The 72,089-nt window shown below is 37.7% G+C and overlaps 3 protein-coding genes and 2 pseudogenes across 4 annotated transcripts in view; 2 read left to right on the top strand and 3 right to left on the bottom strand.

The window, feature by feature from the left end:
• The window catches only part of LOC121773225 (naringenin,2-oxoglutarate 3-dioxygenase-like), a 2,523-nt gene extending 1,894 nt beyond the window's left edge, over nucleotides 1-629 (bottom strand). The window contains 1 exon segment of the mRNA XM_042170040.1: nucleotides 276-629. Coding sequence (XP_042025974.1) covers nucleotides 276-629 — 354 coding nt within the window.
• A 20,314-nt stretch (nucleotides 630-20,943) lies between these two features.
• LOC121774451 lies at nucleotides 20,944-22,385 on the top strand. The gene is made up of 4 exons (XM_042171324.1): nucleotides 20,944-21,199; nucleotides 21,245-21,432; nucleotides 21,543-21,986; nucleotides 22,143-22,385. Exons 1-4 carry the CDS (start codon nucleotides 20,944-20,946, stop codon nucleotides 22,383-22,385), a joined length of 1,131 nt encoding a protein of 376 aa, XP_042027258.1.
• A 16,443-nt stretch (nucleotides 22,386-38,828) lies between these two features.
• On the bottom strand, nucleotides 38,829-41,275 carry LOC121773717 (bet1-like SNARE 1-2). Of its 2 annotated transcripts, XM_042170636.1 has the most exons (5): nucleotides 41,124-41,275; nucleotides 40,125-40,283; nucleotides 39,170-39,224; nucleotides 39,018-39,076; nucleotides 38,829-38,919 (listed from the first exon to the last, which is right to left on the bottom strand). In XM_042170636.1, exons 1-5 carry the CDS (start codon nucleotides 41,135-41,137, stop codon nucleotides 38,829-38,831), a joined length of 378 nt encoding a protein of 125 aa, XP_042026570.1. In that variant the 5' UTR covers nucleotides 41,138-41,275. The 2 variants fall into 2 exon arrangements, 1 of the variants encoding a protein (XP_042026570.1); XR_006044834.1 differs by lacking the exon at nucleotides 41,124-41,275 and having other exon boundaries at nucleotides 38,845-39,076; nucleotides 39,170-39,227; nucleotides 40,127-40,257.
• A 183-nt stretch (nucleotides 41,276-41,458) lies between these two features.
• On the top strand, nucleotides 41,459-42,562 carry LOC121774450 (annotated as a pseudogene).
• Nucleotides 42,563-44,963: 2,401 nt separating this feature from the next.
• Nucleotides 44,964-47,663, bottom strand: LOC121775263 (annotated as a pseudogene).
• Nucleotides 47,664-72,089: the final 24,426 nt, after the last annotated feature.

Genomic DNA, 72,089 nt, shown 5'->3' with positions numbered 1-72,089 from the left:
AAACTGCGCTTCATAGTGTGATTAACTACTACTCCCTTTGTCCGCGATTTAAAGTCTCATTTTGTTATTTCGAGATGTCCGTGATGTAATGTCCCATTTGTTTTTTTCCTTTTCAATATTCCACTAACTCATTTTCTAATCATAAAGTCAAATAATTTCTTAAAACCTACACCAACTCAAAATGAAACTATAAATGACGGACGCAGAGAGTAACATCGACTCTACATCGGTAATTTTCCAAATACTATAATATTAAAAATAAAATAAAGCAATACCTGAAGGTGGCTAGAGACGATGAAGCCACCTTTCTTGCCACCAGACATATCAAACCTAAGTTTCTCATGAGAAGGCAAAGCAAAGAAGTCTAGAGCTAAACTTCTCATCCTTTCAACCACACTCAAATCCACACCATGATCAACCAACTGAAATATCCCCCACTCCTCACTCGCCTCCATGATCCGTCGCCACGCCTCCTCCCTCTTCTCGATCCCGGCAAACGATATCACCGGAATCTCGTCGCTGAACTGGTCGTGCGCCACCTTAGGCCTCTCCACTTCATCCCTCATGAATTTTGGGTGGAAAGAGCCAGCTTCTGCTTGCTCACAAGGAGAAATATACATTTCACCCATTTTTTTAGGAATATTTGGGCCCATTTTTCAACTATATAAGATTTTCATTGGATTGTTATAAGGGGACAGGAGGTGGAAAACGTGCTCTTGTCTGAGCCTAACTTTTTTTAGTACTATTAATAGTTAGGAGTTAACTCTCAGCATTAAGACCTGAGTTAACTCTCAGCATTAAGGTTTACCTATTTTTATTGGACAGTTCGTAAATTTTGGCCCGACTAAACTTAAAAATCTTCAAAATAAAATAAAAGTTGGTATTGAAATACTAACATAAATTGGGAAGGTACTATGGCGAAACAAACAGAAACGTAAAGAGACACAGATTTACGTGGTTCACCAACATTGTGTTGGCTACGTCCATGGGCAAGAACGAAGAACATATTGTATTATAATTGCGGTTACAAATCATAGAGTTTTGTGTCATATTTCTATATAAATAGACACACAAGACAGGTTAGGCCCAATATGACGAATATGATCCAATACAACAACATAGCATACATATAGATTACAGAGTTTTGTGCCCTTGTTTGGCTAGCGGTAAACAATATACTCCATCAGTCCCCAAAGAGTACGAAGAATGAGTTTGACACGGATTTTTATAAATAAGGAGAAAAGTGAGTGAGAGAGAGAGAGAGAGAGAGAAAGAGTAGTGGAAATAATGTTAGTGGAGAGTGGGGTCCACATTATTGTAATAGTATAAGTTATAAATAAAATGATGTGTAGGGATAGTATGTTGTTTGAATTTTTCAAAATTAGAAAATTCATATTCTTTAGGGACGGACGAAAAAGGAAATAATTCATACTCTTTGGAAATGGAGGGAGTAGATTCAAGACATACTAACATAAGACATACATGATACTCATTTCACTAAGGAAATCTAGGGATTACAAGAATTAGACATGATGTTTATTAGTCCCCCAAATATTGTCACACTTTGACCCGACAGGGGTTTCAAAAAATGTAATGGAAAGTGAATTGAAAAAGTTGGTGGGATGTAGGTCCTACTTTTAAAGTATTAGTTTTACAATAAAATGTGAATATGAATGAGTTAGTGGAATATGAGCTCCAATACCAAAAATGGTAAAAAATGAAGTGTGACAAACTTTCAGGGACGGATCGAAATGGTAAACTGTGACAAACTTTCAAGGACGGAGGTAGTATATTACTCCCTCCGTCCCATAATAGATGTCACACTAGATGTCACACTTTCCTTTTTAGTTTGTCCCACAAAAGATGTCATATTTCCTTTTTTGAAAAAAGTTCTCTCTCACATTAATATAAATATATTATTCTCTTTCCACTTAACACATAAAAAAACACCTCCTAAAATCAAGTCTCAATCCCCAAGTATGACATCTACCTTGAGACGGAGGGAGTATATTTTTAATTAACATATTATGGATGGATAATGATTAAAGTATTTTAAAATATATCACGTCTAACAAGTCTTTCAAAAAATTTACTAGAAATGGTGTGTAGTAACAAGATTTAAAATATATCACGTCTAATAAGTCTTTCAAATTGTAGTTTTAGTTATCGTTGTTATTAATTATCAAACTAGCCGTCGCTTAGGGCGGTTATTTTTTCTTGTCAGCTATTTTATAGATCAGCTTGATCTATGATTAGAGTTGGCTTCATTGTGTGCGAGCATCAATTTCAGTCCACCTTCAATAATACACTTTTGTGTTCTTCTCTCAATCCTATTGTTACACCTTTGAGTTCTTTTCTCAATCCTATTGTTCTTCGATTTACAAAATCCAAAATCTATTGATTGTGTGCATACAAAAGTAGTACTACTAAAATTTGAAAGTACAAATATTTCTAAAAGTGCAAAGCAATTTGAAGCAACATTGCTTGTTTCTTTAGATTTGCGAGTCTCTTCCAATTACCCACCCATAAATATTGAAGTGTTTGGTTTCATTATACTCCCCTAGCCCCTAGTCCCTAGTCCCTCTTTTCCAACTTAATGAAACGATAAACATTTTTATTTTTGGGAATATTAATCTCTTTTATCAATCTTACATCATATTTTCATATCTCCTATTTTATTTGATCTTCTACTTATCCTACTTTATTCTCTCATTTTCACTCCTACTTTATTATTTACAATTAATTCACCAAAACAGTACTACCTGTACCACAATAGAAACACCTCACTTCGACCGGAACGAATGAAGTATATGCTTTTAACAACTGTTTTATGCAGGTTAATTATAATCAAAATAAAAAACACGAATAGAACAATCAAATAATAAAACAATTAAAGAAAAACAATATGGATGTACGAGGAGAACAAAAAAAAACCCAAAAGAAATTAAGAGCATGCGCAGCGGTGGCGTCCGTCGCCACCGCCGTCCGCGCCGCTGGCACGGACGCCATCCGCCGCCGCTGCGCTCGCGCCGCTGGCAAGGCGCTGCTCGATGTATCGAGCACGTCCGTGCCAGCGGACGCACACGTGACGGCACGGGATTGGGCAACGGCGTAGCCGTTGCATTCAAACTTTTTTTTAAAAAAAAATCGGTATTTAATTATAAATAATGCTAAAAAATAAAAAAATATTTTCCAAATCCCAAAAATATGGCCGTTTTTTTCCCGTTTTTTCTGAATTTTTTTGATTTTTATTTATTTATTTTTCCCAAAATCATCTATAAATACACACATTCATCACTCATTCATCACTCTCATTCATCTCTCATTCATAATTCTTATACAAACTATCAACACATTCAACCTTCACTCAAAACATCAAATGGATTTCACTCATCTCATGGCGGAAGCGGAGCGCGAAGAACAAGAATACTACGAACAACATCGTGCCGCTTACGAAGCATATGTCGCGGCGAATACCCCCACTCATCCTCCTCAACGAGTAGTGGTTTTTTTAATTTTTAGGATTTTAATTATGTAATTTTTAATTTTTAGGATTTTAATTATGTAATTTTTCATTTTTAGGATTTTAATTATGTAATATTTAATTTTATTTGTCATTTGTAATATTTATTGTGGTTTTTAAATGAATTTTAATATTACGGAAATGTTATTGTTTAATTGAATTTTAAATTAATTGTGCTCGTCCTTGAAGAAGAGCACAGTTGTGGGTGTTGTGCTCTTGCCAGAGAGCAGGCATGAATAGTACCGCCCGGGCCCACAACCGTGCCACTGGCAAGAGCACGGTTATGGATGCTCTAATAATCAAAAAAATGAGATAAATAATTAAAAATAATTAACAACTTAAAGTCATACAGATCTTACGCCACAATAAAAACACGAAAATAGGAAGAAACTCATAAAATCAGACATTTTAAAACAATACAATGGATATCACAAAAATAATGAATGCGCAAATATTTATAATCTCAATGTAGTTGTTTTTCACAAGAACGAAGAAAATTATACTCCATCCGTCCCTGAAGAATATGCACTTTGGGTTCGCTACGAGTTTTAATGCGAAATTGGTAAAGTAAGAGAAATATAGTGAGAAAAAGTACATAAAATATTATTAGTGGAGAATGAGTCTCACCTTATTAGAGAGAAAATAGTTTCTAAAATTAGAAATTGCATATTCTTGTGGAACAAACTAAAAAGAAAATAATGCATATTCTTGTGTGACGGAAGGAGTAGATAATAAAAGCATCTCCAATAGCGGTGAGCGCACCGGCTCGCCGATTTTTGGCACTCGCCGGCCCGCTCGCCGAACTATTGCAGCCGGCGAGAGCGAAATCGGCGAGAAAAACGGCGAGCGCACACCGATTCTCGAGCGCTCGCCGATCGGCTGGCCGCTATTGCAGGCTCCCGATCGGCGAGCGGAAATTTTAAAATTTTTTTATTTAATGTTTTTTTTATGAAACTCATTCTTGGGCGTTTATCTTTTATAGAGACATCATTGAATATTTTATGTTCCACTTTCGATGTGGGACAAACTCATTCTTGGTCGTTTATCTTTTATAGAGACATCCTTGAATGTTTTATGTTCCACTTTTGATGTGAGACAAACTCATTCTTGGTTGTTTCTCTTTTATAGAGACATCCTTGAATGTTTTATGTTCCACTTTCGATGTGGGACAAACTCATTCTTGGTTGTTTCTCTTTTATAGGGACATCCTTGAATGTTTTATGTTCCACTTTCGATGTGGGACAAACTCATTAATGAGGATGTTGTAATGTTATTTTAATTTTAATAAAGTGTGTTTTTTTAATTAATGTACTTTTTAAAATTTAATATTATTATTGAATTTTTCCGTATCTGTGTCGTAAATTTAATTCCGTATTTTGTGTGATTGTCAATTATTTGTTTTATATAATTTTGAGTGATGTGACTAGGCTATTGCTGGGCTATTTGCTTGTCCTGATGATGTGGCAGGAGGAGTTTGTGGTTGGGCTATGACTATGCTATTCTTATTGTGGATGCCCTAAGCAGTGCCAACTTAATACTCCATCCGTCCAATTTTAGGAGTCCCTGTCACTTTTCTTCACCTATTTTATAAAAATGATAATAAATAGTTAAGGTGGAAAAATGATAAAGTAAGAGAGTGAATAATGTTGAGAAGACTCTTTACTACATTATCATCTCTCTTACTTTACCATTCCACTTTAACTATTTATTATCATTTTTATAAAATGCGTGCATAAAAGTGACTGAGTCTTCAGGTGAATAAAATAAAAATAGTAGTAGTAATTTTACTTCATCTCGCAACTCTGGCTCTTCGGAACCAACTACGCCCAGGGACGGACCCACCACCATGGCCGCTCCTACGCTGTATCTTTTATTTTTACACAGAAGGGGAGGGGAGAGGTAGACGAAAGGGATGAGTAGAAAATTAGAGAGAGAGCTATTGTCATTTAATTTATAGCTGTGTGGGGTCCACTTAAATTTGCATTTACCTTTTGTGGATTTTGAAAGATAAACTATTTAACACTCCCTTCGTCCACCATAAGTGATGCGTTTTTTTTCACTCACTTTGGAAAATGATACTTTCTTCGTCCCCTAAAACTAGAAGTTATTTCCTTTTTAGTCCGTCTCTTAAAAATAGAAAATTTTTATTTAAGAAATTTTCTTCTCTCTAATGAAGTAAGACACATTTTTCATTAACACACTTTCCTTTCTATCTCTTTCTTATATTACCAATTTTTTATTAATACTCGTTTCAAAAGTTCATATTTTTAGGGAACGGAGGAAGTATAAAATAGTTAAAGCGAAGAGAATGTAAAGTAAGAGAGAGAATAATGTAAACAAGAGTTTGAATATATGTAGTTTAAATGGTTGGAGATGCCTTTCGTCATCTTAGTATGTACTCCCTCCGTTCGCCATTAGGGTATTTCTTGGCGATACGCGTTTTAAGAAATGTTAAGAAAAGTGGGTGGAAAAAAAGTAAATGGAAAAAAAGTAAGTGGAATAGGGGTCTCACTTGTATATATTAATTTTAAATGAAATGTGAGTGAAATGAGTTAATGGAAGGAGGGATCCATTACCATTTATAGTAACAACGAACCGAAACTCCTATTCGCGGACGGAGGGAGTATCTTCTTACTATAAAAGCCCATTATATAAAATATTTATGAATAAACTTCATCATCACATGTTTATTGAATCGTATTTTTTTTATCTTTTTTATTTTACTTGAGTTATCTTTGTGTATAACAAAAAATTTTAGTTGTATATACATTCACGTATGCTCGTAAAATTGTTTAATAGAAAATTTTAAAATTGTTCCCTAGACTATTGCACTCTCATTTCCACAATCTTTGGAAAATTAATATTGTCGGACATCCTTGAACTAAAATATAAGAGTGAACTACAAAAATGGTCATTGAACTATGAGTTTATCTCGCCCATAGTTCCTGAACTTTAAAAATATCCCCAGACATTCATGGACTAAGGGTTTGTCTCGAAAATGGTCCTTTTGACTTTTTTTCATCCGAAAATACCCTTTTGGGGGGTTTGGGCGATTTGATCATTTCAATAATTTTACTTTTGAGTGTGTCAGCTCATTATTTCATTTGGTGCAGGTTGTGTCATAGTTGTGTGACTTTATATTTCTCTCTCTCACCACTGAAAATCAAATACACCTTATCTCTCTTCTATCTCTCTTCTCTTCTTCTTCCTCTGCTTCCCTCCGCAAAATCTTTCTTCTCTCCGCAACACTGAGTTTAGTTTTTTGTTTTCATGTCTTCATTGTCCGTTAAAAAGTCGGGTGATGGAGGAGGGAATGGTTGTAGGTGGCTCCGATTTGAGTACGAAAAATGTATGCGCCGGCAAAGAGCGATTCTCAAAATCATTGTCGACGCAAGAATGGAATCAAATGGAATGTTGTACTTCGTATGCGAGAAAAAGGGCAAGGTTGGAGGCTGCAATTAGTTTCGGTGGTGTTATCCGAAGTGTGCGGATTTTGACTTGGTTGGGCTGAGTCGGCGTGAAGGTGGGACTGGAGGAGAGGAAGAAGTTGATTCTGAAGTATCTCGAAATCGTTGTGAAGGTAGAAGTAAAGTGAAAGATTTTACTTTGGTGTTATTTGCTGGGTTTTCGTTGTTAGTTTCATTTGTAGCCATTATTGTGAGTTTGAGGAAGTAGGTTTTCACAACTAGATTGCAGTGCGTGAGTATGGTGAAAATTTTCGATGAAGTAGGTATGACAACTAGTTTGCAGTGCTTAAGTTTGGGGAAAAATTTTGATGTTTGTGAATTTCATGCGTTCGAAGCAATGTAATTTGATTATGTGTTCTAATTATGAATTTTATGAAGTTTGAAGTTTCTTCTACTGTTGTGTTGTGATTTGAATGAAAAATTGAATTTTAGAATTTTTTTAATATGAAATTAACGATGCCGGAAACAGAAGTAAGAAATGGGTATTCAATATTTCATTCGTTCATTCGTAAGTCCGAAATTAAGATAAGAAAAAAAACTGATGGTACCTAGTAATAATAGAGTGGACTACAAAAAGGACCCTGGATTAGTGGGTGGCTACTTAAATGGTTCTCGTTAGAAATGTTACTCAAATGAATATTGTTGAAATAATAACAGATGTAGTATACAGAAAATGTGCTACACATAATAATATCACATTGGCTACTGATAGTGATATCAGATGTAATCCAGAAAATAATATCATGTTTGGTACTAATAATAATATTATATGTCATATAGAAAATAATACTCCATCAAATCGGGTACTAAAACTAATACTCCATCCGTCCCTTTGTAGTAGAGGCATTTCTTTTTGGCACGAGATTTTTTAAAAATTGTTTTAAATGAGTTAAGGAAAAAGTAGAATAAAGTAGAATGGAAAAAGGTAGAGTGATGAAAAGAGAGTAAAATACTTTTTGCCAAAAAAGGAAATGACTCAGCTACAGTGGGACAACCCAAAAAGGAATACGACTCAGCTATAGAGGGATGGAGGGAGTATCAGATTTAGTACATGCAGAAAGTTGGGCAATTTTGTCGTTTCAAAATTTTAACTTTTTCAATGTGTTAGCCTCAGCCGGATTTGCATGTACAATCATATATACACAAGGGAGGCAATGTAGTGTTGACACGTTGAGTGAAATTTGAGAGACCCTTCCATCTTCCCACCATTTTCAACCATTCATCTTCCCTCTCACCTCACATCAACCCTTCATTTTTCCCCCTCACCTCACTCTATCACCTGCAACAAACATACGCATTCCCTTCATCTTCCTACCGTCACTCCTCTCTCGCGACTCCATTTTCAGTCTTGTTGAGCAAGCAAAACGCCGGTGCTCACTCTCTGAAACGCGTATCGTCGGCCACTGGGATATCGCTGAAAAAAAGGGGACGAAAGACGAAGAACGATGAAGGTGTTGGTCCAGCCGAAAGAAGAAGAACAATGATGGTGTTGGGTCGAGCCGAAAGAAGAAGAATGATGATGGTGCTGGGTCGAGCCAAAATACGAGGAACGATGATGGTGCTGGGTCGAGCCGAAATACGAGGAACGATAATGGTGCTGGGCCGAGCCGTCCTCAGGTGATAATAGACCTTGAACAAGATAAATGGCAACTCCGTGGTGAAAATATCTTCATCTTCCATCCAAAGCTTGAATATGGTACGCATTTTCTCCTTGAAAAGTGTTCGACTTTATACTTGCAAAAATGAAGATTTTGTAATTTTGTAATGTTGAGGTTAGGGTTTTCTGAAAAGTGATCGATTTTATACTTGCAAATATGGTATGCATTTTCAAAACTAATGTATTTTTTAGTTCGCGTGACTTTGAATAGAGAGTAGGCTTGATTGTTTCACGATTGCCCTTCACCACCATGGGTGTGTTCCACGCTTGAGATTACATTACGGGAATGTTAAACTACATCGACTACGTGAGCGTAATGTAGTTTAACCTGTTCGAATCGGCCAGTATGTTGGTCAGAGTTGGGTATGCTAGACACGCAATATGTGAGTCGTATTATTGTCATCCCCAGTTCAATGACGGATGCGTGGGCATTGAAATTGGGCATTCTCCTGATCCGCTCATCGAAGATGATGATATCCCTCGATTTATGAAAGTTGCCAGTACCATGAAAGCGAGACACGTTCACGTTTACGTGCTTGAGATCACACGTGTAGACGCTCTGGCACGACAGAAGCAGGACCAAGCTGAGTTGTTCAAAAAATTTATGCACTAGAAATTGACTGGTGTTGAGATTGAAGAAATAGAGGAGCCCCGTTTGGTTGTACTGAAGCTCGGAAAGGAAGAAGGCAAAGGTTATTCCAGAAAAACCAAAGGTGAATCCACAAACACCTTTGTTAGGGTGGTATGAACGTGACATCGAGTTTGAGGACTACCTCGTTGATATCTTGGTCAAAGCATGTGAAGCATGGAGGTTGAAAGACAGTGAAAATAAATCCATAGTAACAAATCTTATGGATGAATTTGTTGTGGTTCAGTTACTGAATTTGGTGTTGTGTTTGATTGTGTAATAACTATATCTAAGTGTGGACATGACCTTGTAGGATGATAATGATCTGCGTGGTGAAGAACAGCAAACACAAGTTGCTGTTGGTGAAGCAATGAAAGAAGTTGATGTTGATGTTGTACAACATGTATTGAAAATGATATTTCTGCATATTAGTTTACTACATACTGATTTTGATATATTGATTTGGTTGGTCTGTTGTAGGTTGACAAAGTAGGTAGGAGGATTACAAGAACAAGTAGAACCTGCAGTTGGACAAGCAGTTGAAGTTCAAACTGCAACTGATGAAACACAATCTCGTGTTGATGAGGTACTGTCTTTGTCATTGAAGAAGAGATTTATGTATCGAATATTGTTGGTTATGCATTGATTAGATTATGATAATGTTAGCATAGTTACTGATTCATGTTGTTTTTTAAATTATGTTTGGACGCATATTGATATTGATTTTGCTAATTGTTTTGGTTGGACTGTTGTAGGTTGACAAAGTACATGGGTTACAAGGATTACAAGATCATGTTGAGCCTGCAGTTGGACAAGTAGATGAAGTGCATGGGGTACGAGGATTACAATCTCATGTTGATGAGGTACTTCCTCTGTTATATGAATATACTAAGATATTATTTTCGGAAGTTGCTTTGTGAATTTTGTACATGCTTGTTGAATTGGATATTAGAATGTTATGGGCACTGATTTTGAAGTTTGAAATGTATAGGTATTGGTTTGGGTATTAGTTTGTTATTGACAATGTTTCATACTGTTTTTGAAATTTTGGATTTGTATAGGTATTGATTTGGTTATTATTTTGATGCATATCAATTTTGATATTATGTTTCGTTGGTTTTGAGGAAGAGATTTATGTGGTTAACAAATAGCTTTTGGTTGACTTTGCGGCCAGCTGAGGTAGTTTGTGAAGCAGTTGAATTAGAAGCAGGTGCAGATGTTCATAATGCACAGACATAGGATGATGTTTACAGGCCAATTATGGATGGTTTGGAAGATTACGAGCCTTTTAAATCCCACTCAGAAGGGCAGTTTGTGCCAGATTTTGTTGAAGCAGCTGTTGTGTTTGAGGAGTATCTTGGGAGGCTAAATGAGGTAGATGAGGCAAACTAGGGAGGAGAAACTGTAAATCGGGCTGAGGAGGTAAACAATGGAGGTCCACATGTGGTTGAGGAGTTTAACACAAATGAAAACCAGGGAGGAGAAACCGCTAATGGGGCTAAGGATGTGAACAATGGAGGAATAAGATTTGCACCTAGGGTTGAGGAGGTGAACACTGGGGTTGAGGGGGTGAACATAAACTTGCAAGCCGATCAGGTCGAGGACGGCGACGACAACTTAGACATATGCGACTGCCCTCTGCTCAACGAGGGTTTTGATATGCATAGTGATGATGACTGCGAAGACTTCGATCAGTTCATTTCTCTGGCAAGCATGTGTCAGGATGAGCAAATGTTTCCGTCTTATTTCGAAGAAATGACCAGACAACGCGAGGTTGAACGAGTCGCAACCAAATCTTCCACAACAGGTTAGGGCGCGGCCGGCAAAACATCTACCTCGACGACAATTAAACGCCGCAAATTCTCTTCTGTGGTAGATTATTACAATCATGAAGTCCGACAACTGGCTGAAGATGCTGACATGCTAGATGACATATCCAATGCCGAGGTGAGAGATGTAGATTCAGACGATGAAGAACCTAGGCGTGCTCCTGTGGTGAAATGGTCGTTCATACTCACTGATCAGTTGCCACAGTTTAGTGCTGGAGATATCTTCGGCAGCAGAGAGATCTTTAAAGAGGTCCTGCATAAGTATGGCGTGACGTCGAAGAGGCCCGTTCATATCAAGTAAATGATGATACAAGGTTGAGAGCTGTGTGGTGCGGGGCTGATGGTAAGTGCAGTTGGTTTGTGTACATGCATAAGGAAAAAAAATGGGGACTATGTGGTGCAAACTTTGAACAGGGAGCATATTCACATATGTTCAGAGGTTCAGGAAAATAAATGGATCACGGCTAAGTGGTTGGAGAAACGGTTCACTGAGAAGATCAAAGCGAATCCTCATATTCCATTGGTTGCAATCAGACAATGTGTAGATGAGCAGTTTGGTTCCAGACTTAGTCGGATGAAGCCATACATGGCTAAGGGACATGCCTCGAAGGCATATTTGGAAGCATCAATAAGTAATACAAGAAGCACTTCTACTACAACAATGAGCTACTTCGAACGCATCCCGACTCGACTGTTTAGATATATTATGAGAGTCATAGACGTACACTAAGCTCTTCTCCGAGGTTCCTCAGAATTTATATATGCCTAGGGCCACTAAAGATCGGATGGACGCAGTTCTGTCGACCTATCATCTTCCTTGACGCATGTTTTTTTGCGGGGGACGTATAAGGGACATATATTGACTGCCATTGGGATCGATCAGAACAATGGTTGGTGGCCTATAACTTGGTCTGTTTGTGAAACTAAAAGCTAAGAGCAATGTAAATGGTTTCCAGATCATCTGGACGAGGACTTATAGCTATCAGAAAACGGGCCTCGATATGTATTCATGTCTGATCAGCAGAATGTAAGTATTGTAATTGAAAATTATTTCATTTCCGTACAACTTGTTAGGTAACTACTTTTATTTTTCTATGGACATGGTTTGTCGAAGATAATACCTGAAAAGTATCCACAGAGTGTGCACAGGTTCTGTTTACAACATACGTATAACAATTTTAAGAAGCGGGTCTCGAGTAAAGAGTTGAAGAAAAGGATGAGGCAAATATCTGAAAGCACGACTGAGGAGGTTTTGAAGAAGAATATGGATGAACTTCGGGTGTACAACCAGCCTGCTTATCAGCATTTGGTGGGTGCGGTTCCAAAAGAAAAATGGGTTAAGGCGTACTTCTTTGGACATGCAAAATGTGATACACAGGTGAACAAGTTTCTATAACACATGTTTAAAGTATATAACACTGTTTTGGGTATTGAATCTGGATTCACCATCGTCTAATGTCGACATTATTGTGCAGCTAAACAATATGTGTGAGATGTTTAATGCTAAGATCGTCGAGGCACGTGAAAAACCAATTCTGACATTGTTGGAGGAAATTCGAACAAAACAACTGGAGCGCATTCAGATAAGAGGTCAGTGGGTGAAGGACTGACACAGTAAGAGGAGGGAAGGGGCTTAAATTTTTTTTTTTGGGAAAACTACGTTCTACCCTCGCCAATCTAACTTTGTTGAAGACTAAATTGTAAGAAATTAAATGATGTTGAGGGGCAGAAATTTAATTTTACCGAGAAATAAGTCTTGGTTGGTTGATGCTTGAAGAAGACGCCCTTCTTGTAGAAGACAAGAGAAAATAAAAATTTAACTAATAAAATAATATTAATAGTTAAAAATAACGCAGTGCAACTTTATTAGCTGTGTCAGGTACAACATATTTCTATAATTTTAAATCGATACTATCACATCTATCAATGTATAAAGGGACTGTTTTTTGAGATGCCATGTGGTATATTTTTGGGCGGGAAAACTATCTATTGGGCAAACGAAAAGGTAAATATTATTGGATAAAAATTTGTCCAATGAAATGCAGTAAAAATGGCTTCTCTAAGAAGTTTAACACATTTATATAGACATAACATTAATTGAATCTGCATTTTTGTGGACTGATTTTCTGATTTTTTATTGCAGCATAGTAGGGTGCATGGAATCCGGCGACAGCTCCGACAAGAGAGCGGCAGGCTGAGGGAGACGGGGCGGTGGCGGCAAGGCGGCAGCTGGCCGAGAGGATACGAGGGATCCGGAACGAGAGAGATTGGAGGAAAGTTGAGAAGACGAAAAAGAAGAGGAATGAGAGAGAGAAGTACGGCGGCGGCGGCAGCGGCGGCAGCGGAAGCATCAGATTCATTCAAAGATCGGATCTTTACCCGCTGGAGAATAAGAAAAAGGAGAGGAAAAGAGAAAAGTGCCGGAGTCGGGAAATGAGGGAGCTGGCGGGTGAGGTGGCCAAAAGCTGGTGTTAAGCACGGCGGTGAGCCCGGAGGCAGCTGAGGCACGACAGTGTGTTGAAGGGGCACAAGCTAGAGGTACTACTGCGGCGGCGTGGAGATTGTTGTTCAGTGGGCCGACGGACAAGAGGAGGTGCCCGGTGGCGGCCGCAAGTTGGTGATCAGCGGGTTCCACCGATTAGAGGGGAGAGAGAAGGAAATGAGGGAATGGAGGAAGGAGTTGGCGTTGCTCACCGGCGAGGGGGCGGCGGCGAGGTGAGTGATGAGAAGAGATGTAGAGGCGCTACTTTAGGGTATTAGCTGTAGAAGAAAATTGTACTATCGTTGTATGTATACGCAATATTAGTTTGGGCTTTAATTAGTTAGAATTTTTATTGAGTTTTATATACCTGGCTATATCATGTCTTAATTAGGACTTCTAATATGTTACATGTAATTGTATACATTTTTAAAAATTATTTGTTTTTATTTAAGTATATAATATAAGTAAATATGTTGAAATTATTTATATTCTTAATTAAATTATTTATATAGATTTATAGAGGGAGAAGAAGTTGAAAGATGTATAAAATAATAATGCCATTAATGTGTGCTAGAAGATAGGGCTTAAAATTTAATTAATTATGAAAGATCTGAATAAAACCAAGTATTAATTTTAATGTTTAAAGTTTTGTATTCCAATAGTTAATTTTCTGGAAAACCTTCCACCTCCAATTATTTTTCACAAAATCTTTTATATATTAGAACCTGATGTAGGAAACTAAATAGGGAGAAAGGCTATAATATAATTATACCTTTGAAAATCGAAACGTTACTCATTGTACATAAATATATTTATCATCAATATTAATGCTAATTAACGCTTTGCATCACCAAAAAACTTTTGTTTCAGATTCTACCGTTAATTTCATTTTAGATTTTTACATGCACATAGGATAGTAAGTATGTAGTAGTATGATATTAATTATTAAGTTGTAAATGTAATTTAGTATTCTTTAATACGATTATTATAAAGTTTTTATTATTTTATTTTATTATAATATTCATAATGATATACTTATGATGTTTATTGAATACTCCTCCATAGCAAAAGAGTATGAACATTTGATTCGGCACGAGTTTTAATGCATAACTGGAAAAGTAAGAGAGAGATAGGAAAAAAAACTTGATAAATTATTGTTAGTGGAGAATGGGTCCTGCTTCGTTAGAGAGAGAAATGAGTTTTCAAAATTAAAAAGTTCATACTTTTCAGGAACAGACTTAAAAGGAAATAGTTCTTACTTTTCAAGGACAGATGGATTAATTAGTATAACTGTTACAAATTTATACTCCATCCGTCTATGAAAAATAGGGCACTTTGTGAATGACAAGGGTTTTAATGTAGAATTGGTAAAGTAAGAGAAAAGGGAAAAACGTAAGAGAGAAGGAAAAAAAGTAAAAGAGAAGTAGTGTTAGTGGAATGTGGGGTCCATATTATTAGTAAGAGAGAATATAAAAAAGTAAGAGAGAAGTTGTTGAAAACTTTACTTTTTTTGAATGTGCCCTATTTTTCGTAGACAACAAAAAATGGCAAATGTGTCCTATTTTTCGTGGATGGAGGGAGTAATATTTATACAAAATTATAACTTTTACTTTATAATTCAAAATTTAATTTATAAATTACTTACATGACTCGGGCATTATTCCCGAGGGAAACATGCCAACTATCATAATGGAGGGTTTTCAAGTATAATACTCTCTCCATCCCATTTTAAGAGTCTCATTTGAGTTTAGCACGAGTTTTAAGAAATATAAAGTAAACTTGGTGAAAAAAGATGATGGAATGTGGGTCTTACTATATATATTAGTTTTATAATAAAATGTGAATAGATAAAAGTTAGTGAAATGTAGAGCCTATTACCATTTAGGGAATTTTCTAACTGAGACTCCTAAAGTGTGACACCAAAAAATGGTAAATCGGGACTCCTAAAGTGGGACGGAGGGGCAGTAATATTTTTTTTCTCATTTTAGTTGATTAATTGAGAATGATAAGTTAATTATTTTACATTAAAAATATAATAATAAATTTATTTTATTAAATTATTTAATAGTGTAATCGCGTACATAACCTTTGGTGTCTTCTCTTTGTTAAGTTGGAGCACGTTAGTATAATTTTTTCATTAATTATAATTGAGTGGATTTTATTTATGAGTGATGCTAAATGGCCATAATGTGGTCGGCCATAAAGAGTTAATTTAGTCCATTTACATGTATAAAAAAATTAGAATTACCGATATAAACTTATATGTGTGTGAATGGACTTGTGAGTTGATACTTATCTTTGAATTCCATTACGTAAAACACATTAATATCACGAATTACTGTATATACGTTGAGCAACAATCAAGAAATGACAGTAGTAATAAGTTGAGCAAAAACTACGAAAGAGCAACACTAACATGTTGAGCAACATATAATGAATATGATATAAAAGTAAAATTAAGTAGTATTAAACCAAAAATTTAAAAAAAATCAATTTTTTTGTTATTTAATTAATTTATGGCTGGCCATAATGTGGCCGCATAGCATTATTCTTTATTTATTTCTACTAGATAAGATAATGTTTTTTATGACTTTGAATTATATTTCTTTTCTTTTTTTTGCTTTTCAAAATATTATGTTTATGAATATTATCATATATTGAATTTAATTTTGATGAAGTGAATTTATTCATTGGAATAATTTTCTCTCTTTTTTATTGTATTTAGGAATACATCTTCCTTTATTTGTATATCTTATTCTATTTAATTCACGCATGTTCTTTTTTGTTTTTTTATTAATGTTACTATACCTATAATAAATATTAAAATTGTATAATTCAATAGTATGCTTAATATGAAATGTTTCATTATAGTGGGTTGAGAGAAAATTGTATAATTCAATAGTCTGTTTGTTGTTGTTTATAATGTTTTTAATTGTTTATAATATTATTAATATTATTTTTAATTAATTCATATTCTTAAAAAAATATTTTTATATTATTTTTAATATATCTTTATTTTAATCTATTAAACTATATATATATCTTCATTATTTTTGAAAATCTTTTGTCCCGTGCATAGCACGGGTGGTAACACTAGTTAATTAATAATGTTATAGCGAAGAAACGATTTTACATAAATTAAACCTTATTTTGTTAATAAGTGGATAACGTTTTATTAAATATTTTAATTTCTCTTAGGTTTTGATAATGTATTACTATGAAAAGTAGTTAAAAAGTTAATAAACTTTTAATTTTTTCATTAGCCTATCAAATTTTATCGAGAATATTTTTTTCAACTATTAAGACTTATTTATAAAATAATTGAAACTAAGTGAAAAATGACAATCTAATTGTGAATATTAACAATGATATTTTTCGAACTATTAATAATAAACAAATTCTTCAGTTTTCGAACGCATAGAATTTAATTTTAGTCACTTCATGGAAATAAAAATTCCTATAATTTGAAATGTTTTATTCTTTTGATAATGCGCTTACTAGTTCTGTGTAATACTCTATAGTCTATTCGTCCCACAATAATAGTTATATTTTGTCACTTCAATTCATCCTACAAATAAAAGTTCTATTTCTCTTTTACCATAAATAATAAGTCGGAGGGAGTATGTATTTTAACATTGTAATTGTGACTTTTTTGTATGATCACGAAGTATCTTATTTTTTTCACATAGTGTATTCATTTTGTCCATGAAATATTATTAATATTTGTTAGTATTTCGGTCTATCCACAAAATAATGTCTATATTTGTTTTTTTTTCATTTTTGGTAAGTAGACTCCACTTTCTATTGACTCATTACACTCATATTCTATTATAAAATAAATAAGAGTATATAAAAGTGAGACTTGCATTCTACTAACTTCTCTATCCTTTTTTCTTTAAATATATCAAAACCTTCACCGAATCAAAGTGCGACTTTAAATCATAGACGAGGGGTATAGTATTAACTGAAAGAAATATACAGTAAAGCCCCTGCCAACATTTTTTTCTGTGTCCACCACTGACTACAACTACCCCGTACCACCTGTCATAAAAGAGTTTCTTGATAAGACGGCATCCAACTCTACTTCTTGGAGAAGTCTTGTGGAATGGGAAAAATGAATATCACGTCTCAGGGCATGCTGGTCAGTTTGTGGTGAACATGCTCAATAGGACATGCACGTGTAGGCTTTGGCCAATCAGTGGGATCCCTTGCGTGCATGCTGCAGCATCCATACTCAAGTGTAAACACCCTCTGATTGATAAGGCTCGTTTCATGCACCTGTTTTGGATCTAAATTCTATGTTTTCCATGATGCTAACGTATATTTATTAGTCCAGGTGCGTGAAATATCTGCCAGACCCAGGAACAAGTATAAATCACCAGGGCATAGAAGAAATGAACAAAAGAGTGAAGAAAAGTAGCGAAATCCTTATGGGCAGAAACGTCAAATCAAGAAGATCGTTACCTTAGGGATTGGAGCCAAAACTATAAATAGGAGAAGAAGAGAAGAAATAAAGAGAGCAAGTTATATAGAAAATTCCTTAGGTGTTTTGGCCCACTCTTCATTTCTCACTCTTAGCTCAACACGCATTTGGTTTTCATATGTGAAATCTGGGGTAGTGTAGTGTTGTTTTGGAAGTGTAACACCGTCCTGATAAGGGCGAAGAAACAATTTTACTTTTCTGCACGTACTTTCTCTCACCGACTTCCTTGCCGGAAGTTCGATGACTGTTTTGAGGCTACATCTGCAGTTTGATGCTTAATCTAGTTTCTATTTCCTATTTTCGCTCTGATTCTGATGCTTTACTGTTTATTTACTGATTTGGATGCTTTTCACAATTGAACGTTCGTTTGAAGCTGAGATCGGAGAGATCTAGTGGATTTGTTGGTTGTTGGCATGATTCGGAGTTAAATCGAGAGTTGGAGGTTATGGATCTGGTTTGTTGGAGTTGAATTTGTTAGATTTAGAGTAGATTTCATTTTTAATGTTTAAATCTGAGTACGTACTTTTGGATCTGCATGGATTTTTTTTATTATTGTTGATTTGCTTGACCTGGTAGATTAGATCTGGTGATATTTAGCTTAATCGTCTTGTTTAACGTTCGATTTGAAGTATGCTCTGTTCTACGCTCTGTTTTGTTCCAGTTCATGTTTGTTTGATGAAGAAGATGAAGGTAATCGGCAGTTAGAATCAGATCCGCTTTAGTTTGTTAGTTGCAGCTTTCTTGTCAGTAGCTATTTAGGGAAATCTGTTCTGTTACTTTTTTCTTATGCTCTATTGTCTAGCTGTTTTAGGAAACTTATTTTGCTTGACCCAAGAAATTTGGCGAATGATCTAAAGTTAATTTTCAATTTCAAATCATGATTGCAATTACATTTGAAGTACTTTCAGTTCTCTGGATCTAGTAGATAGAATAGATTAGTTTTAATGTCCGAGGTCTAGCAGTTAAAACTCACCCATCTCGTTGCGTGGCAGCAGCCGAACCCTCCAAAGTTCTCTTAATGCATTCCAAACCCTTCCATCCTCGTGGATTCGATCCCGACTTCCCTATACTAGTCAATAGTATAGAGGGTTGAGGTTTTGAAGCGGAATTGTTGTGACAATGACTGAATTCTGAGAGTTCATGATCTCCTAGACCTTGTGCTCTAGTAAATCCTCTGGACCTGAGAGTTTACTTTTACATAGCCACCGACACACACCACGCTTCAAATGGCGCTGTTGCCGGGGATGGATGGCGTTATTAGTGTTTGCATTTAGAGATTTTGGTGTATATAGTTTTAATTTGTTGTTTTCCTCTCTTTTCTTTTCAGTTTATGAGCAGAGGCACAAGGTCTGGACACTGGAATAGCTCATTTGGTTGGAAAGAAGCTCAAGCGAGTTGGCAGATCAAGAAAACAGTCTCCCCTGTTACTACCCGATCTGGGTTGACAATAGAAGATCCAGTCCAGTTGAGTTCGGAAAGTCACGAAGATCTAGCCCCACCAATCAAGGAAGAAGTCGAGTCGACTGTAGGCTCAGAAGAAGAAGGAGCCGTTAAAATGGAGGCTGAACCAGACAACGATTCCGAGATCGGCTCGTTGAACGCCCATCTGAACGGCGAGCAAGCCCAAGCCATAGTGATTACCCCAGCCCAAAGATTGATCAATATCAAGACTAATGTGTTGGCCGTAATGCCACACTTCTACGGCCGAAAGATAGAATGCCCTTATGTGTTTCTACACGAGTTCTGCAAGCTCTGCAGTATCCAGAAGAGGCCCCCAAACTCGACAGAAGAGGATTATAGGTTGCGAGCTCTCCCATTTGCGCTGAAGGGGGAGGCCAACACATGGATACTGAAGTTACCTGCCAATTCCATCAGCTCATGGGCAGACTTCAGGCTACTATTCGTGGATTATTTCTTTCCATCGAACAAGACCAATGCCATCAAGAAGGAGATTCTGGCGTGCAGACAGGACTATGAAGAGTCCTTGAGACAAGATTGCTCGATTCATGTCTCAACAATCGGATGTGCGAAGCAGAGGTTTACAACATTTTCTATGAAGGGGCGAATCCAGAATCCAAGGATTTACTAAACTCTTCGAGCGGGGGGAATTTCACAAAGAAACGAGTGAGTGAAGCCAGAGAGATCTTAGGAAGGCTGATCGATGCTAAGAAGGCGTATGACTCTCCTCGCACCATTCTTAAGAGGGCGAGTGTGGAAGCAGTGAGCGTGCAAAGTGAAGATCAGATGGACGCTAGGATGGATAAGCTGGAAAACATAATTCTGATCGCCTTAGGGAAGAACAATTCACCAGACCCAGCCGAGAAGATCAATCAAATACCAGGTCCAGAGGAGGGATACCCATGTTGTGGTTAACAAGGCGATGAAGAAATCCAAGCTCAGGCGAACGCAATGGGAAGCTGGAACCCGAATGGAAGTTGGAACCCATGCAAGCAAATGGATGCCCCCTGGAGGGATCACCCAAACTTCAGATGGTCCGACAAGGACCCAAATCTGCCACCCCAACAACAGAACTCCAACTATTCAAACCCTCGGGAGCGACAACCGAACTGGGTGGCCAGAAATCAAGAGGGGAACAATTGGGGCAGTCGGCAGTAAGGCTACCAATCTAATTGGGTAAATAGGAATCAGAATATCCCAGCCAACTCCTACGTGCCACCACACCAGAGAAACTACCAAAGCAATAACCAAAGCTCCCATTCCAACTACCAAGGATATCAAGGGCCGAGCCATCAGTACAACAACAATTCTGGAGGACAAGGAAACTTCCGTCAGAACTAAGGACATGGTCCGAACCATCCGCAAGGACCAAACACTAGTCAGCAGAACTCCAGGCAGCCGAAGAACCTAGACGATATGGTGAACGATTTGGTTAGCTCGCAACAACACATTCAGAACAACATGCAGTCCAACAATGACGTGGTGCATAGGCTGCAAGACGCTCAAGTTGAACAAAAGGCAGCCATGGACATGCTAGCAAAGCAGCTCTCCCAAATCGCGACTTCTTTGAGTGAGATGCGCGAAAACGAAGGAAGGATCCCTGCCTCAGTTAAGCCACTGGATAGGGCGAACATCAGTCAAATCACCCTCAGATCTGGACGAGGGTATGAAGGTCCGAAAATGTAGAAGGAAGAATGGTCCACTCCAACCCCACTAGAAACAAGGGAAGCCGAAACATGGGAAGTCAAAACAGTGGATGATGACAAGAGCAAAAACAGTGAAAAACCAATAACCCAAGAAGCTGACCAGCACTTCTCAGGCCCAGGAGTTGAGGTTGAGATAGAAGAAATCAGGAAAGAGACAGGAGAGTCTTCTGAGGAAGATATCAGCCACAAGGAGAAGCAAGTAAAACCCTTTCCTTACAGAGGGGGGCTGAAGAAGAAAATGGAGGATCCAGCGGACTTCATGGAAATTAACCTGCCGTTTCTCCAAGCTCTAAAGTTGCCCATCTTTAGCAAGTTATCAAAGAGTTTATCATCGGGAAGACCATACCCAGCGGCAAAATAGTGATTGGAGAAATTGTGTCGGTAGTGATTCAGAAGAGAAGAATGCCCTCCAAGCGTACTGACCCAGGTATGTTCACTTTCCCCATTTCAATTGGGAACATTAAAGTCGAGCATGCTATGTGCGACCTAGGTGCATCAATAAATGTTTTACCGCTTTCCCTCTATAAGAAACTAGAAGGAGTAAGAATGGTTGATACGAAAGTGGTAATTCAATTAGCTGATTGGTCGTGCATCAGTCCCGAGGGCGTGTTCGAGAATGTAATAGTCATGGTGCATGATTTTCTATACCCCGTTGATTTCCATGTTATTAAGATAAGCGAGTACCAGTCTGCTGAGTCTAGCGGAGTGCTTTTAAGAAGGCCATTTTTACGCATCGCTAAGACAATCATTGATGTTTTTGATGGAACTATTTGCTTAGATTATCATGGAGAGAAGTTTACTTTTAACATCGATGAAGCCATGAAAAAACCACTGGATATAGAAAATATGCATGTTGTAGATGTAATTAACCCCCTGGTCCAAGAATTTCTTGAGACATAATTGATGCAGGAACAGGTGGAAAATTCGGAGTTGAGTCACTCCATTGACAAGGAGGTGGCCAATTGGTGCGAGGCAATAAACACACTGAGAAAGACAGATGAAGAGTTAGTAGAAGCAATTCTGGAATTCTGTAAGAGTCCTGAATCTGCCAGGTCTAAGAGATCAGCCCACGCAACCAGTGTAGAAAATTTGCCTAAACCCGAAGGATTGCTCACCAAGGAGACGAAAAAGATCAATTACCTCAGGAGATAAGTTCAACAAGGAAGGAACTGAAGACATTGCCCCCAGGCCTAAGGTATGCTTATTTGGAGGAGAACGAGATGTTCCCGGTGATCGTTAACAGCAATCTGACCGAGGAGCAAGAACCGGAATTACTGGAAGTCCTCAGGAGGAACAAGAAGTCCATAGGATGGACTCTGTCAGACCTGGTGGGAATTAGTCCTGTACTCTGCATGCACCATATCCGCTTGGAGGAAGGAGCGAAACCCCACCGAGATCCACAGAGGAAGTTGAACCTGAATATGAGGGAAGAAGTCTTGAAAGAAGTGTTGAAACTACTGTCATTAGGAATCATCTACTCGATCCCAGATAGTAAATGGGTGAGCCCAGTCCATATGGTACCGAAGAAGTCAGGAATCTAAGTGGTGACAAATGAGAAAAATGAGTTGGTACCGACAAGATTAGTAACCGGTTGGCGGATGTACATCGACTACCGGAAGTTGAAAGAGGCCACACGGAAGGACCATTTTCCGTTGCCATTTATAGACCAAATGTTGGAAAGGTTAGCAGGCAAGAAGTTTTTCTGTTTTCTGGACGGATACAGTGGATACTTCCAGATTTACGTCAATCCGGAAGATCAGGAGAAGACAACTTTCACGTGCCCATTTGGGACGTATACATATAGAAGGATGCCATTTGGTTTATGTAATGCGCCAGACACTTTTCAGAGGTGCATGATGAGTATTTTCTCAGACCTGTTGGAGGAATGTATCAAAATTTTTATGGATGACTTCACGGTCTATGGGAATTCCTTCGAGACCAGCCTCGCCAACTTGGATCTTGTATTACAAAGGTGCAGAGAGAAAATTTTGTTACTGAATTTTGAGAAGTGTCGTTTTATGGTACAGGAGGGAATTGCTCTGGGCCACATTGTCTCGGAAAAGGGTATTCAGGTGGATAAGGCAAAGGTATACGTAATCTCAAGGCTTCCGTATCCTACAAATCAGAAGGAAATCAGGGGATTTCTAGGCCACGCAGGATTCTACCGAAGGTTCATCAAGGATTTTGCAAAGATCGCACAGCCACTGACCCGCCTCCTGCAGAATGACATAGACTTCAACTTTGACGAGGCATGTCAAGGGGCCTTCCAACTTCTAAAAGAAAGGCTTGTATCAGCCCCTATTATCAGAGCTCCAGACTGGAATTACCCCTTTGAGGTAACGTGTGATGCTAGTGATTACGCGGTCGGAGCAGTCTTAGGTCAAAGAATTGAAGGGAAGAGCTATGTGATTTTCTATGCATCGAAGACCCTAAATCAAGCCCAGAAAAATTATGACACCACGGAAATAGAGATGCTAGTTGTCATGTACTCCTTTGAGAAGTTCTGACCGTACTTACTTGGGTCAAGGGTAACAGTATTCACTGATCACGCAACAATAAAGTATCTACTTGCAAAGGAGTCCAAACCAAGACTGATCCGATGGGTGTTATTACTTCAAGAGTTCGACTGGGAAGTAAAAGACAAGAAGGGGACCGAGAACAAGGTAGCTGACTATCTAAGCAGGATTTTTCAAGGAGACACAAATGAAGCGATACCGGATGCATTTCCGGAGGAGCATCTGTGCTATACAGGGGAAACCTCGCATCCTATCCAATGGGATAAAGTAATGGCAGTAACTGGGCCAGGAGTTGCAGACAAAGGGGAATATCGGCTCAATACGGAGCCATGGTTTGCGGACTTAGCAAACTACTTAATCACAGGAGAGCTGCCCAGTACCCCAGAGATTTCCCGGGCCCAAAGGATGAAAATCAAAAGCGAGGCCAAGTACTACTTCTGGGACGATCCGTATCTGTTGAGAATGGGATCCGACCAAGTAATTAGGAGATGCATTCCAGAATGGTAACAAAGAGACGTACTGGACCACTGCCATGCATTAGCATGCAGTGGATATTTTGGTCCGAGGAAGACTGCTCGGAAGGTTCTAGATAGCTTATTCTATTGGCCAACATTGAACAAAGATGCTTATGAGTACTGCCAGAGTTGTAACTGATGCCAGCAGACCGGGGGAATTTCCACTCGTGATGAGATGCCCCAGATTCCAGTAATTGTCTGCGAGGTGTTCGATGTCTGGGGAATGGACTTCATGGGACCATTCTCGTCTTCCTACGGTAACTCCTACATACTGGTAGCAGTGGATTATGTATCGAAATGGATAGAAGCTAATGCAACTGCCACATGTGAGGCGAAGGAGGTCACAAGGTTCCTCAAGGCGAATATTTTTAGTAGATATGGGGTGCCAAGGGCGGTCATTTCCGACCGAGGAACGCATTTCTACAACCGAACCATGGAAGCCCTTATGAAAAAATACGGAGGACATCACCGACTCTCTACTCCGTATCATCCACAGAGCAACGGACAAGCAGAAATTTCTTACAGAGAGATCAAAGGGATTCTGGAGAAGACCGTTAACCCGTCAAGGAGGATTGGAGCAAAAGGTTGGACGATTCACTCTGGGCCTATCGAACCGCGTTCAAGACCCCCAATGGAATGTCACCATATAGGCTCGTGTTCGGCAAGATGTGTCATCTTCCAGTTGGGATAGAGCACAAAGCTTACTGGGCGGTCAGAGAGATGAATATGAAGCCCTAGGCCTGTGAAGAGGAAAGGAAGCTCCAACTGCAAGTACTGGAGGAGTTGAGGCTTGAGTCATACAATGCTGCGATGTGGTACAAGGAGAAAACTAAGTTGTGGCACGACAAGAACCTCCGGGTGAAGGAATTGCAGGTTGGCCAGAAAGTGCTCTTGTTTCAGTCAAGGTTAAAGTTGATGCCCGGGAAAGTGAAGTCAAAATGGACCGGACCCTACACAATCGTGAGCCTCAGTGCCAATGGAGCTGTGGAAATTCAGGGAAGCACTCCTAACTCTATACCTTTCCTAGTTAATGGTCATAGAATCAAGGTGTTTAGGGATAGTTCAGAGTTGTATGTGGTGGAAGAAGTTCCACTGCGCATGCTCCCCACTATCACCTAATTGGTCTGAAGGTTTAGGTATTCTTCGGGAATTCTTGTGTCAGGTAGGTGAGCATGGAGTTTTGAAAATTTTGAATACTGAACCCATCTTCCCAAGAATACTTAAACGGATTTATGTAAATAATGTGAATATGTTTTCTTTATGTTTTCTTATAAAAATCCAAACAAAGAAAAAAATTGAACCCAAAAATATTTTTGAAATACCGAACAAACCCTAGAAAGTCATTTGGACGTCAAAATGTTTCTGATTTAATTCTCTTTAACCTGGAAGTTCGGTGTTTCGTTCTTTTAGTTAAGTTTTTTTTAAGTGTTGCGAATGAGAGGATATGCTTTAATTTGGCAGTTAAAAGAGAAGGAGAAATTTGCTGATGAAAAAAAAGGAGGGAATTTTCAAATTTGAAATTCAAAATTCGAATCTTGCAGCAGGGAAGCGTACAGTTGTTTACATTACCATGCAATCGTCCCCCTACCTTTTCCTATTTTCCTTTTTATTTTCTTGCTTATTCTCTTTATTTCTCAAATTTAATTTCCCTCGCCTTATTAAAATTTTCCCCTCACAATCATTCCTCTCACACTCACACTTTCATTTTCGAAATCCTAACCTCACAATTCCTAACTTTCTTTGTGTAAGCTTTCGGTGGTGCCGCCACCATTTGTCTCAGACTTCTGACATCAATGCCATGGAGTCTCAGCCGCCTAAGCAAAGTGCACGAAGAAAGAATCCCCAACCTGCCAAATCCAAAACCGGTGGAGCCGCGGCGAAACTACCATTGAACCCATCCTCAAGAAAGCTATCTTCGTCCCAATCCAAAGATACAAAACCCCCAACCATACAGGCACACTCAGGGCCGATGATATCATCTGACCCGCCTACCGCATCTACCGTTGCCACTACAGGGCCTGATCAAGAGCAGATTATGCTTGACTTTTTGCAAAAATTTGGCCGGGGCATAAAAGCAAGTGTAATCTACGATCGCTTAGCGGAAGCATGCAGGGGAGAAGAGACCGACTTAACCCCACCTGCGACTTCATCACATCAGCCTACTCCCCACGACCCATCCACAACCCATCTTGTGCCTTCCGCCAATGGAATCAACCACAAATCGACAGAATCTCAAACCCTAGCTGCAGGGCTCTCTTCCTCAACAGTCCACGTCGACACCTAGGCAGTGACACTTACCGCTCCCCCAGATCTGACACATGATGTGAGGAAAGGTAATCAGGAGGTAGAGGAAGGAGGAGAGTCGGGTGTGGAAGGAGACAAGGAAGAAAAAGCTGAAATAGAAGGAGAGGGTGTTGATCGGGTAGAGGGTGAAGAGCAGGATGAGAGTGGAAATGAGGGAGGTGATATTGCGGCAAGTGTTGAAGAGAGTAACGAGGAAGAAAAAAGTGAAGAGGTTGAGGCTGATAGCGAAGATGAGGGAGAGACTCTGGGAGAAGGTGACTTTGTGGAAGAAGACGCACCAGTTGACAAGAGTGAGCCGGATAGCGAAGAGACACCAGTGGATGAACGAGCAGTGAGAAGGATGACCCGGCGAAGTAGGTAGGTAGAGGAACTAGTAGCGGCCACGGGGCCGAGAAAGTTGAAATTTGACTCCTCAGTAGATGAGGAGGAAGCAGACGAGGGGAAGCGGAGGAAGAGCGCTACGCTACTGAGCGTAAGCAAAATGGGAAGCATACTGCAAGGCCCAATACTAAGAAACCGAAGAACGCTACGTCCACAGCGGAGATTAACGAACCTACCCAGGAGCCCATTCGATTGCCATTCACCAAGACAGCTGAAGGCTTAGAGGAAGACAGCGTTGAGGAGGTGGAAGCAGAGGATAACCAGCCTGTAGAATCCGTATAAGAAAGAACAGAAGTGCTGGTCACGAAAAAGCTTTTGGAAGACATGGCCCGCTTCCGTGACCCCAAGAATGTTCAGACATACACAGAATGAGGGGCGAAAGGGAAGCTGGCCAAGTTAGGAAAATGCTACCATTCGGAGTCCTTCCAAGAGATGGAGTCAGAAGAAGAATTTCTCTCCTACATAGGCGCCATTGGATTCGACTGGTTGCTAAATCATAGCACAATGGAGCTGTCGGTTGCACCGGCCAAGGAATTTTTCACCTCTTTCAAGTTCAAGTCCTCCACAGACATTAGCACGACTCAATCTCCTTCCGCCTGTTCAACGAGGAGACGACGATGAGTATAAGGGAATGGTCTCTAAGAATGGCGCTGCTTACCATGGAGGAAGATATAGGAGGCTGCTGGGACAAGAGGCAGATCGGGCCCCCAAGGAAGACTCTCGGGTTCGACACACAACAGGCTTGGGAGCTTATCACACATAAACGCGGAGGGCACTTCAAGACTAGCGTCTCAAGGGGAGTCCACATCACAAACCACCTTCTCCGCTTCGCCCAGATTTTTATTGGCTACAACTTTATCGGGTAGGTAAGCTCCACCCTCACTACACCTGAGCTCTACTTCACTTGGTGCATGCTGATGGGTGTAAAGGTTCACCTTGGGTATTGGCTAGCCCAAGCATGCCATCTGATGACCACCCACACGTCTCGCCATCTCTATATCTGCCATCTACTGGGTCCTTACCTGCAACGGAATGTGACAATGAAGATGGCTAAGTCTGTCCCTACCCTCGGGATGTGCGATCCCCCTGAACAGTTCAACGTGGATTTCTTTTTCAATAAGGGGCTCTTGCATACGGTAGATGGCGAGGTCTACTTTTACGAGCTAGGTAAGGCTGAAGGACTAGTGAAAGCGGAGGGAAGTCCGGGGACGGACGCAACCACGCTAGAATTGAAGAAAGAGAGAGGGAGCATGAGGAATGAGATAGGGGAAATTAAGAGTGAGATGGCTACTCTATCCTCTGTCGTCCTGGACCTAAAGGAGTCGTTGGGAACACACACTGATAAGATGACCGAGGCCCTGGCCTTGATGATGAGGATGGTAACCTTTGTACAGCAGAGGACTTCTCCACCCCAGCAATGCACTCCCACATGATCCAGCCGACCCTTTCCCCCAAGTGTTTCCCCACTGAAGTCAGTCTCAGCTTCCCAAGCAGTCGTACCAGGAAAGAAGAGGAAAGAATCCACAACAACAACCACCAATGTTCAAGTCAGGAAAGAAATCCCGAGGCCAACTCAGCAAACGGCCAGGAAGGAGGATGCACCACCACCACACCCCATGAAAGCCCGGAAGCCTGGTCCCCATGGGGACCAGGGTCAGAATTGATCTACCCCCCAGTAAACCAAGTAAATTTTACCTTCAGTTTTAGTTTTTACTTTTAGTTTTGTGTAGTAGTATGCATGCTAGGTTCTTACTGTTCTTCTATCTTCTCCCACTTAGGCTATGGCTTGGCCTAAGTGTGAGGAGTTTATGTGCTTAGCATGTATTGTTTTCTGTGTTTCTTGTGTAACTCTTCCCACTTAGTCCATGGCTTGGCCTAAGTGTGAGGAGGTTGTTTTGTATATGTTTTTTGTGTTCTTACCTTCTTACACTTAGCCCAATTCTTGGTCTAAGTGTGAGAAGTTTGTATTTTTCTTATGTTTATTTTCTCTGTTTTGTTGTCGCCACTAACTGCTCTGTTTTCCACCTCATTGGGATTGCTTGGGGACAAGCATGAATGATGTGGGAGGGGGGAGAGTCAGTTAGTGCAGTCAGTGTCAAGCATGTAAATACTCTGTTAGGTCTAAGGGTAAGTAGAAAGTTTTTATGTAAATACTCTGTTAGGTCTAAAAGTCAGTAGAAAGTTTTTTTTTAGGTTCTGTGTTTATGCATAACTAGTTAAATAAATAGCAAAATCCGCTTAGGGAGAGTAATTGAAAAGAGAATACATGCCAATTTGTGAATCATTTTCCCTTAATAAATCAAAGTCAGTTGGATGAAGTGAGAACGATAGAAAATGTCTTAATTTGAGACTAACTGTGAAGCCCTCTTAAAAGTGAGTTATAGGCCTAGAGTAGAACACTTTCTACTAAACACATTGAAAACAATAGAGTGGCTGCCATTGATGCTAAAAGAAAAGTGACACGGGTAGTGAGGACTAAAGGCATTAGGGATAACCATTTGAGCTCAATTCTTTCGAACTTGTTGAACCTGCCTCATTGGAAAGACACCCCTTAGTGAACTCTTTGGGTCGGTACTCGATTGTGGCCAATTTTCTTTGGAACCTCTAAGCCTTCATGCCATGTGAACAAGGGGGCATGGATGGAATAGCTCGATGGTAGGAGTAGAAAATAGATTGAGAAACAAGGGAAGTTATGAAAAAGTTAGAGAAATAGACGGGCAAGAAAAAAATTGTAACTTGACCCAAGGAAAATTGGTTGAAATATGGGCAGAAAAAATATATATATACATATCATCAGGCCCAGGAAAAGAAAAAGTTAGAAAATAAAATGGGCAGGAACAGTTGTAACCTGATCCAAGAAAATAAAAATTATATGGCCCAGTGAAAATAAAGTAGGGAAAATAAGTCCAATTAGCCAGGGAACATCTCCAAAATACTGGGAAAGATAAAATCATATACGGGAGGTTGTTACCAAGTTTTGCCCCTAAGTTCACATGTCTGTATCATGTTTTACTTATACCTTTTGAACTTAGAACCCTAGGATTCTCACCGATATACACTGTAACCCCTTAGCCCCATTATAACCCAATGAAAGACCTTAAGGAACTAATCTGTGACATCCGATCTTAAGGTATCAATGGCAGGGCAAAATAAAGAGTGAATAATCCTAACATCCCTGGTGAGGAATGAGCGATCGAGTGAATCCAACAGATGGTGAAAACTAAGGCTATCTTGACAAACTGACAGCTTGACTAGATAGACGAAGGGATGAGGAAGAATCTGAGGCCGTAGGATACTTGGATTGACCTTAAACTTGTGGGGATGGCTGCTAGGAAAAAAAATACCAATTTATGCATTTTTGTGTTTTTTTCTTTGTCTTGTTGTTTTCTGTATGTTTGTTCGTGACTGTTTTCGTTGTCAAAGACTTTTTGTATCTAGGTCTAGGAGTTTGTTTTTGTTTTCTTTTCTTAGGGTCGGTTAAAAGGGGAACATGCAGTGAAACTTGCCTTATTTCTTTTTCTTGTCTTTCATACTTGAGGACAAGTATGGTTTAAGTGTGAACAGTTTGATAAGGCTCGTTTCATGCATCCGTTTTGGATCTAAATTCTATGTTTTCCATGATGCTAACGTATATTTATAAGTCCAGGTGCGTGAAATATCTGCCAGGCCCAGGAACAAGTATAAATCACCAGGGCAGAGAAGAAAGGAGCAAAAGAGTGAAGAAAAGTAGCGAAATCCTTAAGGGCAGAAACGTCAAATCAAGAAGATCGTTACCCTAGGGATAAGAGCCACAACTATAAATAGGAGAAGAAGAGAAGAAAGAAAGAGAGGGAGTTAGTGGCGGTCTTGCGATTGCGACTTTCTCTTTTTTTATTCAATTTATATGGAAGAGATAACTGAACCGGATGAATCAGTTAGAAAATGTCGTTGCCACTTGATCAAGTTGATCTATCTTTCGCACGCCACCAATGTAATTTATAAACTCCCAATCTCTCACTACTTTAACAGTAAAGCGGTAAGTTCGGGGTCGATCTCGTTGCCACTTGATAAAACCGATCAAGTAGCGTAAATTTTACCCCTAAACCGATGCATGAAATGAGCCTTATCAGTTAGATACAAAATTCGTTAGGTGTTTCGGCTCACTCTTCATTTCTCACTCTTAGCTCAACACGCATTTGGTTTTCATATGGGAAATCCAAGGTTGTGTGGTGTTGTTTTGGAAGTGTAAGACCATCCTGATAAGGGCGAAGAAACAATTTTACTTTTCCCCACGTACTTTCTCTCGCCGACTTCCTTGCCGGAAGTTCGGCGACTGTTTTGAGGCTACATCTGCAGGTTGATGCTTAATCTAGTTTCTATTTCCTGTTTTCACTCTGATTCTGATGCTTTACTGTTTATTTACTGATTTAGATGCTTTTTCGCAATTGAACAGTCGTTTGAAGCTGAGATCGGAGAGATCTAGTGGATTTGTTGGTTGTTGGCTTGATTCGGAGTTAAATCGGGAGTTGGAGGTTATGGATCTGGTTTGTTGGAGTTGAATCGTTAGATCTAGAGTAGATTTCATTATTAATGTTTAAATCTGAGTAGGTACTTTTGGATCTGCATGGAATTTTCTGTTATTGTTGATTTGCTTGTCCTGGTAGATTAGATCTGGTGATATTTAGCTTAATCGCCATGTTTAACGTTCGATTTGAAGTGTGCTCTGTTCTACGCTCTGTTTTGTTCCAGTTCATGTTTGTTTGATGAAGAAGATGAAGGTAATCGAGAGTTAGAATCAGATCCGCTTTAGTTTGTTAGTTGCAGCATTCTTGTCAATAGCTATTTAGGGAAATATGTTCTGTTACTTTTCTTATGCTCTGTTGTCTAGCTGTTTTAGGAAACTTATTTTGCTTGACCCAATAAATTCGGCGAATGATCTAAAGTTAATTTTCAATTTCAAATCATGATTGCAATTACATTTGAAGTACTTTCAGTTCTCTGGATCTAGTAGATAGAATAGATTAGTTTTAATGTCCCAGGTCTAGCAGTTAAAACTCAACCATCTCGTTGCGTGGCAGCAGCCAAACCCTCAAAAGTTCTCTTAATGCATTCCAAACCCTTCTGTCCTTGTGGATTCGATCCCGACTTCCCTATACTAGCCAATAGTATAGAGGGTTGAGGTTTTGAAGCTGGATTGTTGTGACAACGACTGAATTCTGAGAGTTCATGATCTCCTAGACCCTGTGCTCTAGTGAATCCTCTGGACCTGAGAGTTTACTTTTACATAGCAGCAATGATCACCGACACACACCACGCTTCACATGTCTTGTACCCTATCAATGGTATGAAAAACTGGTCTAGGTCTTCCGAGGTTGGTTTTGAGCTGGACCCTCCAAACACAAAAATGCAACGTGGGCACCCAAGGAAACTGAGGAGAGAACAGCCTCAGGTAACACATCCTTTTCAGATTATATGTATCACATATGTGGTGTTCGACATTGACTACGAATGCAAGTTTGATTTGCTGACAGGTACGTCTTCATGAGAATGGAGTTGAATCGCTACAGCGAACCGCAGTGCTCTGATGCGGTCGGTGTAGACAAATTGGGCATAATAGGCGGACTTCTCAGAACGACCCTTCAGTACCCAACAGCCAACGTAGTCAAGCAAGTGCTCATGGGAGTTAGGAGCCAGACGCGCAGAGGGATCGAACTCCTCGCCCTACTACGGAGTCAACTGCTGGGCCGAGCCGTGCTACTTCGTCGTCAACCCATGTTCGGAAAGCTCAGAGATGTGGTCGTCGCAAGACAACGGATTGAATTGGCCGTCTATATGAAACTGTAATTTTTGTGAATGACATTGCAAATCTTGAAACTTAATGATTTTTTGTTATAAATCACATACAGTCTTCGTTTCTAGCATTTACTATTTGGGTTGCAACTCCTTTTTGTTTGGTTTTGCCCATGGACTAGTAAAAGGATGTGCAGACTGATGATGATTTTGTTATGTGTAGGATTGCATACATAACTTAGGAGTACCCCATATGTACTTAAACCTTCTTCTGCTAAAACTGATATTATTTTGTGGCATCCCCTATGGCTCAGATTACTATTTGCATGAAGTATGATATTATTTTGTGTAGTAGTTTTTGCCATCTTCTGATATTACTATTAGTACACAATATGATATTATTTTCTGAATTAAATGTGATATGTAGTATCCGTAGCCAATCCCTTTTGGTATGCATTTATTAGGAGTACCCTGTAAGTACTTAAACCTTCTACTAAAACTGATATTATTGCAAATATGATATTAGTTTCGTATGACATGTGATATTTCGATCAATAGCCAATATGATATTATTTTCGTATACTACATCTGATATTATTTCCTATACAACACGAATGTATCGGTCTTTAAGACGCATTGAAATCATTCATCTTCCAACTTCCAACTTCAACTTCCAACTAACTCATTTAATGATATATTATCAACCAATGTAAATACCTGCACAACCAAAATACATACGCCTAAATACAAAAAAATGGAAAAAAGCAAAAATCCAAACCTAGACGTTGGTGGAAATTTTTCTAAGGAAAAGTTGAGAAGAATCTTTGCAAGATTAAAGCAACCCAAAATGCAAACGAAACGAAGCCGTCACCATCCCAAACTGAATTTTGTTTCTCAACACAGGTCTCAGAAACTGTCGCCAATGTCCCACTTATCTTAAGCTCAACTATTACAGCGAAGTCGAACAATCAACACCCATTCGAATGGGCAAAGGAATGGGAACAATGGGTGGAAGATGTCGAAGAAGATCCATTCGAGTAGATGTCCAGCAACATCTATTTAAGTAGGATGTTCAACATGATCCGTTTCAGTAGCTACTATATTATTATTAGGTACGATTAGTTTTATTTCTAGATTTCGTATATTACCACACGTCGGACCTTTCGAATGAAAATGCCCATTTCATACTTCTACTTCCGAAAATTTTCATATTCTACAAAAATTTTCAAAATCATTTTTCAATCAAAATTCAAACTTCATAAAATTCAAACTTCATAAAATTCATACTTACACCTTAGAAACACATAATCAAATTAAATTCATGCGAATCAAAATTTTCCCCAAAACTCACGTACTGCAATCTAGTTATCAAACCTACTTGCTCAAACCCACGATAATGGCTACTGATACGCTCGGATTTTGCACAGTTTTAAGGCCATTATTTGGTTCGTTTTGAGTGTCAAAGTTGTTGGGGTTTGGTGCCCCTTGCACAGCGGAAGTCATGCATAAACAAATAAATCAGATCTATAGATCTATTTGACCGATTATAGGATCAATTAACCACATATTAAACACAAAATTGCATACAAAAACTCACATAAATCATGCTTAAGAAATTAAAACCTTAATTCATGATATTCTACGAAATAGAATTACCGAACAGATTCTCTGAAGAATCGACGATTGGTTGCGCCTTCTCCACGTGATATTCTTTGTACTCAACCACGAATCTTCTAATCTGTATCCCAAACTCAGAATCTAACCTTTGGGTGGGCAAATCTTGTCAGGATCAAAAGGACTTGATTAGAGAATAAGATAGATTTTCAGTTCTGGAAAGAACTGAAAAACACGTTCACTCTCTAATGAGGAGAACGAAATTTTGTGATTAATTATTAATTAATCTTCTTTCTAATCTCCTTTTATATAGAGTTATGATTGTCCAGATTAGAGATCCATGGAGGTTGGACTTAGGCCAAACCTGTTGGACTTTTACTAATTAAATTGAGCCTCAATTTAATACAAGTCCAACAGAATATTATAATCAGCCACTACAGTAAAATAATATTGACTGTCCGTCCAATCCCAAATTACGATCAATCCCGACTTTACCTCTTTAATTTATTATTTTCTGTGTTTCAGATATAAGTATCCATTAATTAATTGAAGTATGCTATTTGACTTTAATTAATTAATATCTTTTTCCAAAAGCTGTCTAGTTCAAAATTTATTTATTATTCTGGAATTAATTCCAGCCGGGTTTCTGAATAATAAAACCTTTTTCGAACACCTCTTGAGGATATTATCAAACTGGACTCACCCAACACACGATTCATTGCAATAACAATACTAGCACCTCTAGACATTGACCACCACTACCCAAGATATCAGGATTCTTGGATTGCAAAAAAATCGCACCATTTGATAAATCAAAGGAGTGCATAATCAATATCGTATGCTCAACGTTATTGATAAGGCTAATTTCATGCATCGGTTATGGGGTTAAATTCATTAATTTACGGGGTCTAACACATCTTTTAAGCCAGGTGTGTAGAAGAAATCGCCACGTCCAGGAAGGAAGGAAGATAATCGTCTGGCTAAGGAAATTGGCGAGAAAATGAGCAGAATGAAGAAGAATTGCCAGACGGAGGAGATCATTAGCTGGAGGGCAGAACGGAGAATTCAAGAGAAAACTTCTAGAAGATCGTCTCCACGTCTATAAAAGAGAGAGCATGCAACATACAAGGGGGACTTACGACTTTTGGCTCGGAGCTCATTTTTTTTCACACACTTCTACACACACTTGGGGTAATCGGAAATCTAGGGGTTTTGGGTTCGTTTTCTGTTGGCTGTTGTGCAACACCATCCTCGTGTAGGGCGAAGAAACAATTTATCTGCTTTCGTTTTAGTTTTCTGTTCGGATTTCTACCGAGTCTTTGCTGTTCGAAGCTCGGCTTTTGTTATTTGTTGAAACTTGCTTATCTATCTATGGATTTTCTATTTTCTGTAATGATGATGTTGATGTTGAGTTTTGATTATGTTAGATTCTGAGTTTGAGGTTGTTTACTTGAATAGATGCTTTTCGCACTTGATCTGGTGAATTGGAGTTGAATCGTGGTTGGATTGTTTTTATCAGAGTGGATTTGTTTAATCGGAGTTCATGGAGTTGTATTTGATCGTAGTTGGATTGAGATTGCTTGGATCCGGAGTGGATTAAGCATCCGACGTGTGGATCTGAAGCAGAGTTGGTTGATTGTGCATGAATCTGATGGCTTGTTTCTGTGTTTCTGTTTACTTAGTCTAGTAGATGTAGATCTGTTCGATTTCCGATTAATCACCAGTTTCAGACGTCCGAATTTTGTTGTTCTGTTTGAATCTATTGTTACTCTGTTTTCTCCATGTTCGAGCTTGAATCAGGTGATAAGATGCAGATAGTTGTTTGTTAATTTCAGAATTAGTTATTTGCAGCTTTTCATCGGTACTTTACTGTTTTCGGAAATGGTCCCCACTGCTCGTTTGATCTATGTTTAGCTAGGTTAGGAAGTTGTTTACTAGGTCGAGGAAGTTCGTTTGAGTTATTGAAGTCGTGACGATGTTTCATGTTTGCATGATGTTCTCTGTTTCCTAGGTCTAGTGTCAGCCAATTTTCATTCCCCAGCCTAGTTATAATTTTCTCAACCCAAAATTGTGTGGCAGCAGCCAACCCACTTTCCAGAGTCTCTTAAATGCCTTCTTACGCATCCGTCTTCGTGGGATCGATCCCTACTTCCCTGTACAAATTCATAGTATAGAGGGTTGAGGATTTTGAATGTGGAAATTGTGTGTCCGACGACCGAGACTCCCAAGATCCTCTGAATTCCTAGACCAAGTGATCTAGCGGATTCTCTAGGTTTGAGAGGCTGGACCAAGCATAAAAGCACACACGGTTTCTAAACAAGCTTTCAGTTATGTCAACAATGATTAAGAAATAACAATCACCGAGACCTCGTCTTTTAGTAAATAGCAAGAAAGACTTATCTCAACTGTTAGATCCTTCAGTGCTATACCACACCAGTGTCGTTTATTTCCTAAGGTAAGGAAACATGCGGACTGATACTGCAACGTTTCACGATAGGTAGCCAAAGCCTATCTAGGTTGTGAAATTCTATTTCTCTTTTACAAAGAACCGAGTGTGTCACCTTCTGTGAACATCGCTCACGACCAGTCTACTATGCAGAAGAATTAGACTTGTTTGTTTCTTATGCATTAAAATGTTTGAGAAACATCTTATAAAAGCACAAGCAAACGCTAATGCGATAAAATTACTTCTTCTCGTCTTGGGTTAAAAGTGGATTGTAGATTTTATTGTATACAAGCAATTCTATCCGTGCAACATGCTCGAAATATGCTTTTCAGTATACCAATCCTAATAATCAAAGTTGCACTACATGTCCTTTAATTGCATATTTTATCTATTTTGGTATTTTGACGTGTTTGTGAGAAATGTGCATATTTGAGCCTAAAAAGATAGCTAAAAGTTGAAGTTGGAAATCTGGAGCTTTCGAGACGCCAAGCGGTCCGCTGCAACACAGCCAGCGACTGCTGGCAGCCACCAACCGCTGAGCCAGTAGCGTTCCGCTCCGGAAAAGTTGTGCTGGAAAGAGGAACACGTCCAGCGACCGCTAGGGTGTGCACAGCGACCGCTCCAAGCGATCCAGAAGCTACGCGATTATTGCCAACGACCGCTGAAACAAGTGCAGCGACCGCTGTTCAAGAGGCAAAGGCTACGGATCAACGCGCAGTTACCGCTGGCCAAGGTGCAGCTGTCCGCTGGGAAAACGCGGCGCACAGATTTGACCTACTTTCCCCCCAAGATTTACCATACTTGGCTACCTTTTTCCTTAACTGATTAGGAACGATTTTTCAGCTATAAAATACCCTCTCAAACCTCTTCAACAAGCATCTTCTTTCTGCTACATAATTCTAAAGCATAATTTTTAGAGTTCTTCTTTGATCATCAAAGTGCAAGGAATAAGGAATCAAGAGAAGATCTAGACTATAAGGATTCAACCTTTGGGTTTATTAGCTTTAGTCTTTATGTTTTCATTGTTTTCCCTAAAAACTATGTCTTTAGCTTATTCTATCATGTGTAACTAAATTCATAGGATTCTAGGTATGTGTTAGTAACGACTTTGGTTATACAATTCCGTTTTGTTCTTACTTCGTTTCTTTTCTAAGTGTTGGATAATTGTTTCACGTTTGAGTGACACATTATGTGATGATTTAATAAACTTGCTACATAATCGTGAGAGGAGGTTGGCGAGTTAGATCTGCTTAGCAGACACCACAATTAGCTTCCCTTAAAACAGCACTGTTAATTGTGAGTGGGGACTTTTTAAGGGTCTTAGGAGCATTTAGGAGTTATGGATCTAGATTGACACCCCTAGTGTTAGTAATCTACGTTTGTATCGCATGAGCATAACTTAGGTGACTCGTCCTTCTGAAGTAGTTCTGTCCGAGGATATTGTAGTTGGAATTTGTATAACCATAAATGTGAACGCACATCCCTGAAATTCCCTTACCTCATCTATTTGTCTCTGTGTTTTATCTGCTTAAGTTGTTCAATTCTGTTTTTATTTTCAAAAATTCAATTTTCTCTCGGTTTTCCAAATAGTGAAAGAAGCTTAGCAGAAGGTAGACAGTCTGTGATTATTTTCCATGTGTTCGATATCTGGTACTGACCATTAGTTATACTATTTATACCCTATATACTTGCAGGTATTTGTAGTGCTAATAAAAAGTGCATCAGCTACAAATGAAACAAACAACGGAAACCCTCAAAATTAAACAAATTAACTTCGTCCTCTCCTCCAACCCCACATTCGCGCCGACTCTGCCCAACCAAGTCAAAATCCACACACTTCGGATAACACCACCGAAAATAAACCTTGCCCTTTTTCTCGCAACATTCCATTTGATTCCTTGTTTTCGTCGACTTTTGCGGGGGAAGCAGAGGAAGAAGAAGGGAAGGGAGATAGAAGAGAGAGAATATGTATTTGATTTTCAGTGGTGAGAGAGAAAAATATAAAGTCATACATCTATGACACAACCTGCACCAAATGAAATAATGATGCTCACCTAATCCCATAATACAGCACAAAGAAAGAAATCACAAAATATCCTGCAAGTTTGCAGATTCTCTTAATTGATTTCTTTTCAAACACCGAGAGAAGATCATCAAAGCCAACTTCAGGAAAGCTAAACAGGAAAAGGAATGATTTATTAAGAGAAATAAAGAAGTACAGGGATCTATTAAGTCTACCATTTTAAAACGATCCATTGTTCCTGACATAATTCCTCTTGATGCATCCATCGCATTGCCCTTATTAATTTAAAAAGGAAACCAAAACGATAAGAACAATTTTACAACTTGAAAGTGTTTAAAGTTTCCTCATGCATCCACAGGCATACATACCATTCTATCTAGCATACGGTTGTGAGTCTCCACCTCCTCATGTATGTCCCCCCGTCAACTGCCACAAGAAAAGTGCCGGTAAAGCGATAATAATGTTAACATACCCCACACAGGATAAACAACTCAAACATTCTGATTAACCCCATTCTGTTAATCTGGATTATTAGTGACACTTCTTTAGTTAGAGTTTATTAGCTTAAGAAACTTCTAGTAGCATACAGACATAACAACCATTTTGGTTATGAATAAAATAGCTTATAATTTTCTTCCTGGGGTAGGTGAATCTTGTTGGCATTTCAGGGTTATTAAGCATGCAAGTTCTGAACTGAGTTATCCCAGCTTATTAGGATTGGAATCTATATTGTTATTGTAGTGTAGATGGAACATACTACCCATTACACAGCACTGAATTGTTTTAGTCCAGTAATTGAATTCTTCTATTTGTGTTTCACTCTTGATGTGGGAACTAAATTATTATCAATTTATCCTATGAAACTGAAGATTCATCAATACCAAATATGAGCTAAAACTGCAGCCACCATTTGAGTCCATTGTATTTGTAAGAACTGATATGCCACAAAACCAATGGCAGAATCAAATAAGAATCCCCATGTAAAACCACTGGTATAGTATAAAGCTGGATAACTAGTTCAGCTCATTTTCAGCAGGCTACAAAGGATTAATATTGGCTTATCATAAGACAGACTGTAATTAGAATGCCATCAGAATGAAGATTGTGTCCGTCATCTTTTGAATTTGGTTCAATTGAACACACTGGGTTCAAAATGTGCATATTAAAATGACTTTTTTATACTACAACTATATCTAGCAGCTGACTGAAAATGTACCATAATGAAAATAATAAAACTATAGCACCAGTACCACCACAACTAAGTAACATACATTGGCATACTAATAACGAGAGAAAGTTTTGTTGTTTAGGAAGGTGGTTCTCACACGTTTTAAAAAGCTGACTCTATCATGCAAACTATCCATAGTTTGCTCATTGTTGTGATCATCCAAGCCACTTGAATATGATGAAGAGGCCCTGAGTCCACCCGCTTCAAGGGTGTCCATGTTATCAAAAAGGGCAGACCTCGAGCCTCTGTGATCCCTGTGCGAATATAACTTCATCATAATTTAACAGTAAATGCAACATATAAGTCAATTTTTTCATTAATATTCGCATGTAAGACAAGCCCTCTCTTAACAATCATAAAGTGGCCTAAGTTCTTTTAACCCATTTCAAACAAAGATCCCATTGGATGGGATCTTTTCTCCAAATTAGAAATGAAAGAAGAGACGAGTAACTCTTGAGCCCATCCCTCACGCAGAAGCTAATCGATAATTATCCTATACGATGCTTACTGGCCTCATAAAGGTCACACGATTATCTTCCAAATTCAACTATGTTATCTGTGTTTGTTGTACTTATGTTAGCCTACCTACATAATTTCAGTTTCACATAAAACATGATTTACAACATGTACATATTAACTCATTTCTAAAACCCTAATTCAACCACTTACTTTTCTGTTTTATTCAGATTCAAAATGACTAGCAATAGCAAGCTTGGGAATCGCAGATAATTTTTGGCTTCAAATACTTAGCGACGGCAGCTGCACTGCACTCGGTGATAAAACAATCATGCATCGTTTAATGATTTGGAGATCAGGAAGCGTCCATAAACAAGGCTTCACTCTTTTCTGAGGGAAAAATTAAATAATCCCTAAATTCGCAATGCATCATGTGAGAACAATTCCAACTACATTTCAATTCGTTCATTTTTCATTTGCTCCAATTTTCGGCACAAATGAAATCCAATGGCTTAAATAAAAACTACACAGTCAAATCTACAGATGAAAAGAATTCCAGATATTGATATGCAAAAACAACATTCAATATAACTTCTATGAATAACTTAACAAATATTGATGCAGAAAATCACACTAACCTCCTGTAACTCATGATAACAGAGTAGAATAACAGCAAATCAGGATACGTGAAAGCGACGAATGAAGAAATTTAGCGGATTCTGCAGATCTACAGAAAGTTTTAGCAGTGAAATCGAAACTCCTCTGCTTTACATTCAGCTGCACATTCTAGAATACGAGTAGTTTTTTTTTTAGACTAAAAGTACATTTGAAATCGGATCATAATTGGTCATCCGTCAACAATTCCGTTAATATTTAACCGTGAGTGATATTAATCACAATTATCACCAACTTAAATAATTTTAAATGATATAATCATCAAAATTATTTTTAAAAATAAAATCATAAATTATTTATTATAAACTCTAAAACCCTAAAAAATAAAATAAAAATATTTCCATACCACCACCTAATTAAATAAATTTATTACAGCAAGATTTCAATTAGCAATTCATCTCCAATGGCGCTCAAGCTCAACACAGTAGAGAGATAAACCTCCATAACCAACCATAGCAGAGCAGAGAAGAGCTCACCACTCACCTCTTCTTCAAAACCCCACCTCTAAAAATCAAATCTTTTCAACAATGGCGGAAACCAAGAAATACATCATCGCCGAGGAGCTCGCCACCCACAACACGCCCGGCGACCTCTGGATCTCAATCCAGGGCAAAATCTACAACGTCTCCGATTGGATCAAATCCCACCCCGGCGGAGACCTCCCCCTCCTCAACCTCGCCGGCCGCGACGCCACCAACGCATTCGTCGCCTACCACCCCGGACACGCCTGGTCCCACCTCACCCCCTTCACAACCACCTCCACCTCCAAACTACGTCGTTTCCGAAGTCTCCAAAGACTACCGCAAACTCGTCAACGAATTCACCAAATTAGGGCTCTTCGACAAGAAAGGCCACAACGTGCTATTCTCCCTCCACGCCATCGCAATGCTCTTCTCCCTCTGCCTCTACGTCGTCGTTTTCTGCCACGGCGCATTCCTCCACGCCCTCTGAGGCGGCGCCATGGGGTTTCTGTGGATCCAGAGCGGCTGGCTCGGCCACGACTCCGGCCATTACCAAATCATGCTTACAAGGAACTCCAATCGATTTATCCAAGTCCTCTCCGGCAACTGCCTCGCCGGAATCAGCATCGCGTGGTGGAAGCGCAACCACAACGCGCACCACATTGCCTGCAACAGCCTCGACCACGGTCCGGATTTTCAACACATGCTCTTCTTCGCCGTTTCCCCCAATTTTTTTAATTCATTCAATTACGTCACTATACTACAATCGGAAACTCGAATTCGACAAATTCGCGAGATTCTTAATCAGTAAGCAGCATTTCACCTATTATCCGGTGATGAGCTTAGCTCGGTTGAATCTCTTCGCTCAATCCTTCTTCTTACTCTCATCCAACAAGGATGTCCCAAATCGGGTGCAGGAAATTCTAGGGTTACGCCATTGATGAAAGTGGAGGAAGAAGATGAAAGTGGCCACTGGAATAAATAATTTATGATTTTATTTTAAAAAATAATTTTAATGATTAAATAATTAAAAATTATTTAAGTTGGTCAAAATTGTGATTAATATCGCAGACCGTCAAATATTAACGGAATTGTTAACGGAGGACCAATTGTGATCCGATTTTAAATTTATAAGACCAAAAAATTCAAAAGATAAAGTTTAGGACCAAAATAATAAACTGGGGATATGTTCAGAACCAATTTTGGTCCTTACTCTTTTTTTTTATTTCAAGCTTTTGCCAAAAATATTATTTTGGCGCTACACATTTTATTTAGTAGTACTAGTAATTTTTAATTGAGGAATTTGTTATTAATATTATAAATATTTTGCCAAATTTTGGTATTTTTTAAGAATTTTAAAATTAATTTAAAATATTATAAATTTTACATTCGTTTGTTATTTTCGTGACATATCATTACTACAGCTGACTAACTACGTGCCTTTTTAAGTAGTCTACAATATCTTAAAAATTTTACGTTTACACATGTAGCATAAATTTTTTCCAGAAATATCTTATTTGAATCACGTTGAAAATAGCAAACAAATATAAAATTTATTATATATTTTAGATGAATTTTAAAATTTATGAAAAAAGTAGAATTTGGCTAAAGGTTATAATTTTAGAAATCAATATCTTTTTTATTCCAAAAGTGATCATATTTTGTTTGAATCTTTAATATTAATTGTCAAAATAAATTTGACCTATTTATGAATTTAATTACCATTCACTAATTATTAATCACGCCATGTCGTTGCTAATTTAAGTGTGATAAAAAAAACTATCCTCCCACACTCACTCTGCCACACACATACACAATTCAAAATTGATTAAATTTAATATTTATTAATGATTCTATACACATAGAAATTATAATAGTTACATTCTTCCAATATTATTAGATTATATATCTTTCACTAACTCGTATGAAACATTTTCTTTTCAAACGAAATTTGATATAGTGTTATTTTGTTAGTTGCGTAAAAAGAATAAAGTAAGAAAGAAAGAAAAAGATAATGGAGTATTATTTTTATTTTAAAAATAAGTAATTTTTAGTGAAATAATCTAAAAAGAAAAAATTATCACTTTTAATAAATGGATTGAGTATGAAATAATAATCAAAGGGAAAACACACCGAAAAATAGTGTTGATCGAATTATAAACGATTTCTTTTTTGGCAAATTCGCATATGAATCAATGGGCATCGGTGTAAGCCACATAAGAAGGCATGACCCGGATCATTTCGTATAATCTCCATGCGGATGTTTTTCTACGTCGTCCCCAAATAGATCTCAATTGTCTGTCTTTAGCACTTTTCCGCCATTAAACAGCACTGCCCCAACTAATAGAAAATAGAAAAGGCAAAAATGAATGCTTCAATAACTTTTTGGAAATATGAGATTTCGACATATAATTTGTTTCTCATAAAAACACAATGAATATAAAACCTCTGGAAATCTAGAGACTCCTAGTTAAGTTAAATTCTTATACGTGTGTTCAACGTCATAACTAATACTCCCACCGTTCTAAGGGATACATTTTACTATTTGGAATGTCGCTTTCTAAATGACATTTCTTAAAAGGGTAATGCTCTAATTGAGTATTAGTAAAATTAACTAGGAGCATCCGGAACTTCATTGTGTGAGAATAGCTTCGGAGTTCTAATTCCAGTTCATGCGTGATTAAGAATTTTTAATTATAATGCCACGCGAAATAATAGCTTATTTGATAAGACACTCCTCCAATTCACCTCAATAAGTTAGGTGTTCATGTCATTACAGAGTGCATGAAAAATCATTAGTACTCTTCTTTTAAAAAAATATATTGCACTCAATGTTAACATCACCACGACGGCTCTGCCATCTGATTCTACGCGTCAAGATGAAATCACAACGAAATGAAATGTATCAACAAACTGAAAAATATTACTAAGTACAATATTGCTGAATGAAATCAAGTGAAGTACACAAATACATTATCGGTGGCTGATCCCGAATGCTCGAGAACCCAGTCGGCCATCTATGTGAAGAAATGAGACATTTCTACATAACAGACCAATATTAAATCAATGTGAGTGAGCAATTATTACAACACTTAAATAAATGGGAATGCACATAAAGACCAATATTAACAAAGGACTTGCATGCATAAAAGACTGTAGAATTTCAGATCGTAAACAAAGACTTTCATCTCACATTGAAAAATGATAGTAAGACATGGAGTATAAAAGAGAGTTACCTTGTGATTTTGTAAGTGTGGGTTTTACCAATTCACAGGCCTTACACCAACTCCAAGTGTGCTAGTAGTATTTAACAAATAATATTTCAAGCAACGAAATCAAATATAACAACAAACTAACTTATACTACTACTATAGAATATTGCTGATGAAATCAAGTTAAGTACATTATCTTTGACTGGTCCAGAATGCTCGAACCTGTCCGTCTGTGAAGAAATGAGCCATTTATACAAAACAGACCTATCTAGCAGCTACATGGAACATTTCCAAATCTATAGTACAGTTACACAGATACAAAGGATCAACAGAACCTGTCTCTTGTCATTTTCAGGAAGTTGCATAGTGTTGTTATCTTGGGGAGCTCTGGCAACGGCGACTGCTTCTTCTTTATCATGGGTGTGCCGCCTTTTGACCGTGCAACCATTAGACAAGGTTGTAAAACTGCAGGAAAGCATTTGTGTGAGATTGATTTCTACAGAAATAATCAAAACCCTATGCAACTGGATGCGCAGGCAAACATTACCTTCGGTCGCAATCAACAGGCCACAAATAAAGATCAAGTGTCGGTTCTGGATGCAAGTGAACACGTCTCTTCGGGGGTAGATTTTCCTACTCAGCTAATTTCTCTGTATTCTGCTCATCACATCTGAGTTCCTTATTCCTAGCGGCCAAGATTTCCATATCCTTCCCAACACCTCCCCTGCGCATTCTCAATTTCTCTGCCCTCTCCCGCCACCCCACTTCCAGCATTTCAACAAACTTGTTCTTTATCTCACACAGAGGATCGAGATCAACCAGCTCCTCACCCTTATACGCTTCCCTCAACATTGTTGTCTGAATCCCACCCTTCAAAGACATATAGAAAATCCCCGAATGCCTTGTAAATACACTTGTGAAACCATTAGAATACCTAAAATCCTCACAAACCTTGCCCAGGATGGGCACTGGCACTCTCTTATAAATCGACAAAGAGAGCAGCTCATGGAAAACCCCCACCATCCTCTTCTCCATTTCTGGTGAAGCAGGATCCAAATGAGACACGTCCTCATATGGAGAAATGTAAGGCAGCTCCATCCAGTCCCTAACCCACTCCCTCATCTCCTTCTTGAAAAAGAACCCCGGTGGAAGCTTCCACTCGAATGCAGGCCTCACATTGATCCCCATCAACCTCGACTCCTCCTCTGCTCGCCTCTCAATAACAGACTTACCAAACTCCTCATTACAAGAGACCAATTCAAGGTATGACTGCCCCTCTCCGGGTAATCCATGCAACCTAAAGTACTCTGGATGCGTAGACACTATTCTCACTAGAAAATCATTGGGGAAACCAAATTCCCTCTTCACCTCAACCAATTTCTCAACACTAACTACTCTATTCTTCGCCATCATGAGCAACTTACACAATTTCGCTACTATAAGCGGCTATTTATCGCTGTAAATCGATTTCTCCTCCTCCAAAAACCGATTCAATCTATCACTGGGACGGACGAACTGAACCAGGTCAGATTTGGGCCTAATCCTGTCCTGATATATATCAAACAAACCCGGATTTTGGGAAAGAAATTCTTCAAGTTTAATGGGCAAACGAAGCCGCTCGCGGCGTTTATCTAAGTACCGGAGCGGGATTACCTGACCCGGTTCATTTAGGACTTCGCGGACAACCCGGTAGCAGAGTCGCCATTTCTTGTCGTTCTCGATTGCTTGATCGAGCTTCGGATCCTTTCGCCATACTACTTTTAGGTTTGACATTGAGGCATTGAATTGGAGGATGTGGTAGAGAGAAGGAATACTCGGATTGTGGGCTCGAAACTTGGGTAATTGTCTTGATTTTAATAGCATTTTGGGATTAACCTTTAAGAGAGTATTAATACTGATATCGACACCTATAACAAGGAAATAGAGATGTGAATAAACCTAGCAGGTGGAACAGAAACAATCAAACCATCGGAGAGCTGTAACCTCATTCTAGCAATCTTTCCTTTTTGCAAGTAATAAACAAAAGTTACTAAAACTCTTATATATAAGACCTACAATTGAATATTGAAATCTTAGCAGGGTTACTAAAACTCCGGCATTTTCTCAGTACTTAATTTTGGTTTAAGTAAGCATATTATAGTAATCCAGTAAACACAATTTAGTTAGACAAACCAAATTATGGCTCGGACACCAAGTACTGACTACAAAACAACCGGATAGTTGTAAACACAATTTATGTTGTTGCTTTTTCGCTTCTCAGAAACAAAATCACTATAAATTTTATATTGACACCGAATTGCAAGAAAGAAAGCAGGGCCTACTTCAAATGCTCCACACTGTGATAAGCCAAATATGTCTCTTTCTTCCTTCTATTAAGGCATTTTCTCAATATTTATTTTGATTTAAGTAAGCATACCTAGAATTCATTATTGACATCTTGACACCGAAAGCTAGAAAGTTTACTTGAATTAATGAATGCTGAACGCTCAAGCAGTATTATATACTATAGCGGAAGAAACAATCCAGTTGCAGGAAAAGTAACTAAAAATTCAGGAACTAACAACGTGAATTTATAAACGAAATAGTCACAGGGAAAATGACGAACCGATTATGGTGGCGTGTACGACGGTGCCATTTTTAAGCTCAATCGATTGTTTAATTTCATCAAAAACCTGCTCGAATTACAACAATAAGTCAGACATTAACCATAACTCGACCGTAAAACAAACAACTCAAAGCATCCTCGTAGAGTATGAGGAAGAAAAACTCACCTGACGAGCTCCATCGTCGCCGGAGATTTAGGGGAAATGTGAGTTGTGGAAAGTGAAAACTATACAAAAATCAGTGATCTATAGAAAGTTGTATTTGGGCCTTTTAAGGCGAAATGGGCCTTCACTAACATATTTGCTCGAACCCATTTAAACGTTCTAGATTCGACCATAATTCTACATAGAAATGGGTTATGGGTTTTATCAAAATCATGTATTGGCAATGTTGACCAAAATTAATGATGACCAAAATTATGTTCTCTATCAACATCTCAGATTATCATTACTCAAATAATCATCAACCTCATTTTGCACATTCATATTAATTTGCCAAGTTTTCACAATTTAATCTGCATATGTGATTGAGGTAATGCACATATATTTAAGCATGTAACATGTTCTTGAAACCCCCTGCCTTGTAAGATGATTGGCATCACGTGCACAACCATTATTTCTAAGTGAAAATAATAAATTTTAGATAGAGTAATATAAATTTTTTTTGAGTTCATCAGATTAGGCAACTCATAGTCATTTGAGATCTTCATTCCGAATTCTCTAAATTCAAACTATGGGTGGGTAAACAGTTCGCGGTTAATCGAGAACCGAACCGAAACCGATCGGTTATTGGTTAACCGATAATCGAAATTCACGGTGTTCGAGTCGGTACAGATAAGAAATTTTTCTCGAAGTCAACCGATAACCGAAATTAAATTCATTTTTAATTTCAATTATTTTTTTAATTAATAAACTTCTACTCCTCCGTCCGCAAAACATAGTCACATTTGTCGACGGCACGAGTTTTAATGAGAAATTGGTAAAGTAACATAAAGGGAAGAAAAAATGGGTAAAGTAAGAGAGATAGAGAGAGAAAAAGTAGGTAGGTAGGTAAAATGTCAGATAAGAGAAAAAGTGAGAAAAGTATGACAAAATGAGACTATTTTTCGTGAACGGTGGTAGTATAATATTTTTATACTTTTAAAATTTCATATCTACATTACATTGATTTTGCACTGCTTTATGTGGCATCACAATAGAAAAAAATGTAATTTACTGTAACACCCGTAAAAAAAAAAGAAAAAAAAATCAAATAAAATAAATCTAATTAAATCTTTTCCTAGTTGACTTTGTCAAATATATTTCTCTAAACCATATCACCAAACGATTTACCCATATCTATACTCCCTAAAATCTCTCCAACCACCAAATCCATCAATATCTATCAGTTTTGCCTATATATATCCAATCAATCCCACGATCTTTCTACACATAAATTCAATACCAAGAAAAATCAGGAACTAAAATTTAGAGAAAGAACCGAGTTGGAGAAGAGAGTTTTCTGCCGCCTAAGAAGGTAATCACCGATCAATTCCCAGCCTTGATTTCCTTGCATTCATTTAGGATAACTCGAATTTTGGAGCATGAAATCTGTAGTATTCGGACAGTAGGTTCCGACGCATGTTTGACCGACCAAACGAACTCCTTTTTATACGATTCTTTTTTCTGAGTAAACCTTAAGGTGTGTTCTGTGTGGTGTGTGAATTTCAACCTATTTGGACGAAAGATGTATTTTTGGTGAATTTTTGAAGTTGACTGCGCAGTTCTGCCAGAAATTGTTTTTCTCGACCAGGGAGTTACGTTTTCGATTTGACCGAACTAAAAAGATTATTTTGATGTGAAATTTTAATTGAATGATATTTTATGTGTCTACTGTATTGTGGAAAAGTTTCAGCCCCAACGGAGACCGGATGAATTTTAAATGATTTTTACAAACCAACCGCGCAATTCTGCCAGTTTTGTTGTTAGGTGAAAATATCACTTGTTGCTAAGTTTTAATGAATTATATGATGCATGTATGATTTAAGAAGGTATCCTATGGCATGATTATGTGTAACACGTTGAGAAGTATTATGGCTTGTTTTTCCTTATGTTGATGAACGTTCGGGAATGGACAATCTAAGAAAACGATGAAAGGAACGATAGGACATGCATGATAATTGTAATAATGGAAAACCTGATTGTGTGGTGATATTGACAAGGGTTGTTGCACGTACGAGGGTACCAAGAGTAAAAGGTTGCGTAAAGTCGTGATTGTGTGGTATAAGCAAGCGAGGTGGGCTTTCTTTTTAAATAAGGGCTATGCCCTAAGTATATTTTTATGTGAAAATGATATGAATATTTGTCATGCCGTGTTTTGTTTTATTCTATGGAACCTATCTGATGTGGCTTTTGCCATCAATGGATAATCGAATTCGGGCCTGTCTAGGGAGTGAGTCCCTATTCAGGCTAGTGTACACCTATGGAGATCGTGAGCCGTCTTTTGGGTCGGCCGGTCTAGTGACTTGGAATGTGGCCACGTTCCTTGTCATCAATGGATCAGATATGGTAGATAGCTATGGGAAAATGGTTGATCAACCGAATTTTACGATGGAAATGATTTTAGTGTCTTGGGCGACTTCTAAAGTTAAAACCCCAAGGTCACTCAATGGTGGCATGATAAATACTTTTATAAAATGTTTTCGGCATGAGTCCACTGAGTGCATCAAGTACTCAGCCCTGCTTTTCTTTTAAAAATTGCAGGTTGAGCGTGACGGGTGCGGTGGGTGTTGAGCAAGACCGTTGAAGAAATTAAGTGTTTAGAATGTGTCATGTCTTCACACGTGGCATATTCCTTCTCTCGAAATGCTTCCGCTAAGTAGTTGTCTTTCTTTTGAGTTCTTGTATCGTTGAGATAGTATTCATTTTTGAGTTGTTGAATGTTGATTGTTGAGATACTCTGATTTTATTCGAGCTATTCCCATTTGTTTCGAGCTATGGTCAAGTTATGTTGTTTTCCCCTTTCTTCCCCGCTTCTTTAATCCTCCCCTAGTCGCGATCAACCGTGTTTTCTATCCTTAGAAAATGCGGGCGTGACAAAGTGGTATCAGAGCAATTTTTCTTTCCGCTCTGGACCCGAGAGTCTTTTTCAGTCTTAGTCTAGACTTGTTTCGCTAGACTAAAATAATAGTGATAATAATAATAATGATAATAATAATGACAAGAATTGTGTATTGAAGGCTCAACATCTCGCTTCGCCACGCTCAATCAAGAAAGAGGTAATTTATTTTTATGAAAATTTTTATGAGAAAGTTTGTAGCAAAGGAGATGAGAAGCTATGGTTATGAAAACAAAGTATGTTTTACAATGGGATACAAGAGCTATGGTTAAGAAAATATAGTATGTTTTACAATGGGATAGAAGAGCTATGGTTATGAAAACAAAGTATGTTTTACAATGGGATAGAAGAGCTATGGTTATGAAAACAAAGTATGTTTTACAACGGTTTAGAGGAGCTATGGTTATAAAAATATATATGTGTGTGTTTTGCGATATGTTATGCAATGAGGTGACTTATCTTTTATGAAAAGATTTGATCAATGGAAAATGTTGTGTTTATGAATTGTTCAAAAAAAATTTTGAGTTTCGAGAAAAATAGTTTTAACTTTTTCTTTGGAAAATTAAGCTATGGAAGTATGATGATATTTATGTTATGAGGTGCAAAGTATGATGCGTTATTCTATGGAGTGTTTTATACGATGGATGAAAGTTTATGCGAAAGTATATTTTAGTTTTGAGTCAAAACTTTTACTTTAAAAGTGAGATGTGGAAATTTTAGGAAAGTGTGAAAGAGTTTGAAGAAAGCTTTTGTGTCAAAATTTTATGAATGCAAATGTGAGGTGCGAAAGTGTTTAGCTATGAGATGTGAAAATGTTGTGTGTTTATCTTGTGGTATGAATGACGTTAATTGTGGTAGATGTTGAGATGAGAGATGATGAAGTATGTGGCGAACATAGAGTGCTTATGTTGTAGGCTAGATTGAATACACGCGAACCGTAGTTTAAGTTGAGATAATCTATCACTTTCCCGAGTGACGAAAACGAACGAAAATCTGAAAGTTTGGGGAGAACCCCTAATTTGTCAAGGCACAACGAGGAAAGGAGATCGAGAGTGCGAATGGATGCCGGTGGACCATGAAACTTTTTCTTGGAATTGCGTGAAACGTTCGAGCAAGCTTGATGTGTGAACTAGTTTACTATTTCCTACGTTTTCCATGAACGACAAGAACAAAAAGAAGACGAAGAAGATTTCAAGAAGTGGAAGATAGCGAAGACGAAATGAAGTTCAAATGCAAAAGAGGGTGCAAGACAAGGAGTGATGATGCGAAGTGCGCAATTTAATTTGATATAGTCTAATCTCGCGTAATTTATTAAAAGTGGCAGCGATGTGACTTTCAACTACAATGTTAATTAAGCGACATGAGGAAGCTGCTTGGAAGACAAGATGATGGAGAAATTCTGTATTCGAAGGACGTAAGCAAATTTCGGGACGAAATTTTTGTTAAGATGGGTAGATTGTAACACCCGTAAAAAAAAAAAGAAAAAAAAATCAAATAAAATAAATCTAATTAAATCTTTTCCTAGTTGACTTTGTCAAATATATTTCTCTAAACCATATCACCAAACGATTTACCCATATCTATACTCCCTAAAATCTCTCCAACCACCAAATCCATCAATATCTATCAGTTTTGCCTATATATATCCAATCAATCCCACGATCTTTCTACACATAAATTCAATACCAAGAAAAATCAGGAACTAAAATTTAGAGAAAGAACCGAGTTGGAGAAGAGAGTTTTCTGCCGCCTAAGAAGGTAATCACCGATCAATTCCCAGCCTTGATTTCCTTGCATTCATTTAGGATAACTCGAATTTTGGAGCATGAAATCTGTAGTATTCGGACAGTAGGTTCCGACGCATGTTTGACCGACCAAACGAACTCCTTTTTATACGATTCTTTTTTCTGAGTAAACCTTAAGGTGTGTTCTGTGTGGTGTGTGAATTTCAACCTATTTGGACGAAAGATGTATTTTTGGTGAATTTTTGAAGTTGACTGCGCAGTTCTGCCAGAAATTGTTTTTCTCGACCAGGGAGTTACGTTTTCGATTTGACCGAACTAAAAAGATTATTTTGATGTGAAATTTTAATTGAATGATATTTTATGTGTCTAATGTATTGTGGAAAAGTTTCAGCCCCAACGGAGACCGGATGAATTTTAAATGATTTTTACAAACCAACCGCGCAATTCTGCCAGTTTTGTTGTTAGGTGAAAATATCACTTGTTGCTAAGTTTTAATGAATTATATGATGCATGTATGATTTAAGAAGGTATCCTATGGCATGATTATGTGTAACACGTTGAGAAGTATTATGGCTTGTTTTTCCTTATGTTGATGAACGTTCGGGAATGGACAATCTAAGAAAACGATGAAAGGAACGATAGGACATGCATGATAATTGTAATAATGGAAAACCTGATTGTGTGGTGATATTGACAAGGGTTGTTGCACGTACGAGGGTACCAAGAGTAAAAGGTTGCGTAAAGTCGTGATTGTGTGGTATAAGCAAGCGAGGTGGGCTTTCTTTTTAAATAAGGGCTATGCCCTAAGTATATTTTTATGTGAAAATGATATGAATATTTGTCATGCCGTGTTTTGTTTTATTCTATGGAACCTATCTGATGTGGCTTTTGCCATCAATGGATAATCGAATTCGGGCCTGTCTAGGGAGTGAGTCCCTATTCAGGCTAGTGTACACCTATGGAGATCGTGAGCCGTCTTTTGGGTCGGCCGGTCTAGTGACTTGGAATGTGGCCACGTTCCTTGTCATCAATGGATCAGATATGGTAGATAGCTATGGGAAAATGGTTGATCAACCGAATTTTACGATGGAAATGATTTTAGTGTCTTGGGCGACTTCTAAAGTTAAAACCCCAAGGTCACTCAATGGTGGCATGATAAATACTTTTATAAAATGTTTTCGGCATGAGTCCACTGAGTGCATCAAGTACTCAGCCCTGCTTTTCTTTTAAAAATTGCAGGTTGAGCGTGACGGGTGCGGTGGGTGTTGAGCAAGACCGTTGAAGAAATTAAGTGTTTAGAATGTGTCATGTCTTCACACGTGGCATATTCCTTCTCTCGAAATGCTTCCGCTAAGTAGTTGTCTTTCTTTTGAGTTCTTGTATCGTTGAGATAGTATTCATTTTTGAGTTGTTGAATGTTGATTGTTGAGATACTCTGATTTTATTCGAGCTATTCCCATTTGTTTCGAGCTATGGTCAAGTTATGTTGTTTTCCCCTTTCTTCCCCGCTTCTTTAATCCTCCCCTAGTCGCGATCAACCGTGTTTTCTATCCTTAGAAAATGCGGGCGTGACATTTACTTCCAAATTTTGTCAAAGTCCATTTTAATTTGTGTCACTATCATTTATAATATCTCAAAGTCATTAAAGTGATTAAATATTACTCCTATTTTAAAGATAAGATCTTTAAAAGTTAATAAAGTGCCTAAACATTATTTTAAACTTTTGAAGTGGCTAAACAAATAATAAAAGTAGACGAAAAGTTAAAAGTTGAAGTGTTGGACTTTGAATTATTCGGTTATTTCAGTTATAACCAATAACCGACCGGTTCTAACCGAGTCGATTAGTAAGTAACCGAACTAGAGATCAGGTCGATTCCGGTTAATTTTTTGACCAATTTTTAGGGTTGGTTAACTGACTGTTTATCCACCTCTAATTCAAACCATACATGTTAAGTTTGGTATGAATGGTATAAATTGAATTAATTCGTACCATACATACTAAACTAGTGCACATACGACATCGGTAATGCATGATAGTTTCACATGTATGATAAATTTAATGGCGAACGCATGATTTTGATAGTGGGGGGCCGAATCAGTACTGATGGTAGTATAGACTGTTTTTTTTATGGTCGTACGGAGTAGTTGTAAGAAAAAAAATATATAATGAATAGAAGTATAGAACTCATAATCATAATGTAGTACGAACTATTGATGGATGGATAGAAAATTTGTAAGAATAAATTACTAAAAATATAGTGAATAGAAGTACAAAACAAACTTTTTGTGATATAAAACCATTTTTCATCAATATGAATGGTATTGTGCATATTTTTGAATCTGATCCTATTCAGGTTCGTATCCAATTCTAATGCTTCCAAGCTGAATCTCATGCGTAGCAGTTTATTATCAGCTGTTAAATCTGGCCGGATGGCCGAAGTATGTGGCCTGATCAAACCTGCTTTGACCCATCTCCAAACTGTGGTTTTGGAACATTTTAACCCAGCACTCAAGCTCAAGAGGTTGTTCCTCTTAGAGTAATGTAGGCTCATTAACATATCAACATCTAAAGTAACTCTCTTGGGATAATACCTGGTCTTTTTGTTGCTTACTAACTGAATTGTCTGACCTGCTTCTTGTTGTTTTTAGGCAGCACTCCACAGCCTTGAGCATGATTGACGGGAAATCTTGAACTTCAGTTGCGCCTCCTTCATCGTGCCCCGGGGTGGTTTTCCATTGACGCACTTCCCGATTATGTACTGCACAACCTGGTTTTTAAACTCGTGACGGAAATTCAATCGACCCATTTATTGGATTGAAGAAGTTATGAAGACTTGAGGTTGTTGGAGCATTGAATTTGAAGCATTAAATTTGAAGAAGCTGAAGTGAATGTATTTATAGAAGTTGTTGAACACAAATTTAAATGTGTATTTACTTTTGCCGCCCATTTTTTGGTGGCAAAACTGGCGCCTCATTTTTTTATAAAAAGTTGGTCTTATTTTCAGTTTCCAAGTGTTTCACATGTGCTAATTAAATATATTGTATTTTGTGAATGTTTCTGGAATTAATGAAAGGGAGATCTTAATCGTCAGGTTTTATATTTGTTCTTTTAGGATTCTAATTTTTAATTTTAAATAAGGTATTAATAATGCAACTAATGCATTTTGTATTTTAGAATTAATGCATTTATTTAAAAGTTAATAGTGTTAATGCAATAATAACGCGATTAATGCTTTTAATAGCATTTGATATGACCATATTAATGTCATAATAAGTGTTGGTAAATTATTTGAATCATTTATTGCATTAAATGTTTTTAAAGAGTATGGAAAATTGATTCTGAAAAGAAATATGCATACCTTTTATACCATCTATAAATATAGCATTAACATGATTACTATCAAATCCACAAATTTGCATTTAATGATTAGAGTGAGTAATGGAAAATTATTTATCAATAAAATACATAAACATAAGATGACCGAATAACGAGATTAATGAGTAGCAGTCTATAAATAAACCAAGTCATTCCATAAGTGCCTTTCCATAAGAAATCATTCCAGAAAAAGTCATTCCATAGTAATTCCTCACGCACCAAATTCATTACAGAAACATTCAATACAACAACAAAAGTCAGTTCATAAGAAGTCCTCATTCTATATAGGCCAAACTATATTAGCAAAAAAACACCATTGATGTAACCATGGACAAAAAATGAAATAGTACAGTTTCTACTCTAAATGCACCATTGATGTAACCATGGACCACGAATCGGTTTTTTAATTCCGTTATCACCTACTTCAGAAATATGTGCACAAAACAACAAATTTGAAAAGAGTAAGATTTTTTGCAATACACACAAAGGGAAAATTCAATTAATGATTAATCTGCAATTAGAATTAAAGAGATACTCGTTCAACACAAATAAGAAACCTGAATATCATTAAAACAATAGACTAAGGTACCTTTGTCGATGTGGGAAAAAACTACTGCACACATGTTTGATCATTCGTCTTCTAGATAACCGAAGCGATGGTCTATATGATATGTTGATAGATGATATGTGCCCTATACAGGTAATGTCACGACCGTACTTTGCTAATGATAGCAAAGGCGGGAAATCCGTGACTAATAAGCGGAATTAACGAAACGAGGAAAGAACTCAATGAACTTGCCGAAAGGCCAATCAATTGATACCACAATTAGAAGCCAAGTATTTGATTACAAGATCTCAAAATAGAATCATTCACCATAACAACTAAATCAGAGTTCGAAGGTGAGACTATAAGATTCTCACTTAACAAAAAAAATATATATGCAGCGGAAAAGGGTCCCTATTAAACGACTTCGTGTATGAAGACACGAATCGTCGAGAAATACACATGCTTATTTAGTAGCATCGACTCCGATCAATTCTTCTCCAACTTGACGTTCAACCTGCACATTTATAAATACATGCATGGCTGAGTACATGAGTACTCAGTGGACACGTGCCGAAAACAAAACATACAAATATAAGTTGTTATCCATCAATAGTATCACACGGGGGTTTTTCTTAAAAGGCCCGAGCTTACTAAATTCTTTTGGGAGCTAAAAGTTCGTTTGCAGACTAAGTTCTTTCATCATTCATCGTTCATCGTTCACCGTTCATCACCGAATTCGTTCGTCACCGAATTTGTTCATCACCGAACTCGTTCGTCACCGAATTTGTTCATCACCGAATTCGTTCATCACCGAATTCGTTCATCACCGAATTCGTTCATCACCGAATTCGTTCGTCACCGAATTTGTTCATCACTGAATTCGTTCATCACCGAATTCATTCATGGTTTGGCGTCGCCAGAACCCAAGGCATATCGCCCCAACAGACAGGTCTCAACAATAAACGTTTTATGGCATGACAACAACTTTAAAAAAAATAACCACAGTCTCATTTTGAGAAAAGATGATATTTCATAACTTCAAAAGTATTTGCTTTATATCCACACTATAGTGTTGGATATTAAAAGAAAGCCCACCTGGTATGTTTATCTCCAATTAAAATTCCTCGTTTGGCATCACTTGCCCTTGTATAAATTCTCCTTTAGAAATAAATAACGTAACACGCTAATTAGTACTCGAACTATTTTTCCTGATAAAAGAATGCATGCATCCTATAGGATAGCACCTACGTCTTAGTCTTAGCTTTTAGGATTTTTCTTAAGGCCGCCCATGGCGTCGCGGGGCGACGCCGATCTGCCCTTCGCGTCTCAACTTTAATATTTTCCATCTTTGGAAACTCAATAATTTATTCGGGAATTAAATTAATTAAGTTCCAAGCTCAATTCCTTAAATTAATTCCCCTCCAATATTATTTATTTCCAAGCTTAACAATTAGATCTCGGCCCAACCTAACAATAATTAAAATTGGTCCATTTACTAATTAGAGCCCAAACCACTTAATTTGTAGTATTTCTAGACACAAGTCTCGGCCCAGTTTTGATTAAGTCCTTGGCCCAAAACTAAAAAGAATTTAATATTGCATGGTCTAAAATAGATTAATTAGAAAGTCATAAGGTAAATGCTCCTCAACACCAAATCCATCGTCTTCTTTCTCTACTGCAATCCCCAATCTCATTTCTTCTTCTTTCTTCATTTCGAAAAAAAATTCCCAAATCGGAAGGAGTCCGATCTCCGCCGCCCCGTCTCGGATCTCACTTCCCGCCGTTCCTCTCGTTGTCCTTCTCTTTTCCCCAATAAAAAAATGCTCAGCAGTGGCGTCTCTCCTCTGTCGAGCTCCCTCATACCGGCGAAGCTTCGTGGCTCGCCGTCGCTGCCACGCCGAGGAAAGCCGCTGCCTGCGCCGCCTCCGTCGTCCACCGTCCGCCACCGGATAGCTCCACACCTAAGCTAAGTCCTCCTTCCCCTCTTACTCAATTTCCTTGAATTATGGCAGTAATTATGTTGATGATTTCCTTTTTTGCAATTTGTGGAGTAAAGTTATGGTCTTGGGGAGGGGTTTTAGTTTACTGGGAAGCTGAGATTACTCGGCCTTGTGTATGATGGTGCTACTCTAAGATTCCGTGTTCATGTTCTTCTATGGTGATTCTAGTTGCCAACATTGTAAAAGTTCGTAATTGATTCCAGAGCATCTATGTTCTAAGTTCCTTGACTATCTATGATGCTCCTAATGTTAGGAATTCTTGTATTCATCTAATGAACGCAGCGGAAATTGCAGACAAGAATAACAGATCTAGATTCATAATCATATTGGAAGTTGAGCACGTAATACACAACGGAACTAAATCTTACTTGTTGTTGTGTTTCTTCTACGATTGTGTCCTGCAAGTTGAATCCACTACTATCGAGGTCCACGTGTATTCTGATCTGATGCAAGAACAATTCCTCGGTACAATCGCTCTATAGAAAAAGCTAGGAATTCTCTACAAAGCTTTACGTATTTTCTCTCTAATGTTACGATATTTCTCATCACCCACAATGGAGAATAAATAACCATTATATAGACAAAGAGTCATTAGTGTTTCATGATTGTTGGGCTTATGGACTAATTATAATCGTAGCCCAACTATAATTATTTAATCCATATTAATCTAATCTAGCCCATATCCTTTCAATCTCCCACTTGGACTAGCATTAGATATAATACGCAGTTCCAACTTTGTACCCTTGAGCGGATCAAAATACACTTATAGTGTGACCCTTTATGCCCTCATTATCGACGACGATCTAATCGAAGTCTGCACAAAACTCCTATATTGCGTTGGCAGCGTAGCTCGATATATGAAGGACGTTTACGTGAATTCGGTAAACAAGCCTTTACACAAAGTTTATAGTAACATCCTTTCATTCACGAACCACCCGATTGAGCCTAAGATTTGTCATGTGTCATCCAAATAGCTCAATCACTTTATCTCATCTTTATTAAATGACTCATTCGATCATATTCAATTACTTTAATTGAATATATCTTTGCATTGGCCAATGACTTAATGGTCAAGTAATATAGAGAATTTGAGTGTTCTCTCGAAATTCTAATCGAGGAATGAATCTCATTCTTGGCTCAACTACCATTTCCATTTATCTTATGATGTACCCAACACAAGTCCATGTCTTAATCCTCCGAGGGGAGACAAAGCGTTGTACAAGGTCAAAGCACACCACTCAACAAACAAAATATGTAATGACCTCAGATCCAAGGACTATTACGTACTTCATGTACTAATAAACTGTAGACACTCAACAAAACAGTTTAATAGTAGGGTATGCCAATACTCTCCAAAGTATACCATGTGTCCATCGCGAGTATCTAATATCTCATAGTTGTGAGAACAACTACATTCTCGAAGAATGTGATGCAAACCCCATGCTAACCTATAACATATCATCAATATCTCATTCTTGATGATCATTGGTTAGGGCTATTTTAGAACCATACTATATCATTAATGTCTCACACCATTAACGACAGTCATAATTCAAGGGAACAAATATTTAGAATAAATGCAAACATTTTAAACAATTGTTCCAATAAGTGCACAAAACCCATAGAAAATAAAATTTTCATATAATGTGATCAAGTATTATTGTCTCAACACAAAATGTTTCTAAGACATATAAAACTGTAACCCTCACTGATTCAAAGCCATCTACCAACATGCATAACACCTAAGCTCTCAAAGTGCTTGTTGTGTTTTGCTATACATAACGGTTTGGTGAAAAGATCAGCCAAGTTATCATCAGTGGGTACTCTTTCTAATTTTATGTCGTCTCTTTCAATTATTTCTCTGATCAGATGATATCTTCTGGGAACATGCTTGTTCCTGTTCGTAGCTCTGGGTTCTTTTGCTTGCGCAACAGAACCAGTGTTGTCACAATACAAATGTATTGCACTATTGGCACTCGGAATGACACTCAGTTCTTTAACGAACTCTAACAAAGCAACAGCTTCTTTGGCAGCTTCAGATGCAGCAATATACTTGGCTTCGGTGGTGGAATCGGCAGTTGTACCTTGTTTGGAACTATTCCAACTCACTGCTCCACCATTGAGGACAAAAACATATCCAGACTGAGACTTATAGTCGTCATGGTCTGTTTGGAAACTAGTATCAGTGTACCCAGTAACTGATAACTCTGGTTGTCTACCATAGACTAAGAAATATTCTTTAGTCCTTCTAAGGTACTTAAGAATAGTCTTAACTGTTTTCCAATGTTCCTCACCGGGATTTTGCTGAAATCTGCCTGTCATGCTAAGCGCATAGGCCACATCTGGCCTAGTAGAAATCATGGCATACATAATAGATCCTATCGCCGAAGCATACAGGATCCTTTTCATGTTGTCTCTTTCTTTGTCATTAGAAAGACAATCCTTCTTTGACAATACAATGCCATGTCCCATAGGAAGAAAACCTTTCTTAGAATTCTCCATTGAGAAACGCCTTAGCAACTTGTCTATGTAAGTGGATTGTGATAATCCCAACATCCTATTCGGTCTATCTCGATAGATCTTGATTCCAAGGATGTAGGAAGCATCACCCAGATCCTTCATCATAAAGGAACTAGACAACCATTCTTTCACGGATTGCATCATGGAACGATCGCTTCCCATAATCAAGATGTCATCAACATATATGATGAGGAAGACAACGTTTCCATTCTCGCGTTTACTATAAACACATGGGTCCTCTTTGCTTCTGACAAAACCAAACGATTTGATTGTTCTGTCAAAACAAATATTCCAACTCCTCGAAGCTTGCTTAAGTTCATAGATGGACTTCTTTAGCTTGCACACTGCATTCGGCCTTTCTTTCGATACAAAACCTTCAGACTGCGTCATATAGACATCACCTTCTAATTCTCCATTGAGAAATGCAGTTTTGACATCCATTTGCCAAATGTCAAAATTGTAGTATGCAGCAATTGCAAGTAATATCCTAATGGACTTGATCTTAGCAACTGGCGAAAAGGTTTCATCATAGTCAATGCCTTCGCGCTGGCTATAACCCTTTGCCACTAACCTAGCCTTGTAGGTTTGTATTTTGCCATCTGCATCTCTCTTCTTTTTGAAGATCCATTTGCAACCTATGGGGTAAACCCCATCTGGCAAGTCAATTAGTTCCCAGATTAAGTTGAAGTACATCGAGTCCATTTCAGATATCAAGGCTTCAAGCCACTTCTCTTGATCGGTGTCTGACACCGCCTCGGTATAGGTCTTAGGCTCATCATCATCTAAATCAACTTCATCATCTTGGTTCTCAACCATTAGATTCAGTCTCTCAGGTGCACGACGAATCCTTCTAAGCCTATTGAGTTGGTTTTCTTCTGGCTCGGGCTATTCATTCTGATTGTGAGTAGGTCCAGGAATATCACTATGATCTTCTTGAGGTAGAGGTGATGCAACTATTGTATCATCTTGTATTTGATGCATCTCATTGTCTTGAGGAGGTTCTTCGAGAGTCCCTCTAAGGTCTCCTCTAATAGTATTTTTCCCTCCCAATAGATCATCAAAAACTTCCACTGGGTTATTGTTCAAACCATGTGACAATACATCATCCTCATTGTTAACTTGTGGTTCTTGAATTTCTTCAAGATCTACTGTATTTTGACCTTGTTCCTTGCAGACATAACTGTCTTCAAGGAATGTCACATTCCTTGATGTTATCACCTTGTGATTTTCAGGACAGTAGAAATCGTATCCCCTAGTTTGTTTAGGATATCCCACAAAGTAACACTTCTCACTTTTAGATTCCAACTTATCAGTCATTTGTTTCTTAACAAAAGCTGGACAACCTCAGGTCCGCATATAGTTAAGACAAGGCTTTTTGCCATATCATAACTCATATGGTGTTTTCTCAACTGATTTAGATGGAACTCTATTCAGAATGTAAATAGCAGTCAATAAAGCATGACCCCAGAGAAATAAAGGAAGACTAGCTAAACTCATCATGGATTGAACCATATCTAACAATGTTCGGTTTCTCCTTTCAGATACTCCATTCATTTGTGGTGTACCAGGAAGTGTCCAGTCCGACTGAAATCCATGCGATTTCAAGTAATCAAGAAATTCTCGGCTCAAGTATTCCCCTCCTCGATCTGATCGAAGAGTCTTGATACATTTCCCAAGTTGTTTCTCAACTTCACACTTAAACTCTTTTAAATTTATCGAAGGCCTCCAATTTATTTTTCATAAGATACACATATCCACACCTTGATAAATCATCAGTAAAAGTTATGAAGTATGAATAACCACCTCTTGCTTGAGTTGGAAACGGTCCACACACATCAGTGTGAATCAACTCTAGCAAATCTTTGGCACGCACCCCTTTCCCAGAAAATGATTTACTTGTCATTTTTCCTTTGAGATAGAATTCACAAGCTCCATAGGATTCTAAATCAAATGAAGTGAGATAGTCTAACTTTCTCAATCTTGCTATTCTTTTCTCATTAATATGACCAAGTCTGCAATGCCAAAGATAAGTTGCATTATTCGTATTACTTAGCTTAGGTCTTTTGTTTTGCACATTGAGAATATTTCGTTTGTATTCAAGCATATATAATCCATTTTCAAGAGTGGCATTTCCATAAAACAATCCATTAAAAGAAAACGAGCATCTGCTGTTTGCAAAATGGAAGGAAAAACCTTCAATGTCTAACATCGGAATGGAGATAATATTCTTTGAAACAACTGGAACAAAATAACAATTATGTAAATCTAGTCTATGTCCTGAGGGAAGATCTAATCTATAAGTTCCCACGCATTCGGTAGCAACTCTTGCTCCATTTCCAACATGCAAATCAACTTCCCCAGGTCTCACTTTCTTGCCGTCACTTAGACCTTGCACATTATTACAAATGTGTGAGGCACAAGTTGTATCTAATACCCAAGATTATGAATTATTCATAGACATATTTATCTCAATGACAAACATACCTGAGCTCCCACTTTCTGCACCTTGTGCCTTGAATTTTGGGCAGTCTCTCTTCCAGTGTCCCTTCTCATGACAGAAAAGACACTCATCCTTTGATAATTTCGACTTCTTATTGGCCCCTCCACTCTTAGGCTTTAGAACAGCATCCTTAGATGCTTTCTTCTTCTGTTGCTGCTTATTCTTCCATTTCGAAGACTTCGCAGAAGTGCTCACCATGAGCACAGATTTTACCTTAGCAGTGGAAGACTCATAAGTCTTAAGCTTATTGTGCAGCTCTGGCAGCCCAACCTTCGTGTTGTTCATGTTGAAATTCACAATGAAATTCTCAAAACTACTAGGAAGAGACTGCAAAATTAGATTTGTTGAGACATTTGCGGGGAGCACCGTTCCAATCGATGCTAACCTCTCAATCAAACCAATCATTTTCAGCACATGCTCAGAAACCTTGCTTCCATCATGAAGCTTGCAGTTGAAGAGATCGCGAAGTATCTCATACTCCATAGTTTGAGCTTGTGAAGCATACAAACTCTTCAAGTGCTTTAGCATTTCATATGGAAGCATGTGTTCATGTTGTCTTTGCAGTTCCAAACTCATAGATGACAACATGACACACTGAGCATCAGAAGCATTATCAATGTGTTTCTGATGAGCTTCAACGTCAAACGTAGCAAACTCAAGAGATTCCTTATCGGGGATGACACCAATTGGTTTGTCCAGGACATACTTAACCTTGTCATGTCTTAGCACCAAGCGCAAACAACGGAGCCAATCCGTGAAATTTGACCCAGTCAACTTGTTTGTTTCCATCAAACATTTGTAAGCCAAGTTTGACATTTTATCTGAACAGAAATTAAAATGAAAGCAAATCAGAAAAGCATACAAAGATCACATTCGCATCACTAATCAAACAAGGGTTTATTGTATTGATTAGCTCCCACTAATTTTAACATATATTATGGCCCCCAAACATAAAATACGAATTTATATCTAATATAAATTTTAGTGGTCCAAGATCCAAGTCTATATTATTGCAGCCTCTGCGAGGGCTGATGACTACAATAATATCACCAGGTAGGCCTCCAAGCCAATTGTAACAACAATTTTACAATTCTTGGTTTATTAATCTAATTAATATACGTCCATAAATTATTTTGGTTGCGAGGGCTACTCAAAATAATTTAAGCAAGTCAACCCCATCACACGATGCCAACCATGCATCTATGAATGAGCCTAAACCTTGTAGATTAAGAGTAAACGCGAGGGCGTAAAACTCGTGGTCGAAAAGGCTAGGAGCATCAAACAATTGTGATGGACGACGAGTTTGTTTCAAAACGAGACTAATATTTTGTGGGAAATAATTTTGTGATACTAATTGTCAATTTAATATCTAATATTAAAATCTTAAACAATTATTGGGCGCCGCCTACCCAGACATAGTATAACACGGACTACAAATACTGGGCGCCGCCTACCCAGACATAGTATAACACGGACTACACATACTGGGCGCCGCCTACCCAGACAATAAAACGGTCTCTAACTACTATAGTTAAAATAAATAAGCATAAATCAAATAACATGCTTATCACATAGGATATCAAATAATGCTCAACAAATAAAATCAAATTTTATTCTTTAATAAAACGTGGATTTAATTATTTATATTAATTCTAAATTAATATAAAATTATAAAATATTAATCCAATTAATATTTCATTGTAAATTAAACGTTGATTAAAGAAAACTACCAAAAGGATTTTCGTCAAGAGAATTTTCGCAATTCAGTTTTCTTAATTTCCCAAATTGTGGAAATCTGATTCCCATGTTTCAAAATCAATGTTGGTTCCAAAACTTTTACTGTGAGATTGACTTTAAAAGTTAAACACAAGAAATCAAATTTCAATTCCAACGCATAGTTGAAGTCCGACTTCCATGCGAACCAATTACATAGGTTTAATTTTTTTTAAAAAAAACTAATCCACGAATAATTATCACACAAAATAATTATGAATCGAGCCCCGAGCTCTGATACCACTGTTAGAATTCTTGTATACATCTAATGAGCGCAGCGGAAATTGCAGACAAGAATAGCAGATCTAGATTCATAATCATATTGGAAGTTGAGCACGTAATACACAACGGAACTAAATCTTACTTGTTGTTGTGTTTCTTCTACGATTGTGTCCTGCAAGTTGAATCCACTACTATCGAGGTCCACGTGTATTCTGATCTGATGCAGGAACAATTCCTCGGTACAATCGCTCTATAGAGAAAGCTAGGAATTCTCTACAAAGCTTTACGTATTTTCTCTCTAATGTTACGATATTTCTCATCACCCACAATGGAGAATAAATAACCATTATATAGACAAAGAGTCATTAGGGTTTCATGATTGTTGGGCTTATGGACTAATTATAATCGTAGTCCAACTATAATTATTTAATCCATATTAATCTAATCTAGCCCATATCCTTTCAATCTCCCACTTGGACTAGCATTAGATATAATACGCAATTCCAACTTTGTACCCTTGAGCAGATCAAACAACACTTATAGTGTGACCCTTTATGCCCTCATTATCGACGACGATCTAATCGAAGTCTGCACAAAACTCCAATACTGCGTTGGCAGCGTAGCTCGATATATGAAGGACGTTTACGTGAATTCGGTAAACAAGCCTTTACACAAAGTTTATAGTAACATCCTTTCATTCACGAACCACCCGATTGAGCTCGATATATATAGGTGTGTTAAGGTCCTTCGCAGTTTTTCAGTCCAAGCTTCTTTTTAATCACAACCCTTGGATCCTTGAATTGGATGGTTGTGATGATCTGCATTATTACACTATAATGGTGCATTATTAGCCGGTGTGCATTATTCAACTGAAAATCTGCATTATTACACTGTAATGGTGCATTATTAGTCGATGTGCATTATTCAACTAAAAATCTGCATTATTAAATGACACGTGACATCAATCTAACCGTCGGATGACAAAATCGTGAGGCTGAGATTAAAAGAACAATAGAACTAAAGATAAAAAAGGAAATGAATACATCCTCTATATATATATATATATATATATATATATATATATATGGAAAATGATCAATACAAAACTTGATCTCAATACAAAATCCAGACCAAATCCTGACCATGAGATTTGACAATCCAATGGTCAATAATTAAACAAAAACACGGAGGGTCATTGTAAAGCAGTTTTAGGTCATATTATAAACTTTGGGTTTGAGGTTATGTTAAGATCATTTCATGTCATCCTTACTATAATGACGTAAAAATAAGCTTACAATGACCTAAAAATGACTTTTGTATGCTTGGTTCTGCATTTTTGTATTAAGAATGGTTTTGCATGATGATCAATACAAAACTTGATCTCAATGCAAAATCCAGATAGGGTTTTGATCCATGCAAAACCATTCTTAATACAAAAATGCAGAACCAAGCATACAAAAGTCATTTTTAGGTCATTGTAAGCTTATTTTTACGTCATTATAGTAAGGATGACATGAAATTATCTTAACATGACCTCAAACCCAAAGTTTATAATATGACCTAAAACTGCTTTACAATGACCCTCAGTGTTTTTGTTTAATTATTGACCATTGGATTGTCAAATCTCATGGTCAGGATTTGGTCTTGGATTTTGTATTGAGATCAAGTTTTGTATTGATCATTTTCCTATATATATATATACACGTGAAATTCTAAGGGGGCTAAGGCGTGGCCATGAAAATCCTATTCTACTTCCATATGTGTGCATGTATCCTCAATGATATTATAGAAAATATCCTTCTATCAAAACCCCTTTCTTTTGCATCGACAAAGATTTCTCATATTTTATTTCTCCATCCAACATGTCTGTTTCAAACAAATGTCGAGATTATAACGAGAACTCTACGATTACATGTCTTCTAAAAGAAATTAATTAAGCTAACCAATCTGATTTATCTCGAAAGAAAGAAATGAAATTCCGGGTCGTCATAGGTAATGTATGGCAAATTCCTTATGATAGGCCATATGGGAGATGTACAACATCTGATAGTATGTGATACGGATGTATATGACAGATGCCCTCATCGGGCTACTTATAGTGTCCGTGTACCCGTCTCTACTACTAAGCAGAATTTGGGGATGAATGTGTTATCTATTTGAGAAATAATTGTTGTGCTTTAACTTTGATAAGATGGTTATGAATATCTCAAAGTATAAAATTGCATTGATCGATGAAAGAAAGTGACAGGGACAAATAAGATGAGGTATTATATTGTGCTATGTGTTATTTACATGTGATTCAAAGATGAAGTTTCTTAAACAATTCAAAGTGTAGCGATTATTTTAAAATCTATATCTTGTGTTGATTGATATAAAAGTGATAAGTTGTCAGGATAAGACGTTATATTTGTACTATTGCGATAGGTTTATTTTGATTGACGGATGGCCTATCATTATTTAAAGTGGTTCCGTACTACCCTGACTTTTTTCTACCTTTTTATTTGTTCTTAAGGGACGTCGTTTGTGTAGCCGAAAATTTTGCCTTCAATTCTTTTCGATGTTGATGGAATGGGCTAAAGGTTTTATTATTGAATTTGGGCTACGATCTTTTTCTTTATTTGTATCAAGCACAATTCTTTGTAACCAACTTTCGGAAGTCCTTTTCAACTTCATTTGGGCCTATAACAATTATTCTTTTTAGCCCAATTTGAAATCCAACTGTTATGAGCCAAATGATTTACTCCCTCCGTCCCAGAAAATTTGTCACCTATTTTTTTTTTGTCTGTTCCTAAAAATTTGTCACCTTTTACTTTTACCATTTTTAGTATTGGGCCCTACATTCCACTAACTCATTAACACTCGCATTTTCTTATAAAACTAATATATAAAAGTAAGACCCACATACCACCAACTTTTTCAACACACTTTCTATTACATTTCTTAAAACTCGTGTCGGGTCAAATGGTGATAAATTATTAGGGACGGAGGGAGTATTAATTTTTCACCCTACTTTCAATATGCAAGAATTAAACGTGAGATTACTCTTACCCAATTTCTGTTCCACAAAATCCGGCGGTTTCTATCTCCATGATTCCATGAAATCAGTTATCTACACATACATATCAGCCTACAACTCCACGATTTCATCTCATTCAATCAGTTTCCACAATTTTCACCATTTCCTTCTTTCAATACCAAATAACGGAATTTGAGAGAAAAATGAGAGTGCAGTGAAGAGTTGCAACTCTTCACATCAGCGAGCAGCGCCGGGCAGCAGGTATTCACCGCGAGGATGACGGTGGTGGTTGGATGTTGATGAACTGAGCGATTGGAGCAGCGGCTTCGGCGTCGCAGGCGACACACAGAGAGAGACGATGGCAGACTTCCGACCAAGCGCTAGATGGCTGATTCGACCAGCGACGGTGACGAGAGCAAGGAAGAAGACGGCGGCGTGTGAGCGAAGGCACTGCAGGAAAACTCAAGAGCAGCAGCGAACCTGGTTACGAACAGCGGCGGTGTGAAGGAGAAGCAGCGACGGAGAGGCAGAGACGCATGCTGATTTTGGGGGAGACCGATGGAGGTGTAGAGAGAGAAGTTGGGCTTCCGCATTCAAGTGTTGGGTGTTGACTTGGGAATTTGAGAGAGAGAAGAAGGAATGCAGGTTGTGTCAATTTTGGAGGAGAAAGGAAAATGTCAGTAAGGGGATTGCATTGAGGAATTGATGGAGAGTTTGAAATTCTCAATTTGGTGTTGATTTCTACGGAGAAGAAACAGAGGCGGAGCTTTTACAGAATTGGGAATTTACTTTTGAGATCGGAAGAAGAAAGTGAGAGATTTGGGATTTTAATTTGAGGGAGAAGAGAGATAGCAGTAGTGGCTGTTCTCGCCAGCCATGGCGATGGAAGTACCAGCCCGGAGACGGCGCGCAGCAGTGACAGAAAAAGAGATGAGAAAGATGAGTTGAATTGGAGTTGTGAGACAGAGAGAGAGAACGTGTAATGAACTTTGGGAGAAAGAAGTGAGGGAGATGGAGACGTTGCTGTACAATTTTTGGAGGAGAGATGTGATTTTGGGCTACCCATTTTAAGTTTCGGGCCAAGGAATAATAAAGAGGATGAAAGCAATGTTCTAAAGTCACAGATATATCGGATCGAAGGGGTTATCTCCGCGAGCGAAGTAGGATCGAAAAGGAGAATTCAAATTTAGAAAATAAAATGAACGAGGTGGGCTTTCTACTAAGTATTTTGTGGGCTTCGAACTAAAGTTTTACTGTGGGCTTTCGAACTAAATACTTTCAAGAGCATTAGTTTAAATATATCAGTTTGAGCATCATTTTATGTGACTAAATGCGTTCTAAGTGTGATTGAAATTATTATTTTATTCCATGATGATGTGATATATGTGTTCAAAGTGAAAGTGATTGTCATGTGTTGCGATGTATAACTTTTGAGTGGTTGTGAATTGCTCGACTTTGTTGATATGATGTGTTATGATGCTCGGTCTTGGCAGAAAAATGATTTATGTTTCAAATACATTTTATGGGAACAATGGAGTTTGCAAAGGGTATTTCATGCCATGTTTTTGTTTTGAAAAATGTCTATCTGTTTGTTTAGCAAGTGAAGTGTCCCTACTAGACCTATTGAAATCGAATTCGGGTCTGACTAGGGAGTGAGTCCCTACTCAGGCTAGTGTACAACATTGGGGATCGTGAGCCATCTTTTGGGTCGACCGGTCCGGTGATCGAGTTTGTGGCCATATTCTCGTTTCACATGTTGTTGAGGTTGTTGAGATGACGATGTTGATAATTTCTTAGTGGGGAGTGAGTCCCTACTATGAATTTAATCGAATTCGGTTCCTAGCAAGGGTGTGTCCCTACCCGGACTAGTGTACATGATGAGGACAGTGAGTCATCGAATGGGTTGGCAGGTTTTCGTGCTCTTGGCACCCTAAAGAACAGATATGACAATTTCTTAAATAACTCAAGGAGAAATAGTTTTGTTTTTTAAATGATGAGGAAATGGATTTGGGGATGAGTTGAAAATTTGTGTTTGAGATATTTTTAGTGTCTCGGGCCTTTTCAAAGTTAAAACCCTGAGCTCACTCAATGGCGGCATGACATAACTGTTTTTGTAAAATTGTTTTGGCATTTGTTCACTGGGTACATCAAGTACTCAGCCCTGCATGTGTTTCCTCTATGTGCAGGTTGAGTTGTGATGAGTTCGGTGGGTGTTGAGCATGAAAGTGAAGAAGATAGCAAATAAAAAATTCTGAATATATTATGTCTTCATACATAATATTATTCTTCTCTCGAATGCTTCCGCTGAATGTTGTTTCTTTTGATTTCAAGTATTGTTGAGATAATATTCGTTACGAGTTGTTGATTGTTGAAATGATACTCTGATTTTATTCGAGCTATTACTATTATTTCGAACTTTGGTCGAGTTGTGCCTTTTTCCCCTTTCTTCCCTGCTTCTTTAATCTACCCCTAGTCGCGATCCACCGTGTTTTCTATCGTTAGAAAATGCGAGCTTGACAAGTTCGTAATTTAAAAATGAATATATTAGGTTGTTTGATTTTGATGGAACTATTTGGGGGTTAAAAGTATTAGAAATTTAAGAATGATTATACATGTACATAAATAGTCTATTTATGATGTCTCAAACTATATACTGTGTTGACGAAATAAAATGCTAAAGTTGACATGATAAAATGTTATAATTTGCTCTATATGGCAATAATATTTTTTTGATTGACAAGGATCATGTTATCATTGAAATTGCAATTTATTGATATGATTTATATGATTATGCTTGTTCTATCACTTCTATGATTCGACGGATTTATTTCTTGGTGAATATGGTTTGCTTGATAGCAATGGCGGATCCAGAAATTTCAATTTTGGGGTACGATAAATTATTATAGCGATTTAAAGCTTCAAAATTCAATCTTTTTTCTATTCTCTTAAATGACTTTTATTATTCAAAATAAAAGTTCTTATATTAGTATATTATAGATAAGTTGTTTTAGTTTGTATAGAGTGTGTTATCTTTAAAAATATTTTTTCTTTTTTTTGTTATTTTACTAATAAATCATCATTTGGCTTATTTGAGCAATGTTTCAAGTATTTTAAAAAAATAGAAAATAAAAAATAAATAGAATATAATATAATAAATTAAAACAAAAAGTTAATGCTAAAATTCATTTAAAAATAATTAAAATGCATAATGCTTTATAAAAGAAGGAATTATTTTAAATATAAAATTATAAGATGAATTTAAAATAAAAACATATGTACAAAATAAGACGCTTTAGAAGAGAACAATGAAATCCATTAAACATAATTAAAATACTTTACAAGAGAATTAAATAATTTGAAAAGAAATAAAATAGATGCATAATCTTTTATTAGATTATTATTACTAAATTTATATTACTGCATAAGACAAATTCAAACTGAAAGAGAAAACTACTTAATAAAATGAACAAGAAAAATAACCTCAAGTGGGAGTCGAACTTGGACTTCCAAGTTGGTAAAGAAAGAATCTACCGCTGGGCTACGGAAGTAAGTAACCTTGTTATCCACCGATTGTATAATGCTAATATCTCATTTTGGACGTACGGCTGTACCCCATTGTTCCTTAGTGGATCCGCCACTGCTTGACAGGTTGCTAATATTAACGTTGAAAGTACGGTCTAGTTTATATGGTTATAATGTTATATGATTTAACAGAAATGTATCATGTGAAAATGGTATATAGATTGATATCAGATTGAAGGATGTAAAATAAATAGATGATGTACGACTTTCCAGGTAACAAAGTTATTGCTTTGTGATGGTGATATCGATGAAAATTTTAGAGACTCTATTCTGAA

This window comes from Salvia splendens, chromosome 17 (genome assembly GCF_004379255.2).
Source record: "Salvia splendens isolate huo1 chromosome 17, SspV2, whole genome shotgun sequence".
NCBI lineage: Eukaryota > Viridiplantae > Streptophyta > Magnoliopsida > Lamiales > Lamiaceae > Salvia > Salvia splendens.
Note: the sequence above shows the minus strand (reverse complement) of the source record. Positions and strands in the feature narration are given on the sequence as shown.

Bases quoted from the DNA above. Each gene is read 5' to 3' on its own strand.
- LOC121773717 (XM_042170636.1), bottom strand. The intron at 39,225-40,124 runs GAGAACCACCTT...TTGTGGCAGTTG, and splicing joins GTCAGCTTTTTAAAACGTGT to ACGGGGGGACATACATGAGG. The intron at 38,920-39,017 runs GGTAGACTTAAT...TGATCTTCTCTC, and splicing joins ACAATGGATCGTTTTAAAAT to GGTGTTTGAAAAGAAATCAA.
- LOC121774451 (XM_042171324.1), top strand. From the start codon at position 20,944: ATGGTGAACGATTTGGTTAGCTCGCAACAACACATTCAGAACAACATG. The intron at 21,200-21,244 runs GTCCGAAAATGT...CAACCCCACTAG, and splicing joins ATCTGGACGAGGGTATGAAG to AAACAAGGGAAGCCGAAACA. The intron at 21,433-21,542 runs GTAAAACCCTTT...GCCCATCTTTAG, and splicing joins TCAGCCACAAGGAGAAGCAA to CAAGTTATCAAAGAGTTTAT.